Source organism: Amblyomma maculatum, chromosome 1 (assembly GCF_055883805.1).
Source record: "Amblyomma maculatum isolate TAMU_Amacu chromosome 1, ASM5588380v1, whole genome shotgun sequence".
Lineage (NCBI taxonomy): Eukaryota > Metazoa > Arthropoda > Arachnida > Ixodida > Ixodidae > Amblyomma > Amblyomma maculatum.
The window spans coordinates 430919342-430980289 of record NC_139344.1 but is presented as its reverse complement, the minus strand read 5'-3'; the positions used below and the strand labels follow the sequence as shown (position 1 = coordinate 430980289).

Below are 60948 nucleotides of genomic sequence, written 5' to 3'. Positions count from 1 at the left end.
AATTTTCGTAAAGCGAGTACCACCGCCAGAAACTCTGCCTCAAAAATTGGGGTGAAGTCCGGAAGCCGGACAGAAAAAGACCAGTCTAAATGTGGACAATATATACCCACACCCGCCTTTTCATTACTTTGAGATGCGTCAGTAGCTACAACTAAACTAGCAGAAAGACTTCTTAAATGGTCTTCTAATAATCCGTTTAGAATAACGGATGATAAGTTTTTAGCATTATTGGGGAATATGTCGTTAAAGACAATTTTAAGACCAGCCGACGCTGTTGAACGTCGTCTTCTCTCAAACTCACGAGAGTCTTCTTCTTTGCTTATGCGTATGCACCGCATAATGTGACAATGTGCAGCGCAAAAGGCACACACGAACTCGCCCTTTTTTCGTTCTCGTTTTGCAAACAGAATTATCCATTATACGTTCCTGACGCCATCTAAAACTTGTGTTTTGTGTGTGAAAATTGCACAGGTTGCGGGGAATATATTTGGCAGAGCCAGGGTAGTAAGGAAAATAGTAGCTAGGTAAGAAAAAGTGTGAAATTCTAAATAATCTTTACGGTTCCGTTCATGGGGATAATAGCAAAATCTACAAAATATTTGAAGAAAAGAGGCGATGTCAGATTTTGTTTCCACATCTTTATTGCTTGCGCGTCGTAATCAATGGCGGTGCTACAACTGAAATACAATTGGACAGCGTGTACAATCATGTCGCAGAAAACGTACCTAAATCAACCGCTGTAGCTAGTAATCGCCTTCGCCGTCAGGGCAGAGATCCCTGCTGTGGGCGGGAACAATTACACCGCAAGTGTCGACGAAGTGGTCTATGCAATCTTGGGGCACATTGTCCTTCACTGCCAGTCGAGTCCACAGCGTGCACTCTGCAATCAAATCGGTACGGTTGCAATCAATGGTGCCCTTCTGCCCTAGAGGTTTTAATAAAACTGCTCCACCCCCCCCCCCCCCCCCCCTGCTTTCCGAAGGTTGCATGGGTGGCTATATTTCTTAAAGTTCCTTTTTGTCTATCCCTCCACGCAATGCGCGACCGAAACCCTCCTATTATCATGCTTACTCCGTATTGTAATCTCCGTCATACTGGTATGAACTTTCAGCACTAAATTGAACACGTAGGGCGTTGTTGAAAGGACAATAACAGAGTAAAAACACATGATAAGAGAGAATGAATCCTAGGAAATAAGCAGGCCCTTTTCGTACGAAGTTAAACATCAACATCATACTTCAGAACATAAGAAAATAATCACGCAAAGAATTTGCCTGTATCCCGCCTGCTATTTTTTTTTAGTGCCAGTGCTAATTTTCATTCTTCATGAGCTTTTTGTTGTGTTTTGTAAGTTTTTGTTATTTTCCCACCCAGTTTGCATAAATTCGTGCAGTGAACAGAGCGAAATAAAACGTTGTTTAGTTTACGCACATACGAATATAAAGCCTTGTAGAGGAAAAGCGTCGCAGTGCGGATTGGCGCCACCTTTTAAATGTTTATCTTGTGACGTCGCAAAAGGCGTGGGAAGAGCTCTCTCAATATGCTGGTAATCCTGTATGTTTTTTTTTATTTTCTCTTAGCGGCACTCGTCGTATCGAAGACAGCGAAGTATAAAAGCACTAAAAAAATTTAGAACACCAGTTTTGCTTTTACATTTGCGATTTTAAAATTGCGGAAGCATGTTTTTGTTTCAACCTGCAGAAGGGAGTCTACCGCAAGCGGAGTTTAATCGCATTCATGGCATCTGATGACTGTTTGTTTTGTGTGTGCGTCATACGGCTACTACCGGTAACGTGAACCTTTTCTATTTGAGGGTGTCATGAGTAGAGATTCTTCACAAGGTAGTTATAAATGCATTTCATTGTGAAATACTTAATAAACTGAGGCCCCAAAATCCTGTATTTCTTGCAGTGCTCAGCTGTTCCCTAAATTAGTTCTTGTATTCTGGAAAGCGGTAGCTATATTTTAGTTACACTATAAAAATAAAGGGCGGCTGCTTATTAAACATTGCTTTTTAATTGTCAAACTATCATCTTTAGATTTCAGGTCTACATACGCGATCAGCATAAAGCCCACCCAGCACGAGTGAGATTTACGTTCAAAAGCTTTAGGATGGAATTTTTAACTTTTATGTGCATATCTTAAAAATCTCAGATATTCAAGCCCAGTACATTATGAAAACGTTTTCTTGTGAATGAAACAAAAAATTTCTTACGATTTTCCTCGCCTTGCAGATTCAAGTTCGCAACGACGCAGTTTTCGTAGTCTGTGTAGTATATAATACCGTCCCTCGGAGTAGGATCTGAAAGGTTCCACCTCGCACTCAACGTGATTTCGACAATCGTAGTAGTTTCTGGCTATCATCGCTATAGCAAAATTATAGTTTGCGGATATTTTGTTCGCACTTCTAAAACAAACCCCTCCAGGGGCTGTTCACGTTAGCAGTTTTCAGATTCCAAACAGAAAGAATCAATTTCTGGTAAGGACGGTTCCGTTTAAGAAAGTCGCTCAACAGAACGTGTCAGCAATTTTTTAAAGGCTAGCGAAAGCTGCTGAAATCGTCTGCAGCGTCAGAGAAAGGCGGAGAAACTATGATTGCCACTGAAAGAAATCCCAGAGTCATGGCGCAGGTTACCTGATAATACCTCTCAACACGGCCCTGTTGTAATTTTTTATCCTACCGCTTTTCTCCAGCGCGTTATCGTTAAAGCACTATACCGTGAACAGAAAGGTATGACCAGCCGGTAATCCGTTGTAACAAAGGAAGTTTTCACTCTCAGTTTTGATAGAAGACAATTGCCTTCAAACCTCGTGCTTATTCATGCCCTGAAGTTAATGCAATTAAAATACTGTGTTAAAATATCAAAGGAAAATGTCTTTGTAAAGCTCAGCTTTTCCACCTTCCTTCCGGCATTAACTCAGCCAAAGCGAAAACCAGTGCAAAAATATTCGCCAAATGGATACTTCATAACCTACTAGAGGGGCAGCGCGTAATGAAACGAGCTTCATGCAGTTACGCGTCAGTCGTGATGTTGCCTGACATCGCTTGTTTTAGCACAAGGCATACGTTTGATCGGAATTGCATGCTGATCACACCCATGTTTGGCTTGGAAGGGCCGGTGTTCATAAGGTTAAACAAAATGCGGTTCCTACCGATATTGCAGCATTTGAGTATTGTAGTAAGTGCTACGACTGCAGTTGCAAAAGGGCGAACATTATTCGCTTTTCGGGTTACAGCCAGCACTGAAATTTTCACCTGGAAACTGCGTCATTATTAGCTCAGATGTATGCTTTGTTGCGGCTACAGCCACGAGAAAGCATGCCCAGTGAGGGCCATAGCGAAGCGTATTTCTGACGTGCATGTCTGATATGTGGCTCAAATTACAGGCACCTAAATATATACACAGCAGAGATTTCCGGTTATCAATACCCGCCAAAAAAATACTGTATTGAAACTTTTTCAAGTTTTCTTTCAAATATATTTGTTATTACAGTGACACGAAAGCCTTCTGGGAAGAGATTGGTAAGGCTATCTTCCTAGAAAGCTCATCGTCAAACCAATGCTTCAGAAAGACAAACGCACATACAGTTTTGAGATAGGGCACCATTTATGCGACCACAGTGAACTGTGCTACCTATTCCATAATCACGAGTAGGCTTAATATATACATAGGTCTATTATCGGCCCACAAATGCTTAGACGATGAAACTGGGTATAATTTCTATGCAAATGTTAAACCGAAAATTACCTTCACCATCGAGCGATGACAGGGCAGTAAAATAAATGTTTACTACTGGTTATTCCATTTAGACGGTTGCGTCACGGGACCTGTACCTTATAGCTTTGGCCACTACGCGGATCATGTGCTAAATGCAACTAATGCGGTCTGCCACGTCGCTTGCACGGCCAGCATTTAAAGCGAACCCCTGGGGCACCAGAACATGCGGTAGACACCGCGTCGCGATCTTGCCCAACACGAAACAGGAAGATAATTGCAGACACATGCGGTGCAAGAGTGGGGAGGCTGCAAGTATAGTAATCAAGGGCTGACCCGTAAATGTTCGATTAAGTTGACCCCCGTGTTGTTCTTCGGTTCGTTATGGGGATCTCCTTTAGCCTTCTCTTTCTGTTATGTCTTCTAGTGCAAGTCACCGTGAGCGCGCCAGTGAAGATTCTCAAAGGCACCTCATACATAAACTTTAATAATACAGAACCGCACACCCAGTTTTCTTGCACTGCTTTATCCCAGGGGTTATGATATGCAACGTACTATTTCCTCATGATAATATTAGTTTGCGCCACTGTATTATTAAATTACCCGAGGTTTCGGCCTTCCGCACACGTCCGAGCTATGTTGACCATTTACCTCTCCTGCTTAGCTGGTTCATTACGTGCTCGCAAAAAATGGCACAATCCCACCATCTTCAAGGAAACAGTTGGGACACTGTGAATATGTATGAATTATAAACTTTTATTGCGCAGGCGTAATAATTTTGAAGGAATTTATAACTATCCTGATCGTAGACGGTCATCTAGCTGCTGTACAGAACTGTGCCACATCACTACACTGCTGTATATTGGGTGGCACTTGCGATGTATTTCAATGGTCTTCCTTGTTTCCTTCGTACAATATTATCTTTCAGCATTAATAGCATAATAAGCAATGTGGAGGCAGCCATTAGGCGTAACTCCAGGAGCTTACTTACAAGAAAGCAAAACTCTGTAGACACAGCCTAAGATACAGGCTACTTAAATTCTTAAGCCCCTGCTCTGATTTTATGTAAAAAGTAAATGGTTCTGATGCGTGTATTAGCCCCGAGAGCGAACACTGGCGCCGCTGCGATCGCCGCAGTCTGACGTCACGGCAAGGACTCCGCCAGCCGGAGTCCCCTCCCGGCCGATGCCGGCACCTTTCGTTCGTTTTCACTCGCGAATAATCATGGTGACTTATTGCTCAGTGCGCAGTGAAAATCACGGAAGAAAGCCGGTGTAAGCTTCCACTTGACCCAAAGTTGTTCAAAATGAAGGAGGTTAGATTGATAAAGTTTCGAATGGGGAAGCAACCGTTGGCATTGCCACTAGTGTGCAGTAAGCACTTCAAAAAGGAAGACTGTGTAGCCGATGTACAAGATACTAGGTGAGCCGTACGTGTAGCGACACTTTTACGGGCTGTTTGTCAACTAGTCTTTTTTTTTAATTATCGATGTACAAGAACAAAGCTATTGCCAGACGCTGTTCCATCCGTCAACCTTCCCGTGCGTCGTAGCGAGGCAAGGCGATCGCTTCCGGGATCGACGAAGCGGCGGCGTAAGTAAATCAGCCATTGCTCAAACTTTCGTTTCGTCGATCTTTGTGTCAGTGAGTGCTCAGACATTTTGCTCAGTAGCGGAATGCCCAAGCTGAATCAACTAAGACCCTGCTTAAGTTTTTGTTTAAAATGTTTCTCACGGCAGTGGTGTTCTCGTGTTCATTCATGCCGCGAAATTTGACACGCTGTGCTGGTCTTTTTGTTTGAATGCTGATATTTTCCAAATTTCTAAGACATGGGGCGCAGATTCAATGCCCTAAAAACAGAACTTCAATAAGGGTTGTGATAGGGAATGTTTTTTTTTTCTTCTTTTCCGGGCTCCGTCAAGCCCTCCCTTAGCTACGTCTCAGACTTGTGTGCTATGCAACAAGCATGGCTTTAAAGTGCACGTGATGTGCAGCTGCTCTGCGCTTTTCTGAGATAATGCCCAAACTTCGTTAAGGCCTTGTTTCAGTGTTTTTTGAGGTTGTAGCCTGAGTCACTCTATCTGATTCCAGGTGGCGTTCCCGCAAAGTCGTACCAGTTCTGCGCACACGCGGAGGCTTTGACAACACACAAGAATGGGGACAGTAGTGAAAATTCGAGCGCCGTTCCCATGAACGATGCTACACAACCAGAAGAGGAGGTGGAAGTATAGATTGAGACGGTATGTTTACCGATGGATACGCTATGCGGCCACTATTCCTTTGTGATGATTCACATTGACGTGAATGATCTTTATCAAGCATTCAGGAAAAAGAAAAACATTTATATATCCCGCATTATCTTTAGTTCTGACCATGAAACTGAAATACATGAGTAAGCTAGAATCGTGATAAATTATCGGCTTTTGCTTCCTCACCACTACTGTTGATCAAAACAAACAATTAAGCGCCGTCCTGTGCATCTTTTTTCTCTGTGTCGTCTTTTAGCGCTGCAAATCGTTTCAGTAATTAATACCTTAAACAATCTCTATATTATTGCAGTAAATTAGAGTGGAGAGCTTGTTACAACATAAAAATGAAGTAATGAAACCAAAAGTCATCCGTAGATACACGAGGAATATTCTTTTATCTAGCCACGTCACCAAATGTACATGAAAATACTGCATTTCAAATTTATCACTCTAAGCATAATGTTACCCTAAGAACAGAGAAAGACTGGCCTGTTTAAACAAGACCCATTTTTCATCCTCATAACATATGGATTCAATGAGCTGTTTGTAGTATTTAACAAAACGAAAAAGTTTTCAGTACGTGACGGAAATTTAGTGATATCTCTGTATCTGTAGAGAGTGGTTTAGATGGCATAATAATTCTGTCGTTTTTTTTTCTCAAGGACCAGCGCTAACCAACGCACAGGAAGTTCTGAAGGTATGTAATACAGTTTTATACACTGTTTGCCTGTTTCACCTGCAGCTGTTTTTTTTTTTTTTTTACAGAGCTTGCGCTTTCTTCTTTTCAGGAGTTACCGTGAAGGTTCAGAAGCTTTTGAAGGACGCTGGGATTCAGCTCAGCGCGAATGACATCTTCAAGCAAAAACAGCTAATAACGGTTGCAAAAATCATTGATGAAAGTGGTTTCTCTGCTTCACTAAGGCAGCGACTTGTTTCGCACGCTTTGTCCACATAGGAATTTATGCTCCTCAGTGAAAGGGAGACTGGAAAGAAATTTGCAAATTAGCAGTGCCCCCAAGACATCCTATGCGCGCACGGCAGCGGCGCAATAGGCAGAGGCGAACGGAATGACGGAAATGTTTACGACACGGTTAATAACTCATAATTCTGGCCATCAAAATGCACTTTGCTCTTGGCAAATCATGCGTAAATGCTTCTCAAAAATGCTCGACAGGTAAGATGATTCTAATAAAATTTTAATCAGTAGCCTCTTTTAAATAAAAATCCGTGCACAAATTTCACAGCGCGCAGTCCATAATGCGCGCTCTAAGCAACGTCCTCAGCAAAACGGTACAAATTTATCGCGTCGCAGGCATATAGACCTATCTTCATGGTTGTATTACATTCGTAATACAATCATGAAGATAGTGACTCCACGCACATCATCAGTTTCAAGGGACGACGCTCGAAAGGCTCCTGCCGCGGCGACGGCACCAGCTGCGCCCGTCACGGCGAGCGCTCGGGCACGCGCGAGACTTGCGCTCACCGCGACGAGCCCATGTTTCGTGTTTTGAAAGCAAGAGGAATCATGATTAAATACTTTTTTTTTTGCCTGACACTCGATGGGTGCTGTCTACGTTGTTCATAACGCTGTTGTTATGAGAACTACCGAGGCCGCAGATTCGAAGCTACGCGGCAACCCGGAGAAGAGCGATCGGCGCAGGCAGTCCTTGCCGTGACGTCACGTCGGGCTGACCGCCAGAGGGCGCCACTCAAACTTCTCGGGGCTAATAGGCAGCCAGCATATCAAAATTTCCACTGACCGCGCTGAAGAGCTTAGAGCAACTGCAATGCAGCGCCCTGGAACAATGGAAAGTATTGTTCCGTAAAGGTAGGCTCACAGGTTGCTGACATGAATTTCCCAGTGCCCATAAAATAAATGATTTCAGCGAACCTGGGTTCCTATATTTCTTTGCTGGTAGTCGTAGCAAACGTGAATTCCTTATTGTAATTAGCATTATTATGATTCTTTAAAAAATTTATTTATTTAATCCTATTTTTTCGTTTCGCCGTGTCACTGTTCACTTCAGACTCTAGTAGAAATATTGAATGATATAATTGCTCGAACATTTTACTGTGACCATGCCATAATTTTCACTTCAAGCAGACTAAGCCACTAGCTTGGCCTTGAGTCACTGTCAAAAGCAACTATCAAGACTATGGAACGCTTTCGTGCACCTTGTTCCGCAGGGAACAAGGTGCACGAATTGAACAAGGTGCAGGGGAACAAGGTGCGAAGGGAACAAGGTGCAGGGAACAAGGTGCAATTTTTATTGGTCCTCATTAAATTTACGCTGAGGAATTAGGTTACATCATTATGGTAAGACATAAAAACTACATGCAGCCAAACCTTGCTTCTATGTACGGGAAGCTAATTAATCCGAGAAATATAAAAATTATGCACGCGAGATAGCATACCATAAAGCACTCTTTAAAAAAATAGTGCCGTGGAACGATTTGAAGCAATGAAAGAGAAGATTAGGGCGTAGTCATATTCCAGTGACTGATATTTACCTTAATATATGGGGAAAGAAATTAGGGTAAGACCCGAGCTGCAGAGTCCAGAGAAGAGTCCATATTGCCTGGTACTTGTGTGACCAATGTAAAAATCCCCAAGATACCAGAAAAAGTTTTTTTCAGAATCGTGGGCCGTCGGCTTCCACTGCTCTGTCAGTGCAAACAGCTTGAATGTGCTTCTATTATTAGGTGAATGTTGCTTAGACGCTGGCAGCAATAAAAGGGCCAATATTTTTCTGCAACTTTCCCGGCTATCCAGTAGTGCTAATTCATATGAAGTATATTATATAAGAATGCAACACTTACCAACATCAGCTGTGAAAACAAGAGTGCCAGGCTCATCTCCAGGTCTGATATGGAAGATAAGCTCCTGCCTATAGAATTGTGAAGAACTGGCATTTGACAGTACTGCTTTCTTCAACGGACATGCTTATATTTAATAAATTGCACTACGCATCTAATAATAATAATAATAATTGGTTCACAGGAAGGGAAAGGCGCAGTATCTGTCACACTTGCTATGTGGACACCTGAACCGCGCCGTAAGGGAAGGGATGAAGGTGGGAGTGAAAGTGGAAAGAGAGAAAGGGGAGCCGTAATGGAGGGCTACGGAGTAATTTCGACCACCTGGGGATCTTTAACGTGCGCTGACATCGCACAGCACACGGACGCCACTTTGTTTCGCCTCCATCGAAACGCAGCCGCCGAGGTCGGGTTCGAACCCGGGAACTCCGGCACAATAGACGGGCGTCTTACCACTGCACCACCCCGGCGGGGCAGCACTGCGCATATAATATTCGCAATAATCTGACCTCCTGTCCACAGTCAGAAGTGCAAGTATAGCGTGAGCACTAATAGCTGTTAATATCATAAAATAAATCTTTTTTGCAATCAGTGTTGGAGGAGACTGCGAGAAAAAGTTCCTTTAGAACCAAGAAACTTTGTCGAAGCAATCAGTCTCCTCTACAAGGAAAGGAACAATTGCAATAGGAATAATCATACTTATCAAATGACTTCACTAGAAATATTCGCCAAAAGTGAAAGCAAAAGTCACTCAAATTTCGTTAAATGACTTTAAATTATTGAAGAAAGAATGAATTACGGAAAGTGCACATAATGCACGTACAAGAGATACATATACATATCAACCTTCATTTTCAACCTATGTATACATACCGGGTGTCCCAGCTAACTTGAACCAAGGGTTACAAAATAATATCTTTGAGGTAGCTCAGTGAAATCAGCTGCATACACCTGCCATCGTCCTTGTGCACTACAAGCAATTTTTTGTTTTGCAATTACTTATATTAGCTAATTACGTAAATTTTTATAATCTCCTAAATATTCACCTTAGGCCAAAAAGCAGGCACTTTAGTCTCGTCCCCCTAAGACAATAGTTCTGTATTATTGTCTTGAATAAAATAAAAAAAAATGTGAATCGAAAAGTTGTAGAGAACTTTCAGGAACCCCCATTCCATGAATTGCGATAAAGAACGTCTCACGTGCATCTTTTTTTCGAGGCTCAAAAGAAAGCCCCCAAAACACAAATACCACGTGACAAGAGCATCTGAGCGCCACGATTGTGGTGCTTTCAGTCGTGGTTTGAGCGAACGAAATCAGCCGGGGCCGTTTACTGATGGACCCATTGCAGCGGCAGGCTGAAATGTTGGCGATGGTTGCAGCGAGCTCGAGCTCGCCCGTCGCCACCAAGATCTTGGGAAGGCCTGCGCACCCCAGCAGCCTTCGTCACGACCGGTGGATGGCAATAAAGTACCAGCAAATGAAGGTGCGAGCGCGAATCTTAGTCGGGTCACATGAAGTCATCTCGCCCCGTTACCCAAGCCTGTACGCGCACATTCAGTGGCTGATACCTTAACGCTCATCCGCTTTGCTGATAGGAGAGAAGGTATTGTCGCGAAGCCTTCAAAACTGCATTTGTTGTTTTTAACAGCTACCGGCATCCTGCCTTATCACTGTGATTCTGGATCGCGTATCAGTTCTGTATTCGTTGTTAATGCTCGATGTCGCGAGACGCACCTTTATCAGTTTCATTGTAGCGCAATATGCACCGAGATCTGTCTCGAAGATTCCGGCCACTCATGTGTCTTTCTACAATGTTCCAGCTTGTGCTTGTAGCAGTTGCGACGTTATCTAGATTGTTCTGAGGAGCCTCTAAATTGAGCGTTGACGAGTGCGACGGGCATTGTTTGTTCGACGATCGACGAGCACGTTTGTTGATATCGCAGCCGCCGCGTTGCTCAGTTCTTTTGCGGGCGCAAGTCAGTCCAATAAAGAGTTTCTTTAGTGCAATATCCGACTCTTCATTCGTGTCATTGACCTTGTCACCCCCACGTGACATCTGGTGGAGGTACTGCCCTTGATTATTCAAGCGAAGACCTCAGCCTTGTTTCAGTCGCCCGGAAGACCGGCTTACAGGAAACCGAGCCAGCCGCCGACTCCAAGGACTACAACCCGAACACGGTCTACTGCCTGACCCCGTTCGACTCCTGAAGGTATCAACTTTGGAAATGGCCCAATCAACACCAACAGTCGTCTTCGTGCTGCTCAGGGAGCCCCCCCCCCCCCCATCTTCAAATGATTTCCCAGTTAAGATGCGGAAGAATGAATGGACCTTTTCGACCGTGTGACAGAATTCAACAGCTGGAATGACACCGCGAAACTCAGGCAAGTCTACTTTGTTCTTCAAGGACATGCCCGAGTTTGGCTCGAAAATCATGAGGCAGCTATGAAGGAATGGGAGATTTTCATGGAAGCGTTTTTGACTGCCATTTCAAGCATCGTCCGAAAGGAAAGATCTTAGGCCCTCCTTCAGTCAAGACTTGAACTCCCTAACGAGCCTGTCCTTGCGTACGTTGAGGAGATGAAGCGCTTCTTTCGCCGCGCCGACCCTAACATGACTGAAGGTGAGAGAGTAAAATTTTTAATGCGAGGCGTTAAAGAATCGCTTTTTGCAGGTCTTGTCCGAAATCCGCCAAAAACCGTAGTGGAATTTGAAACGGAAGCATCTACCATCAAGAAGACGTTAGACACCTGGATGCGCCCCTACGAGCGACCACTTCAACAGGACTACTCAAGCTACTATCCCAGCGCATCTGCAAGCGGAGAGAATCTTCGGGACCTCAGCCGAAAGATCGTGCGAGAGGAGCTTCGCCGATTGCTGCCATCATCACAAGAACCCCAGGTAACGACGCTCGCGGACGTCGTACGTCAAGAAGTCCAGCAGGCACTGGGCGTTCCTAAAGCGATGACCCTGACTGCTCCAATGCATGAATGAGCAGCGATGAGCTATGCTGCTGCATTACGTCGTCCTGCGCCCCGACCCGACCTCCCAAGCCGACTCGACCTCCCAAGCCCTCGTCGCTACTATCCTGCTCCCGAAAGCCTCCCCTTGACCTCCGCTCGCCGAGTCTACCAACAATCTTCAAGCTCCCGGAAATGCGACGCCTGGAGGACATCTAACAACCGACCACTCTGCTTCCATTGTGGTGAAGCAGGACACATCATCCGTCACTGCCCGTACAGGCGGATCGGCCTCAGTGGTTTCGCTGTCGACGCCCCACGACCCCTTCTTGGCGAGCGACCACAGGAAATCAACGACTTCCTGCGCTGTGGAGAGCACTCGTCGCCAAGGCGTCTGTCACGCTTCCAATCGCCGTACAATGCCCGATTTGCTTGACCGGGTTGCAGTTACGTGCAAGGACGGTCTCCTAGCCCCCGTAGGGGAAACTAAAGGCAGCAACTTTTGGAGGTGTGGTTGCTCAACGGCGAAAAATGTAGATCCTCCGCCGCCGACGACCACTAACGACGACGCAGCCATTTCATTGCTGCTCCACACGACGACATCCACAACACGACCAGAGTGCAAACCGACACCGCTTCTCAGCGAAGTAGCAACGGTATGCCCTTGCCATGACCTGAAGAAATGACGGAGCCGAGATCGGAAACCAAGGCTTACATGCAATGTGAGGACGACAATAAGCGACCTTGAAGTTGATGTCGACGGTCGCTGAGTCACTGCCCTAGTAGACCCCGGAGCTGACTATTCATTCATCAGTGGACCGTTAGCCTCTCAGCTCAGGAAAGTTACCACCGTTTGGGAAGGCCCTCTGATTCGCACCGCAGGTGGCAACCTGATTACTCCATCGGGACGATGTACTGCAAGAGTAACCGTAGATGGGCGTACTTACCCCACCAGCCTTGTGGACTTGTAGCAGTGCTTCGGAGACGTTATTTTAGACATGAACTTCCTAAATGAACATAGGAATATCATCTACCTCCGATCCAAGTTCATCAAGCTCTCTACAGACAGAGCCATTCCTGCGACGACGACTTCGACGCAACACGTCGCTCTCAACATCCTCGATGGAGAATTGACCATGCCGCCCCGATCAAGCGGCGTAGGTAGCGCAGACATCATAACCGCTGAAGGCATCGTCGGAGGAAATATCCAATTGCTCTTGGAACGAGGTGTCGGCATCGCAAGAGGCATCGCGAAATTGCGGAGAGGACAAGCTGAGGCGCTGGTAACAACCTTAACCTAAGAATACCGGCATATTAACAAGGGCACGCCATGACGATAGCTTTTCTCGACGAATTAGCGGACCTCAAAGACGTATTCGCCCTCCACGACCAAACACTGGAAGACGTACCGGACAAATTCCGTCAGCCCATATTTGACATCAACCCGGCATTGACCCACAGCAGGAAAAACCAGATTCTCAATCTTCTTCGAAGCTGCAGGGAGTGCTTCTCGTCGTCATCGAAGGTACGACAAACACCACTGGCCAAGCACGGCATTATAAAGGACGGACGAACACGCCCGACCTCTGCGCCAAAGCCCCTATCGTGTATCGCCGCGAGAACGCCAGGCCATACGCGATCAAGTTGAGGAAATGCTGCGTGATGACGTAATCCAGCCATCGAAAAGCCCCTGGGCTTTTCGATGGCCACTCATGTGTCTATCTACATTGTTCCAGCTTGTGCTTGTAGCAGTTGCGACGTTATCTAGATTGTTCTGAGCAGCCTTTAAATTGAGCGTTGACGAGTGCGATGGGCATTCTTTGTTCGACGATCGAAGAGCACACTTGTTGTTATCGCCGCCGCAGATTTGCTTAGTTCTTTTGCGGGCGCAAGTCAGCCCAATAAAGAGTTTCTTTAGTGCAATAACCGACTCTTCTTTTGTGTCATCGACCCTGTCACCCCCACGTGACAGTATGCAAAGGCCTTGCCGCGCTCGCTGCTAGTTGCACTGTCACGTGGTCCGCCTTTCTGACGCGGGCGAAGAAGCCATGACAAGCATATCGGCCTGCCGCTTTAGCGGGGCGGAGGAGAGACGGCCGCAGCTGATTTTGTTCAGTTAAACCACGACTGAGAGCACTACAATCGTGGCGCGCAAATGGGATGGTCACGTGGTTTTATTTGTATTTCGCGGGCTTTCTTTTGAGCCCGGGAAAAAAGATACACGTGATGCTTTCGTTATCGCAATTACTGGAAGGGGGGGTTTCTGAAGGCGCTCTCCAACTTTCCCATTCTCATTTTTGCTCTAAAATCGATATTTATTGAATTAGAAAAATTACCATAATTAGCCATTTAAGTATTTGCAAAAAAAAATGCCTGTAGTGCGCAAGGAGGCTGGCAGTTTTATGCAACTGGTTTCACTGACCTACCTCAATTATATTATTTTGTAACCCTTGGTTCAAGCTAGCTGGGAAACCCGATATATATATATATATATATATTCATGTAACACGAAAAGCTTCTGGCAATCTTTCCTGCCGCGAACCTCACGAGACTGGAACAACTTCCAGCAGAAATTGTTGGCATTACTAGCTATGAGCTGTTCCGCGTAGCTCTAGCTAACAATGTATACTCAGGTTCTATTTGACATTCATATACATACTGTACTCTCTTCATTTTTGTGTATTTACCACTCCCCCTCGGTAAGGCCTTTGGTCCTCAGGGGTAATGTAAATATATATATATATATATATATATATATATATATATATATACACGATTGTTGGATAAATAGTGCTCGAGCATTTATTTGTTCGAGTATATGTATCTTCCCGAGATGGGTATTCGTAAATTCTGCTAACTGATGCAGTGTTTATGCAGATGCGATCTCGTAAGGTAATAGCTTTTTTACAAATTTCATTATTTTTCCTCAGTAATTGAACCTACGGAAATAAGCGACAGTTGCGGTGACCTAAGACACACAATGCAAATAGTATTGATCACTGCTCAGTAAACACTGAACGTAGTTCTATTATCAATAAACAAATTCTTTCGACTTGAGGGCTTCCTGAGCCCATCGTCGTCATTGGCCCGCTTCTTACTGAAGGAAGAACTTTGTACCCTGCTGTAGGAAGTGACAATGCATAGGTGGCCGTCTTAGATCCTGGGTCAATATCAGTTCTCTTCGTCGCCATGCATTCGAACAGAGTGTCGTTGTTCGAATCCGATATGGCCACCGCGTACTCGAACCTTGACATCGTCTGCAATGTAGAATAGACTTCAGTTACCTTGCATACTCTCTTTTCCACCGCGGTGAAAGGCTACTTTTTTTGTTAGGGTAATTCTTCTTACAAGAAAGGGCTATCAGGAACGCAACAGTAAAATAGGCAAAAAAATGCGAAATTAGAGTTAGAAAATGAGTAAAAATTTATATTGTATCTTTCACTACTGGATAAGCAACCGCAAGAAGTAGAGAATATGAGAGAAATCCAGGAATGGTTAATGTGGTAATAATAAATGATTGATGGGAGAGCAAACTGACGACGTTGTGCGTCGCCGGTTGTAAAGTAACTGATCAGTATGTGCCATTATAACGAAGGAGAAGAAGGAGTCGCTGAGCGATAACAACGTCGGGAGACCGTATGACGTGGAGAAGTCGATACTTTCACGGTCACATGACAAGGCAGAATGCGGTCGCTGGTCTCGATGGTGATTGTCCGCTGCGTCTTGTAATGAAGCGTTTAGAATACCCCTCTTACTATCTTGAAAGGATACCAGAATAAACTCTGCTGCGTCTTTCTACAAGAGTGCGAAAATTTCGAGAGCGGAGACTAGGTCGCTGAGGATGGAAAGAAGGCCACCGAAGCGGTTGCCACCGCAGTGTACGGACGCGGAATCATGAGCTCCGTCGGAGCGGCGATAGCGGCCGTTGCTGGCCGCGGAAACAGGTTTAGCGCCGAAGAAGATAAGGACTACGAGATCGTTTTGCCTACCCTGCCCACCGGACGTGTTGTGTTAAACACGATGTTTTTGCACGGCGACGTGCGTATGAGGCCCTACAGGGTCGAGGACTTCAGGGATGCCCTCGCTAACGTCGGTGCGCTCCCCGACGTCGTGGCGTTGGGGAGTACCAAATCAACCATGTGTGGGCGGTAACCATGAACAGCACGGAAGCCGCGAAGAAGCTGGCCGCCTTAAAGGAGCTGGAAGTCAAGGGACGCCGCTGCCTCATATTCGACCCTGAAGACCAGCAGGTGAAGCTACGCCTGCACTGGATGCTACACGGTGCCCAAGACGAGGACATCCGGACTGCTTTCGCGGCGTTCGGAAACGTGACCGAGGTGACGCGGGAGCGTTGGCGCGTCGTTGGAATGAAGGAAAAGGGATCCACCACGAGAACAGTGCTGCTCAAGTTGAAGCCAGGTATGAAGGTGGACGACCTGCCCCACCAGCTTCGCGTCGCCGGCGAGTTGGCTCTCGTGGTGGTCCCCGGGCGGCCGATGCAGTGCCTGCGGTGTCACGGCACAGGCCACGTTCGCCGTGACTGCAAGGTGCCCAGGTGCTCCAAGTGCAGGCGCTATGGACACGCAGACGAGGACTGCGTCCGCACCTACGCGTCAGCGACCGGGCTCGGTGCGAAGGACGACAACAGGGAGCTGATGGACGTCGCCGAGGCTGAGGAAGCAGCAAAGGGTGCCGACGTGCTGGACAAGGTTCCCGTGTCGCAGGGCACCTCGGTGACTCCGAGTGGCGACGCCCCCCCCCCCCCCCCCTTGCCGATAAGCCAGAGCTCGCGCCGGCTACGGTGAATTTGCCACAGCCAAGCGAGGAGACCTCAGCGGACGCGGAGAGCCTGCCGGCTCCCAAGGGCGCAGAAGCAAAGGAAGTGAGCGAGGTTCACCGGCACAACTGCGGCCGGGGAAACGCCCACATGCAGACACCAGCACCGGCAGAGACAAGGAGGCAACGCCTACTTCCGAGGAACCACCAGCAAAGGCGCCTCAAACAAGGAGGGCCACGTTGAAGCTTCGCTCAAACCTTGCGAGCGAGAGGCGGGCCGGCGACACGGCGCCTCTCGAGCACGGCCAGAAGCTCGAGGAGGACGGAGGCGTCTAGCCTTGTGCTAGGCGCGAGCGGTAAGCACCGTGCTTTCGGTCTCTTCTTCGTATTTAAAAAATGGCTCCTGCATCACCGTTGAAGGTCGCCACGCTAAATGTTAGAGGTCTGGCAGGAAAGAGAAAACAAGGCCAGGTGTACCGACTTTTAACGGAGCATGATAGTGATGTATTAGCTGTGCAGGAGACGAAAGTTGACGGTGAGGAAGAGACCGAGAGCATGGTGCAACGTTTCACGCCTAGGTTTTTTGCTGTGGTTAGCCACGCTGTAGGCACATCGGCTGGCTGTGTTCTTTTTGTGAAGAAGTTGCCGGGGCTTGAAGTGCTTGGTCATTTTTCTTGTGAGTCGGGCCGGTGTGCACTTCTAGATTTTTCGCTGAATAGCACGGATTGGCGGATTGTCTGTCTCTACGCGCCTAATGTAGCAGATGAAAGGGCGCAGTTTTTCCAAGGCATCCAGCAGCGGCTCTGCACCGATAGACAACTGATCGTCCTAGGTGATTTTAATTGCGTCCTTAGTGCGCGAGACAAGACAAGCCGGCGGCCATACCGAGACGCAAGCACTGAAGTGCTATCGCGAATTGTTGAGGAGTGTAACCTCGAGGATGTGGCAGAGTGTCTCGAGGGAGCCCGCACCGTAAAGCTCACGCATTTCCAGGGTTCGAGTCATGCAAGGCTGGACCGCATTTATGCATCCCTCGACATCTTACCTGAATGCAATAGTTATGAAGTAGAGCCGGTATCGTTTTCAGACCATTGCTTAGTTAAATGTTCTTTTGGATGGGTAAAGAGAGGGAATTCTTTTTCGTGGGAAATGTGGAAATTCAATAATAAACTCTTGCAGGATGAACATTTTACCCGCATAGTAAAGGAAGAAATTGAAAAAATAAACCCAAGTAAAAATATGCACCTTTGGCAACAGTGGGAGCTGTGTAAAGAAACTATAAAAATTAAAGCAATAGAGAGGGCAACCTGTATACGGTTTGAGGAAAAGCAGAAAGAGACGGAGTTAAGGACACTGCTCCGTACGTTGCTTAAACAGGAAGCTCGAGCGCCGGGGAAATGGATTGAAGATATACGGAAAACAAAGCAAAAACTAGAATTGATAGACGAAGATCGTTATCGAGGTGCGTTAGTGGGGGCAAGGGCAGAAGACACAGCTGCAGGGGAGGCGCCATCAAAACGAGCGCTGGGGTTAGAAAAAGCAAACGCTCAACGGAACCACATCGACCAAATAGATTGGGGCGGTATCTTGGCGGCGGACAACGACCACATCAAAGCAGCGTTCAACGCCCATTACCAAACCCTCTTCGCATCCCACACGGTAGACGCTAACACTTTTAAGAATAAGTTTCTGGCGACGATACCGCGTCTGGACGATGAAGTGAAAGAGAGATTAGAACTAAAGATAACTGAAACAGAAGTGGAGCACGCTATCGACAGTTTAAATGCCGGTAAATCGCCGGGACCGGATGGGTTCAGCGCAGGTTTTTACAAAGAATTTAAGTACGAAATCACACCTATTTTGAACGCAATTTATAACGATGCCTACACATTAAATGCCCTGCCTCCGTCATATGGGTCATCCCACACCGTACTCATTCCTAAAACTGATGAAATAGACAAATTACGCCTGGTAACATCTTACAGACCCATAGCACTTACAAACGTTGAATATAAAATTTTTATGAAGGTTTTGGCCCGAAGGTTGCAAACGGTTATTAAGGATATAGTAGGACCACACCAAACGTGTGGGATAAAAGGGAGGTCAATAGTGACCAACATTCAAAAGGCGCGAAGTGTCCTTGAGTGTTGTGATGACTGGGATGGTCGGGTCGCCATGCTTCAGATCGACCTCGAAAAAGCATTCGACTGCGTCGATCACGAAATTTTGTTTTCCCTTTTAGAACATGTGAATGTTGGTTCAGTTATATGTAAGGGTGTGGCCCTGGTGTACCGTAACTGCACGACGAGAGTGATTATTAATAAGAGTCTGGGAGCCCCCATTCGACTGCAGCGTTCGGTGCGACAGGGCTGTCCCCTCAGTCCTCTTTTGTTTTGCATTTATATTGAAACATTGTGCATGAAACTTATGAATAATGTCAACATTAGTGCGTTTAGGTTACAAGCAGCCGAAGTGAAGCTGCTCGCGTATGCAGACGACATCGTTATGTTTACGGTTGACCAGGAGAGTATCACCGAGGCTGTCAAATGTATCCGTGAGTTCTCTCAAGTTACCGGTAGCGGGGTGAACTGGGCCAAGTGCCTTGGGCTCTGCCATGGACAGTGGCCGTCGAAACCAGATCGCTTTGCCAATGTTACGTGGACAGACATACCGACCAAGTACTTGGGCGTCGAGCTGGGTGCCTACCGCGAAAGCGAGCATTATTGGAAAGGGCAAATGACCGAACTACGGGAGAGAGCCGAGAAGTGGAAAGGCGCAAACATGTCGATTTTTGCCAGAGCTACTGTATGCAATCTTTTTTTTATCAGCAAACTTTGGTACGCAATGCAAGTTTTGAGTTGTTCGCGCGTAAACGTACAGAAGTTACACAGGATTTTCGCCGTTTTTGTTTGGGCAGGTAAATGGGAACGCTGCAGCGGGACGAATTTGTTCCGTCGGGTAAAAGACGGCGGTTTGGGTCTCGGCCATCTGTTTTTACGGCAGGTGGTCAACCGGTTTTTGTTTTTTCGGGATGCTTCGGACCCTTTCTTACGCACCGTCTGCCAAGTTAGGCTACGGCGCCTACTGCCGGAGTTTGTTGTCTCCACCGAAGAAGCTACGGGTAGGATTTTTGGTTATTACAGGGAGGTCGTCGCTAGTGTAAGACTTCTTTCAGTGCGTTTTTCTAATCAATATTTGTCCACTGTAAAACGAAAAAAGCTGTATCGCGATTTATGTGACATTGTTTTGCCACAACCCTTGTACAGAACCTTATACAGTGGAGGTCCGGGCAGAGATGTCTTGAAGAGAGTAAAGAAAATGCAGGTGTCGCCAGGAGCTAAGACATTTTTCTTTAAATTACACACCGGAACATTATCAGTAAAGAAGTTTTTGGAGGAAAGAGATTTTTTTTTACCGTGGGGGGCGCACTGTTTAATCTGCAAGCAGCCGGAAACAATAGACCATGTTTTTTTGCATTGTTGGGAAGGGGTTTATTTCTGGGATGTTTTGCAACGTACGATAAAGAAAGAATTTCCACTAGACTCCCACGGCATCCGGTATTTAAGCATTGATAATGAAGATGGCGTTCCGTATGATTTAATCATGCTCATGGGCCTCCACTCTATATGGCGCTCCAGAATGGCGGGTTATCACTGCGACAGGGATGCTCGACCCGCTAGAATATACTTTCGGGAAAGTGTGAATTGGTTTATTGCCATACAGAAAGTGGCTGCTGAACCTCCCGAATGGCTCTCAAGGGTAGAGCCTTTGCTGTCGTTGCGGGAGTTTTAATGTACTGAGACGAAGCCAGCCTGACATTGGCTGATGATGACCTTCCAATATGTACTTTGTTTTGTGTTATTCGTGTTGTGTTCTTGTGAAATGGTATGATCCAAAGCCAGGAAATAAAGAAAAAAAAAAAAGAAGCGGTGGCCTTGTGGTAGAGCATCCGCCTCGCATTCGAGAGGTACCGGGTTCGATCCCTGGTGCCGCCGGTTACCCACCGGTTTTTAAATGGGTACAAGCTTTCCCCCGGCCTGGTGCTCGGCTCTCTGGGGTGAAATTCTTGGGAAAAGGGGTCACGGCCCAAATAGTTGCGCCAATGTGGCAGTGATTCGTTCCGCCATCGGACAACAATAAGTCCGCCTTGCGCGGCAACAGCCCATTATGCGGCCCTTTTTTTTTTTTTTTAGGACTGCTGCAGCTGAGGCTCTAAGGGAGCACTTCAGGTGAGGGTCAAAGGAAGTACCTTTGCAAGACAAACAGAAACACCTTTGCAGGCTGCGAGGTTCGAAACTGGGTTTGGGCCCACTGCGGAGGAGGGGCGCGCAGCGGCGTTTACGGAGCTTCTCCCAAACGCACACCCCTGGAAAAGCCGAGCGCCACGCCGGGGGACGCTTGTACCCATTTTTACCGGTCGGTGTCCGACGGTGGGTTTCGAACTAACCACCTCCCGCAGCCGAGACGGGCGCTCTAACCACTAGATCAACGGCTGCAGACGATCAGCGTATGCGGCGAGCAACAGTAAAAGCGGGCGGGAAGCTTCCATAGTTACAGCGCGAAAGACTATACAAGAATGGAGGACACAACACAGCGCTTTTTGAAAGAAGGTACAACAAAGAAATACAGGGCATAGTATTTCCCGCTGTAAATTCAGGAGATCATCCCTAACTCGCCCAATAACTTGCTTTATGGACTGCAAGTAGATCGAGGAGGCATCACACCTAAATTACATGGCGTTCTCATGACGTTGTGTTCAATTTACGCGCCTCTATATCTTCTTTGATGTAGTCTTCGACAGCGTTTAACGAGAAACCATGGCGTGCAGACGTTGAGAAGCAGTAACCAGACGCTAAGGTGGCGGCTTTGACAAAGCAGAATAAATAATTTGCCACCAGCACCACTCAAGGGACAAAACTCATGCGCGGGTCTCTAACTGGCAGCAACATGTGCATGCAGGGGATAGCAGAAGGGAAGCCTGTCTTGTTAAACATACATAAATATCTGTGCTTGAGCGCGCAATTTAAATACTCCACTGCGAAAGCTACCTGCGTATAATGAAGCAGATATCTCTCACAAATCACAGTATTTTGGTCTATTGTCTCCGAAAACAGATATAACGTGGCTACTTGACTCAATTTTGAGGAAGCTGCTCTCGGTGCGTGCACAGTTTTAGCAGCGACGAGCCGAGCAGCCGGTTTGATGAATTGCGCCATATTACTAGTGCTATCAACTCAGTCAAACTGGACTCTGGAATTGTGCGCCTTACACTCTACTGAGGCTATTCATATAACATTTTCATTAGTGCATTACTAAGAAATCTGATTACCCTTCCTTGCGACAAAGATCCTTTAAAGCAAACGCGCTTCCCGCTCATTCACAGAGCTGGGATATTGATTGCCTCACTGTCTTACAGATGTCATTAACCTTAATTGTAAGAAGCCACAGCCAACGAAGAGTCCCAGGTAGCACAAAGTGGGCTATGAAGGGAGGGCCGCGGTGGGCCCGGTGTAGGCAATGCAGGACAGCCCCGGTGGGCTCAATGTGGGTGCTGCAAGGGGGGCCGACGTAGGCCCGAAGGGGGCTGTCGACAAAGCCCCAATGGGCCCCACTAGGGGCCGATGCAGGCAGCCCTTGAGGGGCTGCCCACATTTTTCCGGCATTGTTTAAAGGGCACATCCCGCCAACACCCCGCGATGGTCCTACTTTGGACCAATTTGGGCAGCCGCTTTGGAGGAACATTTTTTTTTATTTTTCAGTTAGCGCCTTAGATAATGACATAGGACCAATGCAGCTTCTATAGCGCTAGCCGCACTTGGGCTTGCCCACATTATTCTCATAGGGGTCCGACGCAGGAAATTGACGGAAAGCCCTAGTCCATGTTTTCCCAATCAATGTTTATGCACATAATTAAGTAATTATTTTATAGATGTCTGCACTTTCTAAACAGCCACAATATTAAATTTTACAATAATCCATAACATTCATCTAGCCGAAATGACTTCATGTACATCTTTTTCACGCTATAGAGATGTGTGTTCTGAACAGTAATATTGTGCTGAGAGTTGCAGGCTGTCCAAAGCGACAACATAAGAGGAAACAGTTGGCAATTAGTTTGTTTTAGTATTTGTAGCGCAATTTGCACGAGCGCGAGAACTAAAGCCATGTAAATTTCTAATCGACTAAACATGGCAACAACTGTTATACAAATCATCTATAATAGTAATTTAGGGCAACATCTAATGCAAATAAAGGTTGGAAACAATGATTACGCAATTGAACGCACGCCTTCTAGCCCCATTATGGCCGATGTGGGACCTACAGCGGTTTTGTGTGGGCAGCACCAATTGAGTTGGGTGTAGGTTTTGAACCTAAAGCCCACTTGCTGTTGCACGTGCCTTCAAATTCCCCACACGGGACCAATTTTGGTATCATGCGGGCCCTCCCGCCTTCCAGCCCCATTACGGCCCATGTGGGGATATAAAGCAGTTTTATGTGGGCAGCCCCATTTGGGCCGGACGTTGTTTTCAAACCTAGAGCCCACCTGCTGTTTCACGGGCCTTCAAAATCCCCACAAAGGACCGATTTTGGTACCATGCGGGCAGGCCCGCCTTCCAGCCCCATTACAGCCTATGTGGGACCTAAAGCGGTTTAGCTAAGGCTGCCTAATTTGGGCTTCACGAGGGCTTGCCCAAATTGAGCCATTATTCATATTTCACCTGCCCTCAAGTAACCTACAAGGGGCCGATTGGGGCAGCATGTGGGTATGTCCGTTTACTTGCCCCACTACGGCCGATGTTGGTCCCACAAAGATTTAATGGGGGCGGCCTCATTTCGGATCTATAAGGGCTTTCCCATAAAAAGTCCACATTTAGGTTGGATTGCCCTGAAATATCCGGCAAGGGGCCCTTGTGGTCTGGATGCAGGAATGTGCTCTACATTAGCCCAAGAAACGCCGCTATGGGACCCATGCAGGAGGAGCAGGGGCAAGGCCAAGTGGGGCTTGCCGACTTTTGCCCCATCGGGGTCCGATGCAGGTTTTATGATGGTTGCCCCAGCCCCACTTGCCTACATCGGACCTACTGGGGCCCCATATTCTGTGCTACCTGGGGTACCTCACAGAAATCAACGCACGTACACTTGACTTGTTTACGTGTGTTCCCCTCTGTAGGTGTTTTTCGTTGGCATGTGGTTTCTGACATACATGTTCCACCAAATAACTCAGAAACAAATCCTTATTAACCTTCAATTTTCCAAAATGTACAACATTGTACAATTTGTACGAAACTGAAAATAAAAGCAGTTCACAAAAGTCTGTTGTTCTAATGTCATATTTCCATAACATATTGTTGATTCAGCTTTGTTTGCCCAAAATATCCAAGCCCAGTTCAAAAACAAATCAAGAAAAACAATTGACGTTTGAGGTCTCTGTGCGAGGAATAACCGTCGGGAATCACAAATGAATGTAAACTTCGCATGACGATCGCACATTGAAGTTTTGCTGGCTCGCTGCTCTTTTAGAGTCGTCTTACAGCTCACTTCCTGTGCCACATTTTCACTGCTTGGACATGGCGAACGACTGTGTGCTACAGGCTATTTTGCGGTTTTTCTGAAGTATTTCTTTGAGAATTCACATGGCCTAATCGGGTGCCAATTACCTGCCTGGCGGGTACGACACTCGCTCCTTGTCCACCCCTACAACAAGACTTGATATAATGTTTTCTTTTTTTAATTTATGTCTATCATAATTAAAAATGGCTAGTAAATGTGCTAAAAAATATAAGAATGCGTTCCAGGTTGCCAGTGAGCCAAGGGAACGTTTTGTTGCCACAGAGGTTTGTAAAGCGATGAATTTAGGGCACATTAGCGCACTTCAGCCCTGGGCCGAGCGGCGTTGGCGCCTCGCGCTCTCCCCTAGACTTCATCGCATAACCTATACCTGCAGCACTATGGAAGCTAGCAGACTTCATCAGCTAATCACGGGAGTAAGTAGATCTGGTTATTTAGTATGCAGATATCGTCTAGGATACTAAACTGTCCAAATAACTTTCAGACATGTTATAGGGATTTTTTTGCGTGAGATTGCGCTGTTTGTCACATCAAAAGATTTAGTGGAACGTATGTAAACTTGACCACTGCTGTAATTTAAGCCTACTCGCGCCATCTGTTTCTCGCACCGAAACCATGTTTTCGACGATCCGACATTTTTAGGCGCACGTGAGGCAGAATGTACACACTAAATACAAATAAAAATATATTTTTCCCGCCCATGGATTTTGGTTTAGGTGAGTTCCAACCATACGCGATCCTGGCACACCATTGAAAACGAACATACTAAGAATCACAGTACGAGTGACGTGTTCAAACCCCACTTGGCCGTCCTCCTCCGATGCCGGTCACCATGTTGACAGGGCGATGTTTCGCATTCAAGATTAAAGAAAGCTAAACCTTGCTATATCTTACGTAACACGTATTTTAAAGCCCGTCATACCATATACTCGTATGGCCGTTTTATACTGGCATTACATTCCACCGCTTGATGAGATCGCCTCTGCAAACATCGAAGTTTTGGTAGATCTGCAAGAACCTATTGGAAATGAGTCGAGTCGTGTCATTAGGCTTGAACTATCCCCGCCCTGCCACACCATTTTCTTCTTCGTAGTAGTAGCTTTAAGCCAGCCACAATAGAAGCGGTGACGCTTGCTGTGGCAGTCGCGCTATCAGCGACTGCTAGACATTCTGCACGATTGATTTAAAGAAACGAATGCGCGTAAGTTGCGCTATAAATAACCTAATGGCACTCATGCTTCGCGAGATAACTGCCGAACTAAGAATAGTAGGTGAAGTATAATCGCAAGTTTCAAATATGTGAGAAATTAAAATTTTCTTGTGAGAGTCCGTGAAACATTCGCCATAAATAGAAAATATACATTTAAGACCCTCGGCCATCACCACAATTTCCTAAACATGAAATTCAAATGTCATAATCATATGAAACTTTGGAGTTTCCTTGGGCTAGTATTTTTGACGCTGGTATTCATCTGTTCAGCAAAATGCGGGCTGCATAGTAAAACCTTAGTCCTTTCTATATATTAAATCTACAAAAGCGATAGCGGCCATAAATGACTAAATTGAAGTTTCTCGAATTTAATTTTGGTCAACTGGTTTTGCCTGCATACTTTTTCAACAAGCAATGTCAAAGAATATGTTATTGTTTCTAGCAACGCCTTAGCTAAATCGTAGAGTTTAATTCCCTCGACACCGCTCCTTCCCCTAAACCTAATACATCAGAAGTGATATAAAAATGGGCCCTATTTCTACCAACATTTTTTCTGAATTTAGCATTTATTTCTGATTAACAGAAAGGCTGCATTGAAGTTTCTTGGCTTTAAAATGTGCTGCGGACCTTCGAAATTGGCTCTTATGTTTTAAATACGCTAATCATTTTAAATACAAAATATGAAATAAAGGCGCACGGGAAATGGCCAAATTGTATATGATATGTTATCGCCACCTTTGCTTTGTTACCTTTGAAACTTCCTTATTACACCTACGCTTATAAACGGCCTTCTCTTCGAATCCAGTGCAATATCTCTAAATAACAATCGGTTAACTTTGCATGGCACTAGTGATTTCGACTATAGTGTATGATTTTCTTGTCGGTCGTATATGCAACCCTAGCATGTATGGCCTAAACACCGGTCACATTGAGCAACAGAGGAAATGCCGTGGTCTACTGCGGGATCAAAAGCCTAATGAGCAGCGATTGCTAACCATGCGTGCCGTCCGGATAGGGGTGAGCAACGGGGACCTGGATTGATGGTTCCCAACAAGACCGAGACAACGCGAAACAAAGGGTTCGGTGATGGGTCACTACAGATGCCACCACAACCAAACTATGTGAAAACTACTTCCTACCTCAGCGTCTCGATTCAGCGGCAATGTGGTACCCTTTCCTGAAAATGTCCTAACGAATGGTCTGCTATCTTTCCTTTAAGATCTGCTAAGTGACCGGGGTAAAGTTCATTCAGAAACGTTAACCAGTTTTTACGAGTATCTACCGACTTCGTAGAGTGGAGAGTTGGGCCAGTTGGTACACATTAGTAAAGATTAAAACCAGCGGTACTAAGGTAAGGAATAAAACCTTACTAGAACCCAAGATAACCTCAGCAAATATATAAATATATATAAAAAGAGTTATGTAAGGTCTGAGAACCAGGCAGTCAGCATACCTTAAAGCTGTCGAAGGCCTCACGAGGCATCTTCAAAGGTCCCCCAGGGGGGCCCAGCTTTGCAATGGCTACGCCGCCAAGGCAAACCGTGGTGAAAAAAATTGCCCGTAGAGTTACCATTTCCGCGCCTGAAGTACTCGAAGCTTGCAAACAACCTCAAAGCTGCCTTTTTATTATCAGACGGAACTGCGCTGCGCTCGGTCAGTGCGAAATTGAAACTTATTATCCTTGACTCATAGTTCGCATTTTTGCTGCCTCTCCGAATAACGTGCATTTCCTGGACGTGCCCGCATTCATGCGGCCATGAGGCAATATGGTTTTCTAACTTTGACGGCTTGTGTTCGTTGGGCGAATCATCTCTTCCTGAAAATTGCGAAATGAAACTGCAATATGACGGGAAACGTCGCGTGTGTCACAGAATACTCGCTGCATAGCTGCAGATGTCATTTCTGTTTTGCAGCGGACAAAGTAGTGTCTGTACATTGCAGCAGGCAGTAAATGAACATCCTGTTTTGCCCGCTCTGCCGTTGTTCCTAATTTATGAAGGCAAAAGGAATGCAGCTATAAAAGAGCTCTGCCACTATGCTGAAGTCATTCGGTAATTTTGAATGGGAAAAACAAAGGGAAGTTATTGCAATTACGGCAAAATCTGAGAGCTTAGATCGATATGCAGGCCACGCCTCCTATAATGAGAAGTGGTTCTTTGCTTGTCTTTACCCTGACATGCCTTATAATATCCGATATATATTGTAAGCCCAGTTCACCATTAGGATGTTCTCAGATTGAAATGAACAAGAATTAATTTGTCGCGAGTGAGAATATGACAACAAACTTTGTCGCTTTAGAGCATCCGCTTTATATTCTTTGCAAACAGAGGAAAGTACGTTATTCATTGTTTCTAAACAACTAAATGACATGAATTCCTTATTAAGGAGTATGAAAAAACATAGACGAGCTGAGCTAGTTTATTCAAAACTACAATAATGAATATATTGCACTTTTGAAATTATTTCTCAATGTAATATATTGACATAAGAAACAAAAAGTTCAAATTCTTGTCACCAATAAACGTTACCTAAACTGCGAAATTGAGAACCTGGCGAAAATTTTTGACCTTCACGCTTCGACAAAACGACCCTTGGACTGCTATGTAAGATATTGTTTACGTAACTTCTTATGGGCAGGCGCCGAATTGCATAGTAGAAGCTTTCAGTATGGAGGAGACATATACTAGGAGTTCTGTAAACCGGAGTACGTCATCGACAAAGTTTCTCCGCCATGCCAAGTGTGTTTTGTAATCGTACCGCTCTAGGAGTTCATGTCTTAAATATGTTTAATGATATCTCTTTGATTTTGGCTTCAGTTGCTATCAACCTAGAATTTGTTGGGGTCGAGGTGGGGTAACAATAGGGGTCAATCCCCAACCTTTGATCTTCAGCTTGTATCATTTGATGCAGATGCATATATCAGTGTTGCTAAAAACAATGGTATAAACAACAAATTTAGAATAGCTGCATATAACAGTCATAAAGGATGCATGTAAGGTTTCTAGAAAAGGAAGTGTTGTGCATTGATGTTAAGACATAAAAGCAACCCGCAATATGTTTTTCTGACTACAACTGCCCTGGGTGTCTTCATTCTCAAAGCCATTCCTTTTTGTGCGCAACAAAGTTTTGTTTCAGAAGCCCGTAAAATATGTCATTTTGGTCGGAGGTGCATAGCCGGTTGAGGCGGATAAGATGTTCTTGACAGAGCTACATATGAGGTGACAAAATGCAGAAGTTATTCAGCTTCCTATATTTTTTGTTTTACAACAGGGGCGAACTTTAAGGCCACCCACATCGAAGGTGTGGTAAGGTATTTTTTCTGCATTACAGAAAGTTGCCGGGCCACTTGGCACATCATTTTCAACAGAAACATCGCGGTAAAAATGGACATAGAAAGATTACAACACACAGACACAGCGCTGACTAACAACGAAGGTTCATTGCATTGCTCGTAATAAATACCAGAAGCATGAAAACTAAGAAAGAGAAGGCGAGGAGGAGTCCGTCTTGTCACTTCTTGCCGTCATGGGTTTGAAAGATAACCAATCTCTTTTCTGGTCAGTGCCATCGATGGTGTGCTAACGTATGTCGCTCCTTTCTTTTCTATGATGTAGGCTTCATAAAGTTAACTCTTGTGCTGGTTATTGTATCGCCTCAGAATTTGTCATTGTCCAAGGTGTGATATTCATTTGCAAGCAGATACGTGCTTCGCCAGCATGCTTCCGTATCCCGTGTTGATAGTAGTGGCATGCTCTCTTAGGCGGTCGTTGACACAGCGTCCAGTTTGACCGGCGTAAGGCGCTCCGCAGGACAGTGGGATTTTATAGGTAACTTCAGTGTCACACGTGGTGAACTTTCTATGATGCCGCTTATTGCGCCGAGGTGGTTTTTGGTTTCCATCATTCACCATTCTGCATAGCATATTCAGCTTCCTGGGCGCGGTCAAGATCAGATTTATGTCAGCTCTCCGTACTATTTTCTTCAATGCATGGCTGATACTGTGGACATACCGCATTGCGACCCTCTTCTCTAATTCTTTTTCTTTTTTTTCTTTTTGTGACTTCTTCGGCTGGAAGGAATATCAAAGTTCTTTCAAAAGCTTGAAGCAGAGACTAGAAATGAGGGCGTGCGAGAACCTCACTGCGCGTAGTCGATTCAGTTGGGTTTCCATGCCTTTTGTGCAGTCGGTGACTGCAAGGTCTCTCGAGGGCACTCTTTCTTTTTACTAGCTTTGTGTACGAGGAAGAGTATGGCAAAAGGCTTTTCTTGGACCTTGGAGCATAGTACCAGCACAGGTGATCCTTGCTTACGAACAACCGTAAGTCAAGGCATTGGAGGTGACCCTTGTCAGGCAGTTCCTTAGTCAGTCCAACGTTTCCCAGGTTTTCGGAGATCTTGAATATTGCATCAACGTCCACGTCTGGGTAGCGATAGGAAATTTTGTAGATTACAAGAAAGTCGTCGACAAAGTGAAATTTGATAATTACGTTGGTGCTGCGCAATGCCTCTTTCAGCTGCCGGTCGGGGCGAGCAAGCAAAATATCACTTAGTAGAGGTGCGACACAGGAGCCGATGCATACACCCTGCCTTTGAACGAAGTTTTTCTTTGAATGCAATAAAGGTAGAGCGAAGATAGAAGGCTAGAACTTCGAGGAACTTTGCGCTGCTGATGCCGCACGCATTCTGGAACGGCACTGTAAGCAATGTTTCAATGCCTTCTCTTACAACTTTAAACAGGGAGGCATGCGGTAGCATGTAGTAGAGATCCTTTACATCAATGAAAAATACACTCACACCTTCTCGGCATGTAGTACGGTGGAAAGTAGAGACTTCTACGGGCTTCTTGAGGTGAAAAAGATCTTCAACTGCTACCATGGAGAGCGACTCTTGTAGGTACCGTCCCATGGAGTGCTGCCAGGTGCGATTTTCGGACACGATAACCCTAAGCGGCCAGTTGTCCTTGTGTGTCGTTCTGCATTGAAATTGTGGCTCAAGATATCATTTGAAAGACTCAAAATTGAACCTGATTAAATACCAATCACTAGCAAACTTTTATGGTCCGAGCACATCTGAAACATAGTAGCTGAAAATTCGAAATCGCTCAAAGCAGAGAGAAGGTTGCTAGCCGTGTCCTCTCCATTCATCTACAAACTGGCTTACAAAACAATAATTCGCAATAAACTACAATATACCTCACCCATTTCAAAACAACAGCATTCATTCCTAATTGACCCAATAAAATCAGTATAAAGTCGAGTAGCCCGATTTATTATTTCTTGTTATGACCATAGTATTATATTCAGTTTCGTTTTCGGTTTAAATTCTTTATTCACCAGGGGACGTTTTTCTTTTCGTTATATATATATGCGTGTATGAATAAATAAACGTGTTTAAACGTGTTGTGTTCGTTCGGGACGGCTGGAGTCTGCTTCTACCTTCGAAAACACCACATTGGCGACGAGGATGCTGTGAACCTTCCCCCTACCTACCCCAACCCCGTCGAACCGTCCGGAACCACCGCCATGAACTTCCCCGGGCTTGCTCCGCCACCATTATTCCTTCCAACGCCCGGCCGTCCATCATTGCCGTGGGTGCAATGGGAGCAAATGCTCAACGTGCACTTGGTGGCATCCGGAGCCATCGCATTCAAGCCAGAGCAGCGCAAGGCTAATCTTTTTCATTGTTTGGGGGCGGAGGGCCAGCGTGTTTATCAGACGTTACATGCAGGGACCAGCGCCGCAGCGGCACCGTCAGCACCAAGCGCCGCAGTCCTAGTCGATGACAAGTCTGCCGCTCCTGAATACGACTCTGCACTCGCGGCATTACGGCAGCAATTTTTGGACCTCGTGCAACGTTATCGTCGAGCGCCATCGTTTTCATCGCCGCAGCCAAAACACAGGCGAGTCCATTTATGACTTTCTTGACGCTCTACGGGAGCTAGCCGCACATTGTTCGTTTGCTTCTCAAGATGATGCTCTGTGGAATCAATTCGTTGCTGGCGTAGCTTCCAACCGTGCACATGAGCAGTTACTATTCGAGGGTTCCACACTGTCTTTCGAAGACTCAGTCCGAATTGCACTTCAGTTTGGGCAAGCAGCGGAAGAAGTGAAGAAGCTTTCTGCTTCAGTCGAGGCAATTTCATTGTTGCACCATCGTAAAACATCACGGAATTTTTAGAAAAAAAGAAATGCGCATCCAGCAGCTCCCTTTCAGCAGATGTTAACGAGGGGCGCTGGCGGCTCACGTGCTCCGCAGCGGTACCGTCCCCCGAGAACGGAGTAGCTGCTCTGGTTCGACACATTGTTTCCGATGTGGCTCGCAGGACTACTTAGCATCAGTGCCGCAGTGCCAACCGCATGGGAAGAATTGCTCATTTCGCGCTCTCAAGGGCCACTTTCAAAAAGTATGCAACCGCAAACGAACTCAAATGCAAGACCGAGTCTGTGAAGTTGAGTTACATGAAGATGTTTCTTCATAGAGCGGTGGTAAGCAAGTTTGGACTTTACAACGTTTCGCACATAGCGGATTTCATATTCAAGTGCAAGTCTTGAATGCCACTTTGACATTTATTGTCGATCCAGGATCGTCTGTTTCAATTGCGTCGGAGCAAGAGTACAGTCGATATTTTCAGAGCGTTCCACTCCTGCCTGCTCCGCATGTCACTCTGACTGCTCTCAACGGCCGATTTCCGTGCTACGTTGTTTCCATGCAGACGTTCAGTTTAAAGGCAGCACAGCTTCATTACGTTTTTATGTTGTTCACCGAGGAACGGTCTGATCGGTCTTGAGGGCATTTAATCCTTTGATCGTCGCATTGAGGGTTCTGCTCTTAAATGCTTGCACAAGTCCGTTTTTCCGCTGTCGACTGTCAATGACCCGCTATCTCGTTCAATTTCCACACCATCAAGCGAGCAGCCCCGCTACAATAATTTGCCGCCAGCCTTAGCAGAGGAGTTCAGTTCGCTTTTCAGTCCCGAGTTGGGTCTTACTAAAGGGCTCATCCATCGCATCAAGATGCGGCAAGGCGTACAGCCTGTAGCTTTGAAGCTTCGCCGTCTGCCATATTCTCTCCGTTAAGCAGTATCAAATGAGCTTGAGAGGTTACTGAGCCTTCACATCATCGAGCGCATCAATGTTTCTGAATTGGTGTCTCCTATTGTTGTTGTTGACAAAAAAGATGGTAGCATCAAGATATGTGTAGACCTTCGTCAGCCGAACAAAGCTATTGTTGCAGACAGTTTCCCATTGCAGCATACAGAGGAATTGCTTCACGCTTTAGCAGGCACTGCGCTCTTCACAAAACGTGACTTGGCTTCTGCTTACCATCAGAGATATTACAGCAGAGATATGATAGCATTCCTCACTCATGACGGTCTTTCCCGCTTTAAAAGAGGTTGCTTCGGGTTTGCTTCTGCCCCAGCTGCATTTCTGAAGATGACGGCGACAATCCTCGACCGTTGCCCCGGAGTGCTGTTCTACATCGATGATGTGATCATTTTGGGCAAGACCTCAGAAGAGCAGCTTTCAAACTTGAAGACCGCGCCGCAAAAGATCAAGAACGCATGCCTGAAACTGAACAACAAATGCCTTTTTGATGTTCCAGAACTTGAGTTCCTAGGGCATGAAGTCACTGCACGTGGTATCTCGCCACTCCCAGAGAAGGTAGATTCCATAGTTAACACGCCAGTGTCAACTGATGTTGCCGCCCTCCGTTCATTCCTGTGCCTCGTAGAACATTACTCCAAGTTTGTTCCACACTTGGCACAAGTTGTCGAGCTTATTAGAATCTTCGCAAAACTGAACCATTCATATGGTCAGCTGGAGCAGACAACAGTTTCAGGAGAGTTAAGGAAATACTATTAAGTACAGTTCTCCAGATGCTCGATCCATCCCTTCCAATAATTTGTCGACCGACGCGTCCGACTGTGGACTGGGAGCAGTCCTACAGCAGAAAAATGGCCACGAGCTCCGCACAGTCGCTTTCGCATCTTGTACACTGTCGCCTGCGGAGAGGAAATATTCAGTCGGTAAACGGGAAGCACTAGCATGCATTTGGGCGTATGAGCGATGGCACACATAGCTTTCGGGTCGCCATTTTACAATTCGAACAGACCACCAAGCACTGGTGTCCTTGCTGTCGTCCCAAGGACATGGTTGACGCCCACTCCGAATCGAACGCTGGAGTGCATGACTACGTTGCTGCAATTTCACTGTTGAATACCGCAAGGGGTCCACAAACACTGTAGCAGGGGCACTTTCTCGGCTGCCAGCACCTACCTCGGAGGCAGTGATTGCTAAGGAGGAAGAAATCATCTCGTTCATTGCGCCAGCTTGTGTGACAAAGGAGAAGTTCAGGCAGGCTGCCCTCGACGACGGTTGCCTGGAAACCGTGAAGTCATTCGTGCTCAGTTCCTGGCCGCCAAAGAATGCATTTCAGAAGAGGCGAAGCCATTCTGTAGTTTTCGGGAAGAACTGTCCGTTGTTGACAACTTGCCACTGCGTGCAGAACGCCTCGTTGTTCCATCCTCCCTCACGGCTTCGATCATTAGCAACGCGACGAGACACATCCGGGTATCACGCGCACGAAGGCGCGACTGCGTGAGCGGTTCTGGTGGCCACGAATGCATCAGCAAGTGGAAAAGGCAATAAAAAAACTCACATCTGCCTGGAGGCAGATAAGTTCGCCAAAACATCACCAGCACCATTGCAACCTGTTGAATGGCCTGAGGAAGCTGGGCAGAAGCTTTGCCTAGACATTGTTGGTCCTTTGGCGCATGCAGCTTGCAACAGCAGATTTGCCATAACGCTTGTTGATTACCATTCTAAATGGCCAGAAGTACACTTTTGCAGCGAAGTGTCTACAAACACCCTAAAAGACTTTTAATAAGTGTTTTTGCCCGTGAAGGCTATCCAGAAGAGATAGTCTGTGATAATTGACCTCAGTTCACATAGTAAGAATTCATCACCTATTTGCAAAGCAGAGGTATCCGTCTTTCGCATTCGTCGGTGTACTATCCCCAAGCGAATGGACAAATAAAGCGGTTCAATCGCACATTGAAAAACTTCCTTTCCAAGGAGCACTGGTGTTTGGTCATAATTTAGCATAATGGAGACACAATTATGAAGCACTGCTATTTTTACCTGGGCCTATTTTATTATCCAATGGTAATTTTTTGAATATGTCTGCAAAGGCACACAAAAAAAGCTCTAATCCTTGCGTAATCTAATCCGTTAAACATTTTAGAAGGACTCTGATATGCCTTAAAGAGTACGATGACAGCACTTATATTACTTCAGTATCATTTAGGTTTGATAACATACTTTTAACTTCAGTTTTGATGATTTAATATGTTACCAAAGCACAGTGCATGGCACTCTGCACTGTATATTGAAACACCTTACAATGTTATGCCCAACTACTTTTTTACTAAAATTCTGCAGGCGTACCACACTGCCCTCCTCGGCCCAGCTGCAGAGCCTGTACTAGAAACACATGCCCTGGTTTTTATGCGTCGAGATGGAAGCAGGCAGTAGCATATCATTGCAAAAGTAACTAGCAGTTTGAAGTTACGTTATTAGGTGAATTTCAGCATACGAAATCAGAAAAATATAACATGTTTTTTTTTCTTTTTTTTGCATAACTGCAGGTACTCGTTTACTGATGTAGTAAGGTTGAAATTTGGGCGAGTTTAATCTGGTTCATTTTGAAGGTAGTGCGAAAAACGAGGACCAAGATAATTTCGCGCTACCTTGAATATGATCGTTTACTGATTTTGAAGAAAATTGCAAGCAGGTCATATACAACAGAGCGCGAACGTGCCCTTTATATTTTTTTCATAATTGCCTGTGATGCTTGGATGACAGCAAGCTATGTACAGAGGAGACATATGGAAAGGAAAATTGTTTGAAGCTGCTTTATGAAACCACCCAGTATTACAGACAATGATAGTCCAGGCATGAAGGCTCAAATGAGTGGTTAGCACAATAGGATCCTGGCGCAGCACACGAAATGTCTCACATTTCGCAGCTAGGCAGTGTCCTTGACAGAGGCCTTATCTTACATATCCACAGGGGCCATGCTTTGTCGCTCATGCTTATATTGAGTTTCTCTCGCCTGCTGAACTTCTTAAGGGGTAAAAGAAGCAAGTGCAAGAAAGTAACATGGAGATTGAGCTCCATGAAAGCAGTTGTGGACGTTCGTTTTATTCGAAGACTTGCCATGTGGTATAGCATGGCTGCCTTTAACCTAAAGTAACTGATGTAGATTATTCTCTTTAAAAATCGGAGCAAGCTGCGGCTCGCAATGTTGTCCAGTAGCCACAAGTGCGGGGCTTGCTCCGCTTTACCAGACAGTCCCTCTTGTAGGCATCTTACTCTTGATGGCTGCATTTTTGAGTGTGCTCATACAGAAAACCACGTGGGTCATTGAAATTGCTCACTGCATCCAGTAATGTGAACGCTATAAAAATACTACTCTACATAGCCATATCCGTATTTATTTTAATTGCATACTCTAGATGTACCACATTGAAGTAAACAATCATCATTTCAGATGGTAACGTCATAAATTTTTCAAGTAATTCAAATCTAGTGTGCAGTGCGCTTGAATTACAATAAATGACAGTTGGTGCGAGATTTTAAATAGCAACTTACCTAATTGGCCGGCAACTAGTTCTTCTGCACAGTTTGATCGTCGAAATGTATTTTTGGTGCCGTTACAGTGACCACGCAAGTTCGTCAGCAGGTGAGCTGCATCCGCGACAACGTGGAGGCTAAGGTCTTTTTCACACGGATGGGAACAGGTGGTCCTTGGACGGCCATATTTTGTGTCCATGATTCCGCACAGCCTCCAGATGGCCTGATTCCCTCCATCCATGTCTGAGGGGATGCAATCTACTGAAAGGCAATTGCCTTCATTGCGTCTAATGATCTAAAATATGATCCCACAACAGTTTCTGCATCTAAGGATTCAGCTGAATTAGGATACAAATACAAATGCTGAAATATTTCATTTATTTAACACATAATTGGCTCCTGTATACTGATGCAGCATTCAACTCATTATGTTGCCATTAGTGCTGCCTCTCTCTTGACTGGCATGGCCTGGCAACATAGCAGGAAACAAAAGAAGTGCCCTGCCACCTTTTTTGGGGACATCTCAGAAACAAAATGTCGATGGGCCGGATTAGAACCTTCCAATTTCTCATTGAAAGCTAATATGCAGCCTTATAGCCACAAGTGCCATGTTACTTGATGGACAGAGGTGAACTTAGTTTGTGCTAGTATAATAAAGGAGAAATCTGTGGTGTAAAGGTGACAGAAAGATTGGTTACAACAAAAGAATGATGTGGTGCAGACAGTGATATGGTAGCAGTGATCCAACAGCAGGGTAAATAAAAGAAATTGTTTCAATTGCCAACAAAGGTGTTTTAGTGGTTTCAAATATAGCCAAGCATTCGTTAGTGTAGTTTACTGTTTTCTAGTGCATTCAAATGTTACTCTTATAGAGCATGTTCTTTCATTTTATCATTCACAAGGGCTATGTTTTTCTTCTGCACCAGCCTACACTTTGTGCAGCGTGGTGTAGATTGGTGGAGGGTCGGACTGACAGCTGTGACGTATGAGCTGCGCTCCTGTGTGCAAGTACGGAACGATGGCGAGATGCCGAGCATCATCGTCTGCTCAAGCAGACGACAACACCGAAACATTTTCATAGTCGTGCGATAATAAGCGAAATAAAGATATATTACGACTTTATATCGTGTTTTTATGCGGCGAGGAAATGCAAAGAACAATTCTGGGTCGCGTTCGTTCTCAGATGAACTCCACGGCACAACCGCGCCGCGCCATCTTCCTACTGCAAACATGGAACCTGCGGAACTTTACGCGATCGGAGAGTTTTTTGCCGTGTCTTCGTCAAGATGAAAGTGATGACGAATTAGACATCTTGATGCATGAAGAATCCTTGCTTCTGATAAGGGTAAATAGAAATCGCGTCCCGATCTATGTTGAGGCCGTCGTTTCGCGATACACGGAACGCGAGCTCCAAAGGGTTTTCCTGGTTACCCGCGAGACAGCCCGCGATCTGACGGATCATTTCGAGGCATCACCGCACTACTCGAGAGGCGATCATGGAAGGCCTCAGACAATAGCCGAGAAGACTGTTCTGATCGGGTTGACGTATCTGGTGACGCAGATAACTGATCCTCATCGCCGACAAGCTCAACGTCGCCGAATCTTCTGTGGAAGTCTGCCTTAACCGCTTAATTAACTTCTTATTCAGCATCTGTTCGGAGATAATTCGTCGGCCCACTGCAGCCGAGCGTGAACATAGCTATCAAGAATTCCAGGCCTTGGCAACCTCGAAGAGCAGCAGGCAAGGCTTGCCCAAAGTAGGTGCATCGACGGGTGCCACATTGAAATCCCCTAACCTGAAAAATGGACGAAGTCGTGTTTCAACCGCAAGAACTGCTACTCTGTATTATTGAAAGGAATCTGCAATGAAAAGAAAAAGTTCATAGACGTTTCTGCCGGCTTTCCGGGATTTCCGCATGACACGCGAGTGCTTCTGAACAGCTTCTTTTATGAGGAAGCATTTGAAAAGTGCGACGGTAATCGCTCACGCATATTTATCTTTATGAAACGTTGTAGCGACATGCATGCATGGTGACGAAGAGCTGGAGAGTCAGCATACTTTGTAGTTGCAATGCACCTTTAATCCTCGAGCATTCGATAGGTTAATTGCGCAAAAATATATTTGCTACTGTAGATATGACGAAGCTAGAAGGGCAAAATTTTCTGTCATGCAACCAACAGTACTTCATCAACAATATATGCAGGCGGATATCTTCTTGGCTATTCCGCCATACCCCTTACAGCCATGGCTTCTCACCCTCTAGAAGTGTCCAAGCATGAGCTATGAAAGAGGAGTTCAACCATATCCACAGTCAGCAGCGAAGCGTCATAGAAGGGAGATCTGGCCTTCTAAGAAACTGTTTCAAGAGGCGTTTTATATTAATTAACCACCAATTATGCAAATTGTTCTTAATATTATCGGTTACTGTGTCCTACACATATGTGCAGTGAGGCAAGCACTTATGAAGGCAGTGATGAGTTGCTCAGCCAGGGCTTGGATATTGGCAATGCAGAAGGAAATGAGATTTCATCCTGCGCAAGCAACATTCGGGATGATGCAGCACAGTGTCTAAAATATGCTCCATTTTTTCAATATTTGCACCACACGTGCAACGTTCACAAAGTATATTCGGTGGCTAGTCTATAGAACCAATTATGAATGAGAACACACATGCTTAGCTACGTGTGTAGGTAAGAAATAATCCCAAATTCCATCATTCCAAAATGTTGCACTGCTTTACATTTGCTTCCATCATGTAAAAATACATATCTGGACACGAGTAGGCTATGACAACTTGATCTTGCTTACAAGACTCTTATGCACTTCAATATGTTCACACAATGCACTGGTATAATTGTTTGAAAATTCCTTACATTGTTATGTATTGACAAATCGTTTACATAATGCACACTTGTTTGCAATTTCTAACAAGGTTTACACATAGCATTCATATCCACATGCATGTGCTTTGAGGACTAGCTCTTGTGTTGTAAGACCCAATAACCCAACTTTATTTTAAGACCTGTAAGACCTAGAGAGGCCTTGGTATATTGTTTGTAAGTTGACAGGGTGTTTATACAAAAACTCATTTCTGGTACTGTTTGTTGGTTGCATAATTTTGTGTTTGAGACCAAGTTCACATCAGTCGCCTATATTTGTATGTTTGTAATGTTTAATACTGTGCACGGCATAAAAAGATCCCTGATGAACGTGGCCAAAAACTAGAAATTAATTTATTTTCATCCATGCCAAATTTTTTTGACTTGTTTAAACTGATACAGTGCAGGTGTGCTTTCTTGCTGATAAATGCTGCACACGTACAAGAGCACTTTGAAAGCTCGGAGGTGAAAACAACATAGTTCATATATTAAACGTCCCAGAGAATTTTGTGGCAGCTCCTATCAGAAAGAGCCACTTATTTTAAAATACATTATGCCAATTTAAGCAACCAACCAGAGCAGAAGGCATATATACGCTTTCACTGATGGCCTAGGCTTGCTCTTGAGGCAAGCTTAAAAAAATGTGGCAAGAGTGAAACCATTCAAGGTTGAAGCATGAAAAATGAGCAGATAGTGCAACAAAAAAAAGTTTTGTTGCACTAGATGTACTAGCTCTATGCCACAACGTGAACAGCACCATGACCGAGTGTGACAAGGTGGGCTCTATCTTAAAGGGAATTGCTGATCGACGCTTTTGGTCTTTTTTTGCAAGGACTATAGGACGGTCAGCTCCGTCCTCGAGGAGTGTCGGTGGTTTCAGCAAGCTAAACATCGTCGTATAGCTCCCCGCTTCAACCGCTTGTCAAACACGGTTGCTACGTCTTTGTGCGAGGATCTGCCAAAACTGCAGCAGCCCCTATCTCATCAGCCAAACTTGACCAGGATCGTTCGCAAACAGCTGGAGGCAATGGCCCCCGTCACATTCACACCTCAGCCGGCGGACATTACTATAGCACTTATCCAAGCTGTCGTTCGCCAAGAATTCGCGAATGTAGGCCTTAATTCGAACGCAAGCCGCAGCTCTGATTCAGCCGTCCGCACAGCCATCTGTCCAGCCCACCGTTTTGGTGGCAGCTGGTGCGGCTCCGACTGCGCCCTTCCCGACGCGATACCGCTACCGCAATCCGGAAGAATGACGGACCTTCGACAATCGACTCATCTGTTTCAATTGCTCACGTGCCGGTCACAATTCCCGCCACTGCCGCAGCTGTTGGGTCCCGTCACCTCGACCTCGCTACTATCATGATCACAGCGCCGCCTACAGATCACACCCAAGCTCTCTCCGTGATAGCTCTCTTGCGACTTCAACTCGCCATCCCCGTGCATGTCCAGCCGTTCGCTGTCTCCCTCCCCAGACCCGCCGTTCCCGCTCGCCCCAACCTCGCCGTCCATCCTCCCTTCAACTCTCTGGCCCTCTCCCGGAAAACTGATCAATGCAACTCCCGGAGGTGAAGCTGTATTGAAGACCCAGCCCGAAAAGTCTCTGCTGACCCTCGCTCATCGCCGCAATTTTCTAGATATCTGTGTAGATGGTGTGCCTGTTACCACCCTCATTGACACTGGTGCCCAAAATTTCGTCCTCAGTTCTTCGTTTTGCCGCCGACTCAAAAAGAGTGTTCACATCCGCCTCCTCATCAGCCGTTCATGTCGCAGGTGGAGGTGTTGCTGCCGACGTGGGACTATGCACTGCGCGCGTGAGCAATTGTGGTCGAGCCACCCCTGTGCTATTCACTGTCGACCGCTGCCCTCACGATATGATCCTCGGCATCGCCGTTTTGACGGCCCACTTTGCCCTGGTTGATTGTTCAAGTGGCCTCCTTCATTTAGACCTGCCTTTCTGCTCCGACCACACAGTTATCAAGCCACGTCTCCGCGCCATCGAGTTTGTTCGCCTACCGCCCGGAGCTGCCATGTATATTCCTCTGGCCCCGTTTCCTGCTATTCGTGATGGTACACACGTCACTTGTCCAATCACCGATGTTTCTCTCCACCGTAACGTCATCCTCCCTCACACTGTCGTGACCATCACGGATTACCCCCTCCCCCACAGAACCTATCTTCCCCTCCTTAACTTCAGCCGGTCCGTCCAAGTTTTGCCCCATAGCCTTGCACTCGCTGACTTGTTTCCGTTGGCTGACTGCGAAATTTCTGCCCTCAAGCCTGTGCCTCTTTCTGAGGCCCCCATATCAGCGTCTTGCTAGACCCTTTCTACTCCCCTGAAAGCAGCGGATTTGACACCTGAGCAAGCCAGTGCTCTCTCCGACATTTTGTTTTCGTACAGCGACATATTTGGTTTTGGGAACCGACCTTTCGGCCAGACATTTGTCGTTACGCATCGCATCAATACTGGTGATGCCAGCCTTATTCACCGAAAGCCTTATCGAGTCTATCTTGCTGAACGCCACGTAATACAGAAAGAGGTCAACAAGATGCTAACAAAAATATTATTGAGCCTTGCTGCAGTCCCTCTGGGTCCCCTGTCGTTTCAGTCAAAAAGAAAGATCAAACTTGGAGATTCTATGTCGATTACCACCCCCACAATCAGATAACTAAAGGGTCGTTTATGCGCTCCCGAGAATTGACGACGCCCTCGACTGCTTGCATGGTGCCAGCAAATAGCTGTCAACAAACGGGATCGAGAAGGCGTATTTGTCTCCCTTGACGGACTATACCAATTCAAGGTTATGCCATTTGGGCTCTGTAACGCTCCTGCGACCTTCGAGCGCATGATGGACTCGCTTCCCCGTGGCTTTAAGTTGGCAACGTACTTATGCTACTTAGATGACGTTGTCGTTTTCTCTCCCACATTCACAAGTCGCATTCAACAACTTTCTACAACACTGGCCGTCTTCCGCTGCGCTGGTCTTCAACTCAATAAAAAAAATGCAGCTGCGACGTTGCATACTTTCTTCTGCATGACGTCATCTTGCTTCATGGCGCTCCTCGTCAACTGCTCACCGATCATGGTCGCTGCTTACTTTCTAAAATTGCCCATGACCTTCTCCGCTGATGCGCTACGCGCCCCGACTTCAAAATGGCCGACCATCCACAAACGAACAGCCTTACTCAGCGCCTTAATCGTGCTCTGACCGGCATGATGTCACTATATGTTTCTGACCATCACAGTGACTGGGACATCTCTTTACTCTTTATAAAATTCACCTATAACTCCTCACGACATGATACTGCCGAATACCCTCCCTTTTATCTACACTTCGGCTGCGACCCTCTACTTTTCTTTCACACCTTTCTGCCTCTTGACGATTCATCCTGCAGTTACGCTTCTGGTGCCATCGCCCGCGCTGATGCCGCCCGTCATATTGCTCGAGACCGGTTTGGTGCGTCTCAGCGTTCTCAAAAGCACCGGTAGGATCTCCAGCACCGTGACGGCTACTACCATTTTGGCTCCCTCGTACTCCTCTGGCTCCCATCCCGATGTGTAGGCATGTGCGAGAAACTTCTGTCCCGCTACATGGGCCCTTACCGCGTCTTGCAGCAACTTATCGACGTTACGTTCGAGATTATGCCTGTCAACTGCAAGTTTCCTACAAACCATCATCCAGAAGTAGTGCATGTCGCCCGTCTCAAACCTTATATTTCGCGCTAACCTGTGTAGTCTACTCACAGGGACTATGCTTCTCACGGGGGGGGGGGGGGGGGGGGACACTCTGAAGAACGAAGACACTGAAGGTAGGCTCTGAACTGTCCTGCTAGTGTGTACCTGACGGCGAACTGCTGCGGCTATGACCTCGTAGCCTCGTGTTGTGCCTCGTAACCATAACACGCATACAGAGCCAAAGGGATTGCCGCGGACAACATTACACAGCGGACAAGTACGGGTACCGGTCCTCACTAGCCGGCATGGAACAAAATCACAAAACTACAGGGCAAAAAGAAAGTGCGGGTACCAGCAGCAGTGTGCCCGCGGTACCCGCGGGAAGATCAGAAGACAATGGGTTGGTTGTGATACTGGCAAGGAAGGGCGGTGTATTTGCTCTTTCGCTCTACGTTTTGAAAATCTCATCCGGCTCAGACAGAGAAGGGTAACTGAACGAGAGAGAACCGACTTTTCAAAACAGCTGCCGTTCCAGCTAGCCATCTAGCAGATCTCCATCCGTAGAACAAAAGCAAAAGAACCACCTCACTCGCTTTCCACGAGAACGGCGCACTCCGCTCAAAAGACAGCCGAGGGCGAGAACATTTTTGCGAATCTTACGGGAAAGGGCAGGAGGTTGCTTTCTCGCATCGCTAATAGATGGTGTGGAAGTCGCACTCGCTTAACCCGCCTGTGAAAAAAAAGGTTCACTGAACTAGAGAACCAGCAACCAGCTCTCCGAAAGATCCGACAGCTCAGACCACTCCTATGGCTCCGACCGCTCCGGATCCGACGGCTGCGACGGATCCGGCTGTGACTTTGCGGAGCCAAATGGCTCACTCGCTCTTTGAAAGGAGCGGCTCCGAAGATCCAGCTCGCTGCGGAGCGCCCATGCCTCAACTGAAGTAAACTGGGTGATCTGCAGCAGGTATACCAGCAGTCACAGATCAGCGAGACCAGCCAGGTGCGCGCACAGGCGAAAACCACGCGGCTCTAGCACAAGCTTGTCTACTTTACGGCAAAAAAAAAAAAAAATGAACGGTTGACTGATATCTAAACTGATGCACACTCGTAATTTTAATCAGATTTTCTGGGCTCATAGATATGTAAGGTTTTTTTTCTACTTCATTATTTTAAGACTGCAAGGCCTGTAATTGTGTCCTCCGCTTCGAGTATCTTATGTTTAGTGAAAAGTGGCCCTATGTGCTCTAAACATGAAGTATTTTTCACAGTGTGCGAATCCTTTATTCATTATGGTTATTAATTGAAATTTCAGTTGGTATATTGCAGCCGAATAATCCACAGTAACACACTGTGAGCGGAACACTGCATTGGGTTATTTTTGCAACATTACTTGAATGATGTGATGGTTCGATCCAGCAGCCTACAGCTTACAGTGATGCTTTATTTTCTGAACCACTGTTAACGTACTCAATCCAGAGCAGGTTCTCGAAGAAGAAGGCGCCAAGGATTTCACGTATTTTTTTAGTTAAAATGTAAACGTGTCCAAATCGTTGAAGGGGGCACAGAGCGCATGATTCCATTTCTTTTAAACTCAAACGTATGCTGCGCAAAAGGCACACACAAACTCGCCCTTTTTTTTTTTCTCGTTTTCCAAAGTTAATTATCCATTGTACGTTCCTGACGCCGTCCAAACTCGTGTTTTGTCTGTGAAAAATGCACAGGTGGCGGGGAATATATTTGCTAGAGTCTGGGTGCAAGGAAAATTGTAGTTAGGTGGGAAAAATTGTGAAATTCTAAGGAGCCACTGTGGTTCCGTTCATGGTAATAATAGCATATTCTACACAATATTTGAGGAAAAGAGGCAATCTCAAATTTTTTTTCACATCTTTATTGCTTGCGCGTCGTAATCACATCCATTGCATCAACTGAAACACCATTAGACAGAGTGTACAATCATGTCGCAGAAAACGTACTTTAATCAACCGCTGTAGCTAGTAATCGCCTTCACAGTCAGGGCAGAGACCCCTGCTGTGGGCGGGTACAATTACACCGCAAGTGTCGACGAAGTGGTCTATGCAATCTTGGGGCACATTGTCCTTCACTTCCAGTCGAGTCCACAGCGTGCACTCTGCAATCAAAACGGTACGGTTGCAATCAATGGTGCCCTTCTGCCCTAGAGGTTTTAATAAAACTGCTCCACCGCCCCCCCCCCCCCCCCCTGTTTTCTGAAGGTTGCATGGGTGGCTATATTTCTTAAAATTCCCTTTTTTCTATCCCTCCACGTAATGTGTGACCGAAACCCTCCTATTATCATGCTGACTCCGTATTGTAATCTCCGTCATACTGGTATGAACTTTAAGCACTAAACTGAACACGTAGGGCGTTGTTGAAATGACAATAGAAGAGTAAAAACACATGATAAGAGACACTGAATACTAGGAAATAAGCAGCCCCTTTTCATACCAAGTTAAACATCAACATCATAGCTCACAACATAAGAAAATAATCACGCAGGAAATTTGGCTGTATCCCGCCGGCTATTTTTTAGTGCCAGAGCTAATTTTCATTCTTCATGAGCTTTTTTGTTGTGTTTTGTAAGTTTTTATCCAGTTTAAATAAGTTCCTGCAGTGAAAAGAGCGAAATAGTTGACGCACATACGAATTTAAAGCCTTGTAGAGGAAAAGCGTCGCAGTGCCGATTCGCGCCACCTTTTAAATGTTTATCTTGTGACGTCGCAAAAGGCGTGGGAAGAGCTCTCTCAATATGCTGGTAATCCTATATGTTTTTTTTTTTATTTTCTCTTAGCGGCACTCGTCGTATCGAAGACAGCGAAGTATAAAAGCACTAAAAAATTTAGAACACCAGTTTTGCTTTTACATTTGCGATTTTAAAATTGCGGAAGCATGTTTTTGTTTCAACCTGCATAGAACGGAGTCTACCGCAAGCGGAGTTTAATCGCATTCATGGCATCTGACGACAGTTTGTTTTGCGTGTACGTCATACCGCTACTAGCGGTAACGTGAACCTTTTTATTTGAGGGCGTCATGAGTAGACATTCTTAAATGCATTTTGTTGTGAAATACTTAATAAACTGAGGCCCCAAAATCCCTTATTGCTTGCAGTGCTCAGCTGTTCCCTAAATTACTGGTTGTATTCTGGAAAGCGCTAACCATATTTTAGTTACACAATAGAAATTAAGGGCGGCTGCTTAATCAACATTGCTTTTTATTTGTCAAATTATCATCTTTAGATTTCAGGTCTCCATACACGATGAGCATGAAGCCCAGCGCGAGTGAGATTTACGTTCAAAAGCTTTACGATGGAAATTTTAACTTTTATGTGCACATCTTAAAAATCTCAGGTATTCAAGCCCAGTACATTATGAACACATTTTTTTGTGAATGAAAGAAAAACATTCTTACGATTTTCCTCGCCTTGCAGATCCAAGTTCTCAACGACGCAGTTTTCGTAGTCTGTGTAGTATATAATACCGCCCCTCGGAGTAGGATCTGAAAGGTTCCACCTCGCACTCAACGTAATTTCGCCGATCTTAGTAGTTTCTTGCTATCGTCGCTATAGCAAAATTATACTTTGCGGATATTTTGTTCGCACTTCCAAAACGAACCCCTTCAGGTGCTGTTAACGTTAGCAATTTTCAGATTCTAAAGAGAAAGTATCAATTTCTGGTAAGGACGCTTCCGTTTAAGGAGGTCGCTCCACAGAACGTGTCAGCAATTTTTTAAAGGCCAGCGAAAGCTGCTGAAATCATCTACAGTGACAGAGAAAGGCGAAGAAACTATGATTGCCACTAAAAGAAATCCCAGAGTCATGGCGCAGGTTACCTGATAATACCTCTCAACACGGCCCTGTTGTAATTTTTTATCATACCGCTTTTCTCCAGCTTGGATGTTTCTCCGTGTTATCGTTAACAGCACTATAACGTAACAGAAAGCTGTGACCAGCCGGTAATTCGTTGTAACAAAGGACCTTTTCACTCTCAGTTTTGATAGAAGACAATTGCCTTCAAACCTCGTGCTTATTCACGCCCTGAAGTTATTGCAAATAAAATACTGTGTTAAAATATCAAAGTAAAATGTCCTCGTACCCGGGTTAAAACTCGGCTTTTCCACCTTCTTTCCGGCCTTAACTCAGCCAAAGCGAAAACCAGTGGCAAAAATATTCGCCAAATGGATACTTCATAACCTACTAGAGCGGCAGCTCGTAATCATCTTCATGCAGTTACGCGTCAGTCGTGATGTTGCCTGACATCGTTTGTTTTAGCGCAAGGCATACGTTTGATCGGAATTGCATGCTGATCGCACTCATGTTTGGCTTGGAAGGGCCGGTGTTCATAAGGTTAAACAAAGCGCGGTTCCTACCGATATTGCAGCATTTGAGGATTGTAGAAAGGGATACGACTGCAGTTGCAAAAAGGCAAACTTTATTCGCGTTTCGGTTTACAGCCAGCACTGAAATTTTCACCTGAAAACTGCGTAGTTATTAGCTGAGATGTATGCTTTGTTGCGGCTACAGCCACGGAAAGCATGCCCAGTAAGGGCTATAGCGAAGCGTACTTCTGACGTGCCTGTCTGATATGTGGCTCCAATTACAGGCACTAAATATATACACAGCAGAGATTTCCGGTTATCAATACCCGCCAAAAATATAATGTATTGAAACTTTTCAAGTTTTTCCTTCATTATATTTGTTATTACAGTGACACGAAAGCCTTCTGTAAAGAAATTGGTAAAGCTATCTTCCCAGAGTGCTCATCGTGAAACCTATGCTTGTTTGACAAACGGACGTACAGTTTTGAGATATGGCACCATTTAGGCGACCACAGTGAAATGCGCTATCTATTCCGTAATCACAAGTAGGCTTAATATATAAATAGGTCTATTATCGGCCCACAAATGCTTAGACGATGAAACTGGGTATCATTCCTATGCAAATGTTAAACCGAAAATTACCACACCATCGAACGGTGACAGGGCAGTAAAATAGATGTGTACTACTGGTTGTTCCATTTCGACGGTTGGCGTCACGGGACCTGTACCTTATAGCTTTGGCCACTGCACTGATCCTGTACTAAATGCAACTAATGCGGTCTGCCACATCACTTGCACAGCCAGAACTTAGAGCGCACCCCTGGGGCACCAGAACAAACGGTAGACACCGCGTCACGATCTTTTGCAGCACGAGACAGGAAGATAATTGCAGACACATGCGGTGCAAGAGTGGGGAGGCTGCAAGTATAGTAATCAAGGGCTGACCCGTAAATGTTCGATTAAGTTGACCCCCGTGTTGTTCTTCGGTTCGTTATGGGGATTTCCTTTAGCCTTCTCTTTCTGTTTTGTCTTCTAGTTCAAGTCACCGTGAGCGCGTCAATGAAGATTCTCAAAGGCACCTCATACATTAACCTTAATAATACAGAACCACACACCCAGTTTTCTTGTACTGCCTTATCCCAGGGGTTATGATATGCAACGTACTTTTTCCTCATGATAATATTAGTTTGCGCCACTGTATTAGTAAATGACCCTAGGTTCCGGCCTTCTGCACACGTCTGAGCTATTTTTAACGTTTACCACTCCTGCTTAGCTGGTTCATTACGTGCTAGCAAAAAATGGCAGAATCCCACCATCTTCAAAGTAAGTTGCAACACTGTGAATATGTATGAATTATAAACTTTTATTGCGCAGGCGTAATAATTTTGAAGGAATTTATAACTATCCTGATCGTAGATGGTCATCTAGCTGCTGTAAAGACTGTGCCACATCACTACACTGCTGTATATTGTGTGGCACTTGCGATGTAATTGAATGGTGTTCCTTGTTTCCTTCGTTGAATATTATCTTTCAGCATTAATAGCATAATAAGCAATGTGGAGGCAGCCATTAGACGTAACTCCAGGAGCTATTTACAAGAAAGCAAAACTCTGTAGACACAGCCAAAGATACAGGCTACTTAAATTCTTAAGCCCCTGCTCTGATTTTATGTAAAACGTAAATGGTTCTGATGCATGTATAGGCAGCCAGCATATGAAAATTTCCACTGACAGCGCTGAAGAGCTTAGAGCAACTTCAATGCAGCGCCCTGGAAGAATGGAAAGTATTTTTCCGTAAAGGTAGGCTCACAGAATGCTGACATGAATTTCCCAGTGCCCATAAAAGAAATGATTTTAGCGAACCTGAGTTCCTATATTTCTTTGCTGGTAGTCTTAGCAAACGTGAATTCCTGATTGTAATTACATTATTATTATTCTTTATAAAATTTATTTAATCCTATTTTTCCCGTTTCGCCGTGTCACTGTTCACTTCAGACTCTAGTAGAAATTTTAAATGATATAATTGCTCGAACATTTTACTGTGACCATGCCATAACTTTCACTTCAAGCAGAGTAAGCCGCTAGTTTGGCCTTGAGTCACTGTCAAAAGCAACTATCAAGAATATGGAATGCTTTCGTGCACCTTGATCCGCCGTGAGTAAAGTAAGTAATTTTTATTGGTCCTCATTAAACTTACGCTGAGGAATTAGGTTACATCATTATGTTAAGACACAAAAACTACATGCACCCAAACCTTGCTTCTATGTACGGGAAGGTAATTAATCTGAGAAATATAAAAATTATGCACGCGAGATAGCATACCATAAAGCACGCTTTAAAAAAATAGTGCCGTGGAGCGATTTGAAACAATGAAAGAGAATATTAGGGCGTAGTCATATTCCAGTGACTGATAGTTAGCTTAATATATGGGTTGTGGTCGGTTGTGGTCACTGATCTCGAGCCGAGCATCCTGAAGAGTGAAGTTGAATGGGCCTTAGCCAGCCTTGCTAAGAACAAAGCCAGCGGAATTGATAGCATTTCAGCTGAGTTGCTTCAAAACCTCAACCATGACGCTGTTAACATTCTTCATACATTATGTCAGAAGATTTGGACAACCCTGCAGTGGCCACAGGATTGGAGGAGGTCAGTTTACATCCCCATTCCAAAGAAAGGCAGTGCCAAAGATTGTTCCAACTACCGCACGATCGCGCTTATTTCGCATGCTAGCAAGGTGATGTTGAAAATCCTCCAAGGTAGGCTGCAGCAGTATGTGGAACGGGAGCTTAAGGACGTGCAAGCTGGGTTTCGCAAGGGCAGAGGAACTAGAGACCAAGTTGCCAACCTTCGCTGGATCATGGAAAAAGCAAGAGAGTTCCAGAAACCCATCTACTTCTGCTTTATTGATTATGCGAAAGCGTTTGACTGCGTAGATCACAGCAGATTGTGGCAAGCTCTCCAAGAGATGGGAGTTCCAATTCACCTCATCTGTCTACTCAGGAACCTGTATGAAGGGCAAGAGGCCACAGTCAGAACTGGGCATGGTCTTACTGATTGGTTTCCGATTGAGAAAGGAGTGAGGCAAGGCTGCATACTGTCGCCCTGCCTATTTAACCTATATGCAGAGTGCATCATGAGGAAGGCCGGTCTGGACGAGTCTTCAGCTGGAGTGAAGATTGCTGGAAAACGTATCAACAACCTTAGATATGCGGATGATACCACTTTAATGGCAGAAAGTGAAGCGGAACTCAAGAGACTTCTGATGCGCGTACAAGAAGAGAGTTATGTATACTTGCGCAAAAAACGGGACACAAAAGGCACATAAACGACATGTACCAACTCGCCCAAACAAGAGTATTACTTGAAGAAGAGAGTGAGAAGTTTGGGCTTAAACTGAACATTAAAAAGACAAAGATCATGGAGTCTTGCCCTATCAAGACCTGGAGCATCAAGGGACAAGAAGTGGAAGCTGTGACAGATTTTCTCTTCTTGGGCTCCAAGATTATCTCGGAAGGAGACTGCAGCCATGAAATTAGGAGACGCCTGCTTCTGGGAAAGAGAGCAATGGTTAGCCTTGACCGCCTAGTAAAGAGCAGAGACATTAGTCTGCCAACCAAGATCCGTATAACTTGTGCTATGGTCTTTCCAGTTGTGATGTATGGATGCGAAAGTTAAACGAAAAACGCTTAATATTCAAGGAACTAACCATGAACGGCTACCCAAAAAAATTTATCCGGAAAATCATTCGCCGCCAAAAACGCAACGACAGGCCCCGGGAAGAAAATAACCAGCAGCAAACAACTACATCTCAAAAGTACGTCACTGTCCCCTATGTCCGAGGCGCCAGCGAAACCATCGCCCGTATTCTAAGAAAAGAGGGAATTCGAGTGGCGCACAAGCCTTCAAACACTTTGGGGAGCCTGCTACCGTTCCCCAAAGATCGACCACCAAGAGAAAGAGCCCAAGGCATTGTCTACAAAATTCCCTGCGCCTACTGTGATGCTAGCTACATTGGCGAAACAAAAAACCTAAAAGAAAGAATTCGGCAACACAAGAACGATGCCCCGCAGGGGGCATCTGTTAAAGCAGATGTTTGCGTGTGCTGTGCGACACCACGGACCCCGAGCACCCACGCTTAGCCGTGCGTGGCATCGCCGTGTCTGGGGAAAAGGGGATCCTGGTGGCTGAGCCGATGCCGAGTGTTTTGGACCTTTAAGGCCCCTCGGCGGAGGCAACACACCACTTTGGCCCACGCTTCCCACAGACGGCACCTCCGGGCTGACCCACTCGGGGGAAATCGGCAGTCGCCTTTTCCTGTCCTCCCCTCCATCTTTCACTTTCCTATCCCCTCTCTTACAACTTTCCTGTCTTCTCTTACCTTTCTTCGTTTCTTCCTACTTCCAGGCGGCGAGGGTTAACCTTGTGTGGCTAACCACCCTGAGTTGCGCCATATTGGGTTATAGTTACGGTGTACAGCTGGCGTGGGCAGGACTTGATTGCCAATTCCTGTCCCGTCCCCTCGTTGGGCTTCATGGTGGGTGGCTGGCACCGCAGCCGAACAATATACATTTTTTATGGCTTCCTCTTATTCTTCAACTGATCGCCCTCCTTCGAAACGAGGGCGCACCGACCAAACTGCCCAGTTCTTTTTGAAAACAAAGAGCACCTTCCCACACTTTCATATAGTTCATAGTGAGCACTCAGAAAAGACAGCAAGACAAGCCTCACCGTTCATTGTTGCAAAGACACTGACTAAAGCTATAGGCAAGGGTTACAAAATCAAGAAGCTTGCAAATGTAGACCTGCTGTTGGAACTTTTATATCATCATCAGTATGAGAAACTCTCAGGAGTCAGCGCTTTTGGTGACATTCCAGTTGTGATTAGCCCACATCGTTCTTTAAATACTGTTCGCGGTGTTCTTTCTGACCAAGATTTAAAGTACATGACAGAGGAGGAATTGCTGGAAGGGCTGAAAGAGCAACACGTGACAAATGTATACCGAAAAAAATAAGACGTGACAACAAAGAAATCGAGACTAAACACTTTGTCCTTACCTTTGCACTGAGCGTGCTCCTCGAGTCTGTGGAGGTGGGGTACACAAAACTCAACCTGAGGCCATACATTCCGAACCCACGACGTTGCTTTAACTGCCAGAAGTACGGTCACGGTGCTCAGAGCTGCCGGGGCCGACTCACTTGTGCAAAGTGTGCTGCACATGAGCACCAAACCGATGACTGCCAAGCTCAACCCCATCTCTGTGCAAACTGTCAGGGCAACCATCCTGCTTATTCGCGTAGCTGTCCGGTGTGGAAGACTGAAAAGGACATAATCACTCTAAAGGTAACAGAAAACATCACGTTCACCGAAGCACGGAAACGATATTCAATCCAACACCCTTCCTATTACTCTGTGGCGCAGCAGGGCGCGGCACCACAGGCGTCTTCAGCACCTACCCAGGCCACGAAAAATGAGTCTGGGTGGTGCCATCCGCGCCCCTGGTGGAAGTAGCTGGTGCTGCTCCACTACCCCCAAAACAGGCTGCGCTGACCCCCAGGTCAGCGGGCCCGAAGGCCTTGTCCCAAGGGGCAAGGCCTAAAACAAGTGCACCCGTGCCTTCTGCACGAACGTCCAACACATCTGAGGATGTGATGGACACATCCCCCTCCTCGCCGCCGCGTCAGCGGCGGCAAAGCTCTCTCGAGCGAAAACGAAGGGACAAAGTCCCAATAACAGGTCCAAAGGACCCAACTGCCTAGGTTTTTAAACCATCCTCAACTAATATTTTACTATGGCATTCTTAGTTCACTGGAACTGTCGTGGACTTTTAAACAATTACACTGACATAACAGATATATTAGGTTCTTTTTCCCCAGTCGCATTGTGTCTCCAGGAGACAAACCTTGGACCACAGAATAAAAACATCCTTAAAAAGCATCAAGTCTTTCGTTGCGATCGACAGAACCCAAGCAGACTCTTAGGTGGCACTGCTATTGTGGTCCAAGGTGGTTTTCCAACCCGAAAAATCGACCTTAAAACCACATACGAAGCAGTTGCAGTCACAGTGCTCCATTTTAAAGCCATAACAATATGCTCCATTTACATTGATCCTCATCTAACCGTTACACTTCATGACTTAGAAACTCTTTTAATACAACTACCAGAGCCATATCTTTTAGTTGGGGATTTTAATGCTCACTCCTATTTTTGGGGAAGCAGACAAACTGACGTCAGAGGTCAGGTTTTAGAAAGTTTTATTCTGTGCAACAATGTCTGTTTGTTAAATACGGGGAAACACACATACTGCTCTCCAAGCACTGGCAAATTCAGCTGCCTAGATTTGTCTTTTTGCTCACCAAGTGTTTTTACCGATTTTAAATGGGACGTCCTTGACAACCCCTATGGAAGCGATCATCTTCCAGTCATTATCAGCCTAGCATCATCACCATCAATCACCCTAACAAAACCACGGCGCTGGAAGCTAAATTTGGCCGACTGGGCGCTCTTCCGCGAGGAAGCTGCCCTAGAAGAAATCTTTTCGGACAGTTCTGATGTGGATAAATTAAATGAAACTTTCACAGCACGTATTATTGCCGCCGCTTACCTAGCCATTCCACGGACTTCCGGTGTGGTGAGACAAAATCGTAAAGCATGGTATACGCAAGAATGTCGAAAGGCAAAAAGGAACAAAACAAAGCATGGGGAATTTTACGCCGCTACCCAACACATAAAAACCTGATAAATTTCAAGAAGGCAAAATCTAAAGCTCGGTATATCCGCCGCACAGCTGAAAAGCAATCATGGCAGAGGTATGTATCTTCTATCAACAGCTCAGTTACATCCAAGGACATGTGGGAAAAAGTACATAAACTAGATGGAAAGTACTCCCCCTTCACAGTTCCATTTTTCACAACCTCTGGTGCACAAACCAGTATAGAGGAACAAGCAGACATATTGGGAGAATATTTTGCTGCAGTTTCAAGCTCTACGCACTATACACAATCTTTTTTAAAGTATAAATCAACAATTGAAAAACAAAAACTCCCACTGACTGGTAGCATAAATGAACCTTTTAATGCTTTAATTACACTAGAAGAAATACATAGAGTACTGTCAGCTGGCAAACACACTGCACCAGGACCTGATGATGTGCACTACGAAATGTTAGCCCATTTATCAGAAACCTCTGTAGAAGCATTGTTAAAACTGTTTAACAAAATCTGGATATCCGGAAAAATTCCTGAGTCCTGGAAGAAGGCCATTGTAGTGCCACTTTTGAAGCCTGGAAAGTCTCCAAATTCTCCAGGTAGTTACAGGCCAATAGCCCTGACGAGCTGTCTTGCAAAGTGCTTTGAAAGTATTCTAAATATAAGATTGATCTTTGTCCTCGAATCCCAAAAACTGCTTGACACTCACCAGTGTGGCTTCAGGAAAACATGCTCCACTACTGACCACCTTGTCCGCCTCGAAACTACAGTTCGAGAAGCGTTTCTACATAAGCAACACTGCCTTGCCGTCTTTTTTGACCTTGAAAAAGCCTACGACACCACATGGAGGTTTGGGATCCTGCGAGATTTGGGAGAGCTTGGAATTCGCGGCAGGATGCTAAAATGTCTAGCTGACTTTCTACATAATCGATCCTTCCAAGTACGTCTTGGTTCCGTACTTTCTAAAAACTTCACACAAGAAACTGGAGTGCCCCAAGGGTGCATTTTAAGTACCACGCTTTTCATAGTAAAAATGAACTCTATAGCTAAAGTAATACCGAAATCCATTATGTATTCAGTTTACGTAGACGATTTGCAAATTGCGTGCATATCATCAAACGTAACTACATGTGAGAGGCAGATTCAGCTAACTGTAAATAAGCTGGCATCATGGGCAGATAAAAATGGTTTCAAGTTTTCCACGCAAAAGTCTGTGGCTGTTCTCTTTTCTCTTAGACGAGGACTGCACACTGACCCCACCATCTACCTAAATGAAATCACACTACTAGTAAAACACGAACACAAATTTCTAGGTTTAACATTTGATAGGAAGCCCTCTTTTCTTCCTCACATAAACGTCCTGAAAAAGAAAGCTTCCAAATCTCTGAATATACTCAAAGTCCTCTCACGCAAACACTGGGGGTCTGACCGGACGTGCCTTTTGCACATCTACCGCACAGTCATTCGCTCTTGCCTAGACTATGGCTGCATTGTATACGGATCAGCAAGACCTTCATATTTGAAGCGCTTGGACCCTGTACATAATTCAGGCTTGCGTCTTTCTACTGGTGCTTATAGGACATCACCTATCGCAAGCCTTTATGTAGACACCAACGAACCATCCCTAGAACTTAGAAGGACCATGCTCACATTTTCATATATCCTGAAAATACGCTCCCTACCAAACCATATATGCTACCCCATTGTCACTAAATGTGCCTCCAGAATATTGTCCCAAAATAGGCCTCAGTCAATCAAACCCTTGTTACTTCGATTTGAGGATAAATGCAAAGAATTAGGAATACTAAACGCCCTCCCCAATATTGCATCAAGACAAAATTCACTGCCACCTTGGTACAGCCTTCCTGTTGTGTGCGATTTCACACTAACTCAGTTTTCTAAACATACAACACCACCTGAACACATCCTGCAAGAATTTCTAGCTCTTAAAGGAAAGTATGACAATTGCACACAATTTTACACGGATGGATCCAAGACAACAAAACACGTAGGAAGTGCAATAGTGCATGGAAAATGGGAAAAAAGTGTGAGATTACCTCAGTGTGCAAGTATTTTTACAGCTGAATGTTATGCTCTGGCAGTGGCTGTAAGCAAAATAGTAAACGAGAACATTACAAACAGTATTATATACACAGACTCCTTAAGTGTTCTCACAGCCCTTCACCACAAAAATGCAGTTGTGCCAGTACTCGGGGAAATCATACACAACAGCCTCTGCTCGAGGACATAATATAACGTTTTGTTGGGTCCCGAGTCATGTCGGCATTGGAGGCAATGAGAGAGCAGACTTTTGCGCTGCCCAGGCCCATGGAAAACGAATAAAGAACATAGACATGCCATACAGAGACTGTATGATGCTGGTGCACAACAAACTAAAGGACGAATGGCAGTCATCATGGAGTAAGGAGGTAAATAATAAACTGCAGTTGGTGAAGCCCACTTTAGGGGAATGGAAATCATGTCGCAATCAAGAACGTTTTATAGAAGTGATTTTATGCCGTCTCCGCATTGGCCACACGCATATGACGCGCAATTTTTTGTTGAGAAAAGAAAACAAACCTCTGTGTGAAGAATGCGGACAGCAACTCACCATAAACCACGTTTTACTTTCATGCACAAGATTTGAAATGCTAAGGAAAAAGTATTTTACTCGATTTTACGATGAACACATTCCTTTCCATCCAGCTTTGATTTTAGGTGAAAGCGGACTTGTCGATCTATCATGTGTTTTCAGCTTTTTAAAGGAAGCAAATGTTTTACGGAAACTGTAGAATAAATAGTGTACGCCATTTACAACCTTGTGCTTGGCGCATGATAGCCTGAGCTGCTTATGCGCCATCAAACCCAACAGAACACAACACAACAACAACAAGAACGATGTACGAAATTTTTCAAGAGAACGCAACCCCGTAGCTGAACATTCAGAAGATTCCGACCACAGAATAAATTTCGAAGAAACGTTCATCTTGGAGACCGAGACCAATTACCGCAAAAGACGCCTCCTCGAGTCATGGCACATACAGTCTACCGCAAATAACATCAACCGGACAATAGGCAACCTCCCTGCTGTATACTTGCAAGGTCTTCGCTTTCTCCTGGCCACTTCACAGAAGAAAAGAAAAAAGTCGCCAGCGAGCACACCTGCACCTGCGGCACCCTCACTCGTCTAAATCCTACTCCTTCCTTCTCATTCCTTTCACACACATCTCACCCCCTCCCAATTCTCCCCCCCCCCCCACCTTCTTCTCCCCCTCGACCATTCCTTTACTTATAGCTGCACGCAGCCCCGCGTCATGCACCCCTGAAGAAGGAGCCGAGCCGGCTCCGAAACGTCGGGTTTTATAAAATAAAAGTGTTGGTTGGAGAAATTTCAAGTTTTATTTAGTTATCAACCCAACCAGACAGGCGAATCTGTCGAAATGTTTAGCTTTCGGATGCGAAAGTTGGACTGTGAAAAAGGCTGACCGCCGAAGAATTGACGCGTTTGAATTGCGGTGCTGGCGAAGACTCTTGAGAGTTCCTTGGACTGCCAGAAGATCAAATCAGTCAATATTGTCGACCATAAACCCTGACTGCTCATTGGAGGGTCAAATTCTAAAGTTAAAGCTCAGCTACTTTGGTCATCTGATGAGAAGAGAGGAGTCGCTGGAGAAAGATTTGATGTTGGGAAAGGTTGAGGGTCGCCGGAGAAGGGGTAGGCAGCGAACGCGATGGTTAGATGGCATCCTCGAGGCACTGCAGATGAATTTATGTGATTTTAGGAGGATAGTGAGAGACCGGAAAGCGTGGCGTGACATGGTCAATAGGGTCACGAAGAGTCGGACACGACTGAACGACTAAACTGATATGGGGAAAGAAATTAGGGTAAGACCCGAGCTCCAGAGTCCAGAGAAGAGTCCATAATGCCTGGTACTTGTGTGACCAATGTAAAAATCCCAAGATACCGGAAAAAGTTTTTTTTCAGAATCGTGGGCCGTCGGCTTCCACTGCTCTGTGTCAGTGCAAACTGCTTGGATGTGCTTCTATTCTTAGGTGAATGTTGCTTAGACGCTGGAAGCAATAAAAGGGCCAATATTTTTCTGCAACTTTCCCGGCTATCCAGTAGTGCTAATTCATATGAAGTGCAGAGTGGGTCAGAGAAATAACTCAGGTCACCAACATTCCAGTGGAAATTCAGAAGAAATGGGCATGGGCAGGACATGTAGTGCGAAGAGAGGATAACCGATGGTCGCTTAGGGTAACAAACTGGATTCCAAGGGAAGGAAAGCGTAGCAGGGGGCGGCAGACAGTTAGGGGGGCGGATGGGGTTAAGAAGTTCGCAGGGGTCAAGTGGATGCAGCTAGCACAGAACCAGGTTAAGTGAAGAAATATGGGAGAGGCCTTCGCCCTGCAGTGGGTATAGTCAGGCTGATGATGATGATGACGATGATATTGCCACCTGACGGCTCGAGGTAGCGCTTGAACGACAAAGAAGTTGGAGACTCTCACGCGTTTCGGCCAGCTAGGACTGTGGACTCTTGAACTTGTGTCTTCGTGTTACCATTTCCCGGGAACCTCTATCTCGGCTGTGTGTATCTGCCCCTGTTGCCGATACCCACAAATCCCTGTCTTCGTGACAGTTTTGGTGGAGCCGCTAGGTAATTGTCCTCTCAATGTCGCACACCCCTCCGCGAACCAACGACACCGAGCTTTTGCCTGTGGACACGCCAGTTCATCGCGTCAGCCGGAGGAACCTGGGCCTTCCTCCCGAACACGGGCCCTTGGAGTCCACTTCAACAACGAGCCTCCGGCCAGCCACGCAAAGCACTACGTCGGTCATGCAAGGTACTCCTGTTTACTTTCAAAAGCCCCGAGTGCCGAAATCGTTTCATGGCACTGCACATGGAGACGTTGAGGATTGGCTAACTCAGTTCGAACGAGTCACATCCTTTAATCAGTGGGACGACAACTTAAAGCTGCGGAACGCCATTTTCTGCCTAGAAGACCATGCTTTGAGACGGTATGAGAACCGAGAAGGCACAATAACATCATGGCCTCAGTTCCGCCGTCTTATCGTAGAGGCGTATGTCAGCCTGGATAGGCGCGAACGAGCAGAACGTGCTCTACAATCTCGGAAGCAGATGCCAAACGAGTTCGTCATGATGTATTTTGAGGACATGACGAAACTATTTCGACGTGCGGATCCCAACATGTCTGAAGAGAGAAAGCTGCGCCACCTGATGCATGGGGTTAAAGAACAGCTGTTTGCTGGTCTTGTACGTAGCCCACCAACTACAGTTACCTCATTTTTGACAGAGGTGGTCACCATGAAAAAGATCCTACACCAGCGCCGCTCGGCGGTCTACGACAGCCCAATCCTCGCTACGACTGCTGCCGAGCCTCTTACAGCTGCTGTAAGAAATACTGAACAGCTCCGAGATCTTATTCGTGCAATTGTACGCGAGGAACTGCAGAAGGTTTGTGGCACGTTCCAACCCAGGGGTGATTCTCTCGCACATATGATCAGCGAAGAGATTCAGCAAGTCACGCAGCCATCTCTGCATGTTGCTGAAGCTCAAAGTACCCCTGTTCCTGATTATTCTCGTCCGACATACGCCGACATTCTCCGACGCCCAGTTCCCGTCCAAGCTCCGTTGTCTACGTTACCACCAACCCAGTGCATGCCCGGCCAGCAGCCAACGCAATACATTCCTGTACAGCAGCCAACGCGGTACGTGCGGCCACCGCGATCCAACATTCGACGAACGGACGTCTGGCAGGCCCCTCGAAGCCGCCGCCTTTGCTACCACTGTGGGGAACCTGGTCACATTTTCCGGTGGTGCCCTTATCAGGAACTCGGACAGGAGGATTTTTACACCAACGCACCTAGACGCACGTTCGGACAACTACCTCGTGACATTGGAGACAACCTCGCACAAGAGAGCCGCCGGATGGCGCGCCGACAATCCAGGTCTCCATCACCACGTCGGCAAGTCCCTTCAACAACTGGTGACTACCCGCAAGCACCGCCTGGTCGCTCGCCAAGCCCCCACCGGGAAAACTGAGTAGAGCGACCTCCGGGGGCGGACCCGCTAAATGTCAGCACAAAGAAGTCCCCCCAATGAGAACAGATATGGATTTTGGAGCAGAAACGACAGCATTTGGTTCACGAGACCGGCTATCGCTGGACATCCGTGTGTGCATTAATGGTCATAATGTCAGCGCTTTAGTGGATACCGGAGCAGACTTTTCAATTTTGAGTGGGAAACTGGCAGCGAACCTTAGGAAGGTTATGACACCATGGTGTAGCACGCAAATACGCACGGCTGGGGGGCATGTGATTACTCCTATTGGGCAGTGCACGGCTAGAATCCAGATTCGTACGTCAACGTTCGTTGTCAGCTGCGTCGTTCTCCGGGAATGTTCTCGTGATTTGATTCTCGGTGTGGATTTCCTGCTGAAATATGGCGCCATCATCGATCTCCGACAGCGAACGGTCTCGTTCTCAACGGAGAAAGCGGCTGCCAGCCCATGCACAGATGGCCAACGCACGTGCGCCCTACGGGTTTCAGCCGAGTGTGTTTCAGTGCCTCCCCGCTCCAGCGTGTTTGTGAGTGTTGTGTGCGACGGGCTTCGTGACGGGCCGATAATAGCTGAAAGCAACCGTTCGCTTTTATTTTCTCATGGCATCTGTGCAGCTCGAAGCTTAATTATTCTCAGCAATGGCCACTCTGAGCTTCTCGTCACGAACTCCACGAATGAATCTCGCCACCTCTATCCCTCTACTGCCATCGCTTTCGGCGAACTGTTAAATGAAGTTTCTGAATGTTTTGCATCTGATATTATTGATACTCCCAGTGTTCTAGACCACATCGATGTTAGCAGTGACCTTTCTTTCTGTCAACAACGCGCCCTACGTGCCTTACTGCTGGAGTACGCCCCGTGCTTTGACTCATCATCGAAAGTCCGGCAAACTTCTATCACCAAGCATCGCATCTTAACGTCTGACGGTGCCCGACCTATTCGACAGCAGCCGTACCGTATTTCGGCCAAAGAACGTGAGGCAATTCGGACACAAGTCCAGGAAATGCTTAATGATGATGTTATTCAGCCGTCTAAAAGTCCGTGGTCGTCGCCAGTCGTGTTGGTTAAGAAAAAGGATGGCTCGCTGCGTTTTTGCGTTGATTACAGGAAGCTGAATGACATCCCCAAAAAAAAAGATGTATATCCGTTGCCGCGTATCGACGATTCACTCGATCGACTTCGCAACGCCAAGTTCTTTTCCTCCATTGATTTAAAAATTGGTTATTGGCAGATAGAAGTGAATGAGCGCGATCGGAAAAAGACTGCCTTTGTGACACCCGATGGCTTACACGAATTTAAAGTATTGCCTTTCGGTCTGTGTTCAGCGCCAGCGACGTTCCAGAG

The 60948-nt window shown here is 45.9% G+C and overlaps 1 protein-coding gene and 1 pseudogene across 1 annotated transcript; one reads left to right on the top strand and one right to left on the bottom strand.

Annotated features, from left to right (window-relative positions):
- Positions 1–448: 448 nt before the first annotated feature.
- On the bottom strand, positions 449–27592 carry LOC146209382 (uncharacterized). The gene is made up of 5 exons (XM_084599941.1): positions 26751–27592; positions 14860–14999; positions 8788–8855; positions 2216–2302; positions 449–880 (listed from the first exon to the last, which is right to left on the bottom strand). Exons 1-5 carry the CDS (start codon positions 26868–26870, stop codon positions 744–746), a joined length of 552 nt encoding a protein of 183 aa, XP_084456067.1. The 5' UTR covers positions 26871–27592; the 3' UTR covers positions 449–743.
- Positions 27593–30819: 3227 nt separating this feature from the next.
- On the top strand, positions 30820–31859 carry LOC146209381 (uncharacterized; annotated as a pseudogene).
- Positions 31860–60948: the final 29089 nt, after the last annotated feature.

What these genes read in the sequence shown, in the direction of transcription:
- LOC146209382 (XM_084599941.1), bottom strand. Translation starts at nt 26,870, where the DNA reads ATGGTAACTCTACGGGCAATTTTTTTCACCACGGTTTGCCTTGGCGGC. An exon ending in TTGTCACTTCCTACAGCAGG is followed by an intron (nt 8,856 to 14,859) that starts GTACAAAGTTCT and finishes ACAATTCTATAG; the next exon opens with GCAGGAGCTTATCTTCCATA. An exon ending in TGTTTTCACAGCTGATGTTG is followed by an intron (nt 2,303 to 8,787) that starts GTAAGTGTTGCA and finishes GGAACCTTTCAG; the next exon opens with ATCCTACTCCGAGGGACGGT.